Consider the following 62,832-nt stretch of genomic DNA (forward strand, 5'->3'; position numbering starts at 1 on the left):
AATAACAATGAGTGCTGTGTATAAGTACTTGCATGTTGTACCTGTAAATTGTCCTGAAGATAAAACTGCAGGTTGAGTTAAATGTACCAGTGTTGGACCAGAAGAAAAGCAGATTGTAAATGTATCCATTATACTGACGAAAAGCAAATGCATTTAATTAAAACATGTCTGATATAACTGCACATTGAAGTTGACTGAGAGCAGCACATCTGAAGAATGAAGGCCTTTAAGATCCGGGATGATTTCTTCTAACCACACACGCAGCCTTTGGTCTCCTGCTGAGGTCAAAGAAGCAGGAATCTGCAAAATACAGATAACACACCACTTGACTCATGATGCAACGCTGCTGCCACGTTCGTTCATTTTTCATGCAGTACGCATAATTAGCATTTCTGACCCTCATTACAAAGAATTAGCTCGCTTGCATTTGTGCCACATCACAGGCCATATTGAAACACGCACGTTTTATGACATCTCTCTCTCTCTCTCTCTCTCTCTCTCTCTCTCTCTCTCTCTCTCTCTCTGAAATGTGCATGTTTTTTTTCTTCTGCAGCATTCTGAACATTGCATGGTCTGTGTGAATGAAAGCCATAACATTACCGATTCATTACATCAGTGTTGCGGAACAGCCCGTTTTCTTATTTAATTAATGGGTGTTCTGCTCCAGGGAAATTGAACGGATTCACTTTTTGAAGATCGGGGGGGAAAGACAGCAGCATAAATGAGAGGATATGCAAATTTTAGGTCTAAATGACTAAATGTAAATAAGAAATTAGCAATTCATGCTCGCTAACAAGGCCAGACCAGTGTTTGATTTTGGCAAGGCGAGACCAGTGTTTCTTGTTTGCTTGTTTCAACTTGTGGTGTTTGTTTCTTGTGTCTTATGTCAGGATAATTGGGCGAAACTCCAAATTGCATTTAATTCATCCACGCTATTGATATCGTCACATGGTGCAATGCTGTATCCTCTATTTGTTTTCAGTGGGGAAGAGAATGAGATCTATTCATATACTGTATTGCCCTTTATATACATACTATATATACCGTGAAAATTGTCTTGAAAGTAAAGACAAGTACGATCGATTCACAGAAAGAGCAGTTTGGCTTTTTGCACTGTTCTGTCGCAACTGTCAATTTTTCCATTCTGTTCTTTTGTTCATATGTTAGTGTGTAAGATAAGTGGATAGACACTCAAAACAGCATGCGTAAGGGGCCGATGCTCAGGGGCTCTCAGCTCGCCAAAGCTGTCACATTTTCGGTACGCAGTGCATGAGATTCCTCTTCATAAGCTTTAATCAGGCTCTTACTTCCAGCACTGGCAGAAGCTGCAGTGGGAGCTTCAACAGGAATGTAATTGTGAAACAAACGACACTGATAAATGGCCTCGGGACGTTCAATTTTTTTATCGTCACGTCGAGTCTATAATTCGTAGAAATCTCTTCTACAGTGTAAGAGTGAAAGACGGAGGAGCTTTGAGATCAGAGTGACCTGCCGACAGGGCCGTTCTTCAGCGACTTCGTTCACAACTGTGCTTATTTCTGCAGAGACACCTGAATGTCACCCCAGTTTTATTGATCATCACAAAGCAAAGCACTAAAAGTCCGCAAGAGGGTACGAACGTTTTTGGAGTCGGTGTGTAAACATGATTGACACAACGTGAGGTTGATTTTCATTTTTAAATGTGTGACAATTCCAGATAAAAAAAGATGGACTTTGTTTGAGAAAGAACTTAAATGGATAGTTCACCCAAAACGTATCCACTCACCATTATACCGATGGCGGAGTGGGTGAAGTGTTTGAGTCTTTCAGGGGTAAACAGCATTGCAGCCAAATCCAATACAATAGAAGTAAATGGTGACCACTTCTTCAAACGTAATAAAACGGCAGAAAAAAATATTTAGGCTTAAAACAAGGTGTGAATGATGCTGTTTCAAGTAGAATTTGTTTGCTATAAACCAGCATGTTAGTATGATTTCATTAGCATTTAGCTCAACGCAACCGCTATGTGTAAGTACAGCCTTAGATGGCAGCATGGCTGACGACTCACGCTTTCTCCCCACACATCCACATTATGTGAGTAGTGTTGCATCGAGAGTTCTGCTAAGAGGCTTGATGAGCCGCAGATTGAACCACCAATTGTTGTGCAATAAGTGGCCCAACCCCCCCTCTACCTTAGTGTTAGCCATCCCATTAGAGTTTGTACATTATTTCTTTACATGGTGCATTGAACAAACTGTGCCTCCTAAAATGCAGCTACACAATGAGAAGTGCACCCATATGGACCCGTAACAACCTGTAATGGCACAAGACACACAATGGGCTTAACAGCTAAAACATTTTCTGTGTGAAAGAGCTTCTTTCTTGACTCATTACAGAATCACCAGATAGACATTTTCTTTTTTTGACCCCAGTGTCCCCCAAAGACTGAATGTTGGCATTATCTCTTCGTTTCCAGAAGCATCTAACTGGTTAGCAAAAGTGTCTGTGGTGTTTTTCTCTGGCACATTCAAAATGGCACTTATATATTCTGCATGCAGTCATACTAATTTTTGGGATCATGAGTTATCATCGCTGCTACAAAAAATGAAAGTGTGCATTTGGCGTGGGTGACATTTTAAGCCCTCTCGGGTTAAGCTCTGCCCCTGCAGCTTTAAAAGTGACACCAGAAGGCTGCATTCTAAAAATGATGTCATACTCTTGGATTGCGAAACAGAAAAAGCAAAAGTCTTTGTCATTTTCCATTCATTTCAAGGTTGTTAAATGTTACCCTGCACAAGGTAACACTCCTTTGAAGCCAGTGTGCCATGTTTTAATAAGCGCAATGGGTATGGAGTTGACATTTTTCCTCAGAAAAATGAGAGCGAAAATGCCAAAAAACCTTCCTCAATCCATCTCATGCAGATGTCTTTTTGTGCTAGTGTTGGCTGCAGTGTGGTGTTTTTAAATAATTGCTAATAAGAGTAAGGAAAAAGACAGCAGAACCCATTAAGTTTAATCTGCTTTCAAACTGAGAGCTCTGGCACAAAACCACAGGAGTCTGTATTATCTCCGGCTGTAAACCAAAGAAGGCACTTCTTTTCAGACCGGCACAAAGGAGCATCTCAACGGCAAAAAACCCTGCACCACACCCTGCCGAGCACCTCTCTGAAGATGAAGCCTCTAATCTCGATGCAGTCAGCGTGATAAGTGGATAAAAGAAGAGTAGAGAAGTTGCTCGACTGACATCATCTGGATTTACTAACAAAGCGCAAGATGTAAACAAGAGCGGTGAACTCGAGATGTCCTACACAAACAGTTTGAGGGGAACCGGCTTCGACCCGATGAGCTGGAGAGCGAGAGGAGGGGATGGAGAGTGGCGGAGTGGAAGATGCAGCAGGCAAAAATGAATAATAAAACACGAACATGGAAGTATCTGTGTTTGATCCTCTTCTCCGGGCTGCAGCTGTCATGTTGTAATGAAGCTAACAAATGATGCTGACAACCTCCTGTGTGGAGCCAGTGTTGGGTAGACTGATTGAAATGTCTCGGTAAAGTCGAAGACTAACGGTATCTGTTGCTTTTTTTCTTTTTTGGAAACTGAGCATGTCCGCTGTGTAATCATCCTGGATTCTCAGGATTACCTTGACCAAATAATTGAGTCTGTGCAGGAGAATATAGACACACACATCTGACAGCTCAGGCAATGGAAAGATAGAGACATTTAGCAAGTGCAGTGAATTAAAGTGTGTGTGAAAAAACTTTTACTGCGTGCCACTACTCATATGTAGGGCAGACAGAGGATAGTTATAACATTTGGCCGTATCTCAGATCTCTTCAAATCCACTGCATTCAAAATGCTGCACAAACTATTTATGTTTGCCTGCTAATAAAAGGTGTCACTGTTATCTCTGCAACAGAAAATGGTTTAGTCTCAAACACAAACAAGGAGTGAGATGTTATAATTCACCACATGGTGTTGTCGTGTAGCTGTAACATACACTGGGGTAAAATGTAACAGGATGAAATTAGGTCAAAAACTTAATAATTAATGATTTTTTTATTTAACACGTTTTAGCATAACTGTTGTTATGTTAACTGTGTGTGTGTGTGTGTGTGTGTGTGCGTGCGTGCATGCGTGCGTGCGTGCGTGCGTGCGTGCATGCGTGCATGAGTGCATGCGTGCGTGCTTCCTGTTAGATCTAACTCAGACTCTGGGAGTCTTGTACCCATAAAGTAGATTCACATTCAGCTAACAGCTAAAGCGTCAGCACCAAGAAACTTACTCATATGTTAATAGACAGACAATAAACACAAATTAAATTGGATGAGTTTAACTATAAAGCAGTCAGTGCTATAAAAACAAATGAAGTAAAACGAAGAAAACCTCCTTACCTCAAAATTAAGTGTTTCCCTTTAGAATTAACGACTACTTACTTATTATGTGTAATAAGGACTAAACTTTGCATGTTTAGAGTGAATCTGGTGATTTCTAACTTGTCCCTGATTGGAGGAAATGGAAGTGTTACATATAACCCATGTTACAACCTCTCCTTCATATTTGAGAAGGGCCTCAGCACTTAAGGTGATCACGTTGAGGGGTGTGTACTGTTCAGGGAGGACTGATGCTTGGAACAACTCAGGTCCCTACAGGTCCGCTGGTAATATTGGCTTTCAGTTGTGTGAATGGTTTGTGTTGTTGTGTAACGCTTCACTGCTTCTCCCAGGCAGTATATATCCAAGTGAATGGGTTTCTTTGAACGCTTTGAGATAATTCTGGGTTGAGTCTCCTCTTCAACACTCGCATGGCACACACGTCAGATGTTCTTTTCATCTAAATCCCAGCCTGTCACTGCAGCTCTGGACCCCAGCAGCAGGCAGAGAGAGGCATCACTCCATCACCAGCCTGTTGTCAAGCAGGCTGTGAACAATCGCTGGTAATCCTCGCAACTTGACAATCATCGGGATCCCTGCAAGAGCTGTGACAGTGAACAATTGTCCTGCTAATTTCACCGCCAAGGAGGTTACGTTTTCACCCCTGTTTTTTAAATTTTATTGGTTTGTTTGTTTGTAAGATTTCGCAAAAAACGACAAAATTATTTATCACGAAACCTGGTGGACGGATGTGGTATGGCTCATCGAAGAACCCATTCAATTTTGGTGTGGATCCGGATCAAAGGATGGATTTCTCAGGGAATAACCCGTGGATGTTCATGAAGTAAAAATCTGGATCTAGTGAATTTAAATGTAGTTTCATAAGGGGACATAGAGATACACACTCTACACAGTGCAATTCTAGTTTCCTAATTTCTCTGTTTGGTGCGATATTTGGTTCTTAACAATGGCTTGGTTTAAGTGACTCATACGGAAGCATTAATTCATACATGGTCCTCGTATACAGGATGCATGCGATGGATTGTTTCTGCGAAATGCAGGGTTTTGTGACCACATGAATCACTGCCATGATAAAGGAGAGAGTTTATCCAGTGAGTCACTTACTTAATCACGAGGGAATTTGAAGAAACCACATCACTTTGTCAAATTTTCGGTCTCGCTCTGGGATCCAACTCGGCATTCTTCCACCAGGTCGTGAGTGGCTGCATCACCCTGGTGTGCGGCACAGACACTTGTTCGCGGCTCAGAGGAGGATGACAGAAACATGCGAGTGGGAGTAACCCGATGGCTGCGAGGCATTAGCCGTTTGCAGGTTTAAATCCTGTTTCTGTTCAGTGATGGATGTTCTCCCCTCTCTCTGTCTGATCCTTCACGTCACTTTCAGCTGAAATAATACAGCAGAGACCAGCCTGTGGTCAACCAGGTGATTGATGGTTTGCATTTTTGGAGTGAAACCCCACAGCCTCGCAATGACCCTGAACAAGATGAGTGGTTAAGAATTAGATTAGATGAGATGAATATTTTACCTCCTCACACATTTTCCCCCTTAAGTATGTTTGAGTTGGGAAAATAATCTCATTCCAAGGCTCCATATCGGCGCCATTCAAACAGGTGCAACATCTCAGGGATTTAAACTCACGATTGCTGCAAAGCCAATGAACTGGCCAACCAGCAGGTCAGTGAGTAACAGCTGGTTTGTTTTTCCTCTGTAGCAGCGTTAATGTAATTTCAATTTAAAAGACCAATAACTAATTCTATAACTGTATAAAATCGAAGAAGTAGTTTGCACAAAATCCCTTTGCTCATGCGCAAATATCCATCCATCCATCGTGCTTATCCTTTAAGGATCACAGGGAAAGCTGGAGCCAATCTCTGCTGACATTGGGTGAAAGACCGGAATAGACCCTGGACAGGTCGCCAGCGTACCGCAGGGCCAACATACAACAACAAAAAACAACCATTCACACCCACACACAATTTAGTTTCCAGTTAACCTAACCCCAATCTGCAGGTCTTTGGGAGGAAGCTGGAATACCAGAGAAAACCAATGCAAACATGGGGAGAACATGCAAACTCCACACAGAAAGACCAAAGCTGACCCGCGAGTCAAACAGGTGACCCCTCATGCTGTGAGGCGACAGTGCTAACCACCGCATCACCAGGATGTCCCTTCATGATGATTTATAAGAACTGTAACCAAACAGAACCAGAGAATACAGCAGTTCCTGCTCTCTCTCTCTCTCTCTCTCTCTCTCTCTCTCCCCCCCTTTTCACCCACCTCTCCTCTCTCCCCCATTTCTCTCTAAGGAGGTTACTCCGTTAAGGGAGGTTTTACTCTCCACAACCAACTGCTTGCTCATTATGGGAACTCTATAATTTTCTACGGCCTCCTTTGAGATAATATGTTTTGATTTGGCGCTATACAAATACAATTTAATTGCATATGGCGAAATTAGATGCAGGTTTCTCGGCATTAAACAAGTTTGATCTTGTGTGTGTGTGGCACCTGGATCAAGCTTGTATTTTCAATTGAATGCTAGATTGTGCCTTATTAGAAGTGGGGGGGAGGCATACAGAGGCAGAATCATGTCAGCCTTGTACAAAGCCACAATATCTTCATGTTGACATAAACACACACACAATAGCATAACATGAAATCAAATGGCAAGGATCCTGATTGTGTGCTTTTCTAAGGAGAAAATGGTTCCCCCTGATGAGAGGAGGAGAGGTGGGGGGAGTGAGCAGCAAATAAAATCCAGAGCAAGTATGTGTGCAGCTGAGAGCAGCTTTTGTAAGAGTCTGGAGCTTGAATAGAGAGCGAGAGAAAGAGAGAAAGAGAGAGAGCGCCCTCCCCTGGTCGTACTGCTCTTTCCCTGCAGTCGTCCACTGTGGAACTGGAACACATGAAGTCATCACCACAGTCGAAACAAAAAACAAGACGGCTGAGTCCACTTTCAGAAAGCATTTTTAAATTCATTTTATTATTTTATAGCTAATTTACAACAAGCGCTTCACTGAACTGGAACATTTTATTTTGCTTGATATTTGTCATCGTTAAATATATTTTTCTGCATCAGTTGTCTCTGTGTAAGTTCGTAATCAGTCTTTTCTGTAAAAAGTCATATATTTTTATAAGGAATATCACACTATGATACGGATGGCTGAGAGAGATATTAAGAAATACATTGAACCGTTCAAAGAAAGAAAACATATTATTCCATTCATGGATGTTTCATCGTGTGTTGTCGTTTCTGTGATTCTCTCAGTGTGTAAATGTCAATGGATGTGTGGACGTGCTGATATCTGTGTGTGTTTATGTGTGTGTGTGTGTGTGTGTGTGTGTTTGTGTGTAGATGTTGTGTGTTTGAGCAGATAAACTGGGCTGTGGCTCGGATGGACTCTGTACCTGCATCGATTCAGCAGTGTGCTGAAGCCACACTCCAACATACCTATTATATTTACAGCATTTCTGGCCGAGACCCAAATAGCTCTCTCAATGTGTAAAAAAATTAAATAAATAAAACACATAAAATACACAGACTTGAGATGGAACCAGTGACAGTTCTAAATAAATAATAAACCATGAACAAAAACAGAAATCCAAACTTGTCATTGACAGGCCTCAGCTGAGAGAAGCAAGTGAGCAAAATATAAACAAACAATAAATATGAATACGGTTACTTCCATCGACACTTCCACCTTCACTCTTATAATTCAGGACCAATTATAAGTAAATACAAACACATGCTCATAAAACCTCAGAGTCCCTTTGTTTTCCAGTCACCATCTTTTTCCTGCAGATACCTGTAGCATATAATGCCGTCAGTGCAAACTTCATAAATACTCTTTATAATCTTAGACACATGTATAAACCATCTTCATTGCATAACATCATAGGAGTATTGCAGTACATCTTCATGTGCGTGTCTCACTCTCGCCCTGGCACACCAAACACACACACACACACACACACACACACACACACACACACACACACACACACACACACACACACACACACACACCATCTATTTATGCATTATACATTTTATAACCACCATGTGGATGTTATAAAGATAGATATTTCTCATGTGGTATCAGTTATACTCTGTGTACATAACACATGAGCTTTCTTGTCACCCCCGCACACACAAGCTGCAAACACACAAATGCGCACACACAGTTGCACACACACACACACAGCTGCATTGTAAATGTGTCTCAATTCGTTGTCAACGTACTCCAGAACATGTCAGATACTTCAGCTCAAAGCTCTAGAGTGAGGTCTGCTTTACATCGACTGGACTGAACGCTTCACCTATTTCTCTTTGCTGTGTTAAAATGGGAACGTGAGTAAATCCAACAACCAAACAGCAATATTACCCAAAGAAATCAATGGAATATTGTTTGTAGATGTTGATTTTTACAGACTTAGTCACGTTAGAAATTGTCATAAAAAAGATATATATATATATTTATATTTATATTTATATATATAGGCCATTTATTTGTTAAACATGACTTAGCTTTTATTTTGTGTGGACACGAAAGAGAGAAAGAAGCAGAGGAAAAAGTGGAAGAGAGAATAAAAGAAGACCTATTCCTCCCACACAGAGGAGTTTCCACACATGAATGTGCACAAATGCGCACACATACACACAGACGCACACGCACATACACGCCCGCGCAAGCTCTCACAGACACACACACGCACACGCCATGGCTTTTACTGTGGCCACTGGAAACAGTGTGTACGTCTGCGGCTGAGGGATTCTTTTGGAAGAGTGATCGGTGAGTTGGCTGTGGTGCGATGAAGCTAACAGCTCTGCTGTTTGTGCCTAGAGAGATAACATTCATCCTGGATTCTGACTAGCAGGTCAGAACAGCCATTCCCCCTGCAGAGGAGTGTGCTAGGTTACAGCTGAGGTTACAACTCTGTGTGTGTGTGTGTGTGTGTGTGTGTGTCAGTGGACAAGTGTGGGTGTGTGTGCTTGTGTGTGTGTGTGTGTGTGTGTGATAGCGTGTTGGTGCGTTGAGTGTGTGTGCATAAGAGAGCAGAGGCTAAACTGGATGTCAGAGCTTTACTGTGCTCAGGACTGGCCTCTCATGACCATGTCTCATGACCTCGTCTCTCTTCTCTTCTTCTTTCTTGAGACATGCTTAAAAAACTCCTCCACGATAGGGAGGTGGTGAAGAAGAACACAGCCTATTTACTCGCCTTTCTTTTTACCACTTTTTTTTTTTTTAGTCTGATTTTCCATTGTTTTTCGTCTCCTGTCTCCATTGTCTTTGAGGATGCATGCACAAATTCAGCATATGAGTTTTTATCATTATAATTATTAGAACTGCTCGTTAAATAATGCCTTGCGATATTCAACATGGGTGACTGAGCACGTGTCAGTCTTGGTCACTACAGTGAAATTCTGAGTTCACGCCCAGAACCAAGAGGAGATTCCTGTTCTCAGTCGTCCCCCTCTCCTGTCGTGAAACAAGGCAGAGCTGACAGGAGGAGGAGGAGAGAAAGCCAGGAGCTGATATAAAAAGGGTGGCCAGTGTCTTTTTGGGGCACCTCCATCTCAGACATGGGCGCGTGGAGGTGTTCAGCGTGAGACATCCGAGGGATGGGGAGGTTGAGGTGGTGCTAATACTACCTCGGTGTCCGTCCCTGCTGCGTCACCCTCTACTCTCTTTCAAGCCCTGCTCAGACCTAATGTCTTGTGTGTCCAGCAGGTATAACGTGTATAGATGCAGATGACATGAACTGCAGCTCACAAATGGCATCAAAATGCATCAGAAATCTCTCAAGCTGTGTTGTATAATTTGATTCATATTTGATTTTAAACTGTATTGAAACAAAAAAAACACGCTAAAATTGTTTGGCATCGCTAAATAAACCTTGTTCAGGATGTTTACATCCCCAGTTTTGGGTGCACAGCTGTACCAAGATGCATTTTAATGCTAAATGTGAAACAGGACCTCAAGACTCAGTCGTGCCTCATTAAATACTGATTTAGTCTTTTCTCAGTCGAATAACACATAGCTGTGTTCACGTCTGTCTCAGAGTCTCTTTTTTGGTATCGTTCTTTCCCTCGCTGTGTCACTTCCTGTGTTTGTCTCTGTTTCTGTGTTTGTCTTAGTATGCATTTGTCTCTCTGTGTCATTCTCAGTGACTGCCTAAGCACTGACTTTGCTGGAGGACAGACAGGCAGGCGAGGCTGGCTTGGCTGTGAGGGTGAAGGGTGGTGTCAGGTCGGCGGTTGGTGAGGGAAGGCCGGTCGGGCGGGGCGGGGGGGTGCAGCATCACAGCCTCTCCCGAGTGGGGATCCAGATGTAAGGCCCTGATTGCTCCTCGATCACTGTCTTTACTTTGTGATAGACCTCTTCAAAGCTGTCCCCTTCCACGACAGCTGCAGCAGGATGTGTCGGGGAGGGAGAGACAACAAAAGAGGAGAGGAGGGGGAAAAATGGCACAGGCAGTGGCAAAACAAAGGGAAAAGAGAGACAGCAGGAAACATTCAGGAAGAGGGGAGGGGAGGAGGGGGGCAGAAGGAGATGGAAGTTTATCAGATGTGTTTGCAAGACGTTGCGAGGAATCATCAGTTAAGATACATAATGAATATTCACTTTGATCATCTGTGCAAAATCTCAATGTTATACAAAAGGCACATTCCCATTATGCATGTATGCCGACAAAGTGTCTTACACATTTATTCCGTCTCACAGGTTTTCTTTTAGTGGCTGATAAAATGTCACACGTGGCAGCTGCTCATGATCTCTGCGCTGGATTTGTCAGAGAAACCTAACGTTCATTTCCTGGCGACTGCTGTGATTTGCCCTAAATGTGTCTCTTAAATGTTTTTTTAAAAAATCCCGGAGTCCGCCAGGAACCCATTCATTTTCCCATTTAACTCCTTCAGCAACCGCGGGAATATGTAAATGTGGAGCTCATCCATGTGGAGGAGGAATTTTTTTCATTTGCATTTGTGAAACAATTAAGTGACATTATATAATGCTTTTTTAATTCATCCACATTCATATTAAGATGGCTGTTGAAGTCTGGACCATAAACACCTGCAAAAAGTATCGCTGTCTGTGTTTTGTGTGGAGAGATGCTCGATTCGTTTGGACTCGTGTGATAAATGGAAGTTGTTGGACTGTTATCGGCAAATGGAAGATGGAGTCTTGGCCTCATATATCCACCGTCTACACCGGAAGCCCCAAATTATTGTCCGTTGCCCCCAGAGGCTAATTCGTCATGAGATTGTTGCTGATGGGCTCCAGGATTGCAGGTGTATAAGCTCAGGTTTACCATCTGGTGCTGTCACATTCCAAACACTAACCCACTGGTAACTGGAGTGTAGACAGAGTCGAGTTACCTTGTGTACACAGAATATCTGCGTGTGCTCACCTGAAAAGCACTCTAGAAAGTCTTGTTCTAGTTTTAGGGCTCGGTCCATTCCTTTCCTGGCCTGCTCCTCCGTCAGACGAGTATTGATCTCTCTGTTAACATCACATCACAAAAAATCAATCAGGGGAGGGCGCTCTTCAAAAGTTGATGGTGGACGACATATTCAGTTTCTGATGACCATTTATTTAATGAAATAAGAACTTACAGGACGTTCTCCAGCGACTTGGGCCGTACAAAGATGGCGATGGGATGAAGCTGAGCTGCTTGTAGTCTGCGCACAGCGTTGGCCGATACATCCAGGATGCAGTGTTTCCCCTGCTGCTCGTGCACACGTGCAGGGAGAGAAGTAATGAGGATTAATAAACACACACTGTTATTTCGGTTATGACTTCAAAACTGCCAGTTAATTAAGAAACAAGCCACGGGAGGTTTCGGCAAATTATTCAAAACATTTTTTGTTCTTGTTCTTTTATAAAACATTTTACACACACAATTGAAATCAAAGTTATTTATGATCACCAGTTAATTCATCAAATTTAGCATTAATGTGCTTGATCCTGTAAACACAATGCAAGTTATTGTTTAGCAATCAGTGGAAGTAATTAAAACCAATGACAACAGAGGACTGGGAAAACAATAGATAAAATGTTATGTCTTGCTATTAATTTTAATTTCGCACCTGCTCAGCCACCTCGCGGACACTCTGGACACTGGTGCCATACAGGTGACTGTTGTACTGGCCGGCCTCGATGAACCGATGGCTCTGGATGTCCTTCTCCATCTGTTCCCGCGACGACACAAAGTGATAGTCCCTCCCATCCACCTCGTACTCCCTCTTGGGCCGCGTGGTGTCTATCGAGCAAAGAACAGTAAACTGTCAAAGCAGTGCATTAGATTACATCACTTAGAATCTCAAAATTAAAGCTATTATTTCTCTGAGAAGGGGACACATTATGCAGATATAAGCCTCAAATGGCAGCAGGAGGCAGCACTGACATCATATTATGGGCAGAGAATTAGTGAATCAGTCTCTGTGACTGACAGAGCAATTACTTACGTGGGACACAAGATCCAAACTTATCAGGGAACTCAGACAACAGGTCGTCGTTTATCCTGTCCTTCACAGGACCCAGAATGATGATGGGCCTCGCGTAATGAACTTGGCATGAGGAGAAAGAGAGGGGGAGCGTTCAGAAGAGTGCAATTTTATAACAAAGGCCTAAAGAATGAGCTTCTTCCTTGTTGACATTACCTTCCACTTGGGTGACTGTCTCATAACTCTGTGATGTTTTATCTCTCCCTGGAGACAGAGCACAGACACATTCAGCCAACTTTCTTTTAACCAATATGAAATTACATTTATTTATAGCTTTGTGTGCATATGTGCGTTTGTACTTAGATTTAATGACTGTGATGTGTTTTAAAGCGACACAACGTCGATTTATACCTTTAAATAACAGCTATCATTTTGATGGTGCACAAACTTTTAAAGCGCTCCCTGGACGCCTGCAACTGCGTAGCGTTCTGTAACATTACGGCATACATCACACACCAAGAACCAGAGGTGGAGCGAGCAACTACAAGCGACAACTATCTTGCAATTCTCGGTGTATAAATCACGGCAGAGCTACAGTACAAACCGAAGAGGGAGTTTTCGGAGGAAGCGAAGAAAAAGAAAAGAGAGAGTGACTGAGCAAGAAACGGAAATTCAGGGAATCGTTGGCGAGAGCTTAAAGAGACCAAGGGATGCAGGAAAGATGCTGACCAGGTGTTAGTAAGTAAGTAGTAAGTCATAACCTTTGCTTGTTTGCTGTATATTGTGCTGGTTGTCTGTTTCAACTTCAACTTGTATTTACCGGAGTGAATTACGTATCCCACCTGCAGGGGGAGCCTGAGTGTAGCTGTGTGCGAATCTTTCTATGTGTAGCTTTAAAATGCTGGAGCTAATACATCAGATGGCACCACTGACGAAATAAAAAAAGACCTGCCTGTGAAGGTGAAGTGTGCTTTGGACCACAGTCTGGAGGAAAATGGTAATGAGGACTGCTTGTGTTTATATTTGGCAGTATCTGTGACGTTGGCAGGGAGGTATTTAAAGATGACAGCGATGCCAAAGAGCAGGGTAGTTGTAGAGAAAGGACGGCTCTGAGTCTGCAGTTATTGACAGTTTTACACATTCGCATTGGGCGATGCTACTAGCACCTTCAATCGAGGTATTCATCTGGTAATGGATGCACAAAACAGGAGCCTGCAGAATGTGAACATGTGTATTATGTTTACAAAAATACGAGAGAATGTCAGAATGTGTAAATGGCAGCTTGCAAAGTCAATGTAGAGAACATCCATGCTTCATACTAGTTACCTTGAGGGCCCAAGCTGTCCCGACCGTGGTCCTGCAACAGAAACAAGAGCAGAGATTTACACAGGGGGAGACGGTTTGAGAGAAAAGGCCTCTGTCAGTCGACTCTGGTGAGTGAACTCACCCTCTCTTTGGTGTTAACACGAGACCACTCTTTTCTTTCCACCCTGGAGAGACGACGAGGAAAAACCAAAACATTAGGAGAGGAAAAGATCAAAGTTAAAGTCAAAGTCAACTCTGTTGTCATTTCGGGATTGAAATGCTGTTTCTCTCTGATCCCCGGGGTAAACATATAAGTAGACAGAACATATAAGTGCGCACATATTAAGTACTCGAAACACAGAACATAGTATGATATAGTACGCAGTCATAAGGTTCATGGGGGATAGAATGAGAAAGATGGACGTGGTTGAGCAATATAACACGACATTTATCACAAGTGATCAGGGCTCCAATGGGTTTTTGCGCCTGGTTATATAATGAGACTTATAACATGTATAATTTTGTTCAATTATATGAACAGTCAAGCTAAAAATGACAAACTACCTACTAAACTTTTCCATAAATCACTGTTATTTGCTATCAAACATAAAACCGTAGATACGTGCAAGCTCGTTGATGAACAGTGTGTCTGACCTGTGCTTGCTGGGGATGAAGCCGACCTCCTCAGCCTCGTTCTGGGGGCTGACTTTACGGGCCTGCCACCACTCCTCATCCCCGCAGTCCAGCACATGCAGCACATCCCCGAACCTGAAGCCCAGCGCTTGACTGAGGAAGCCACAGTCCGCAGTCTTGTCATAGTCGAAAAGAGCCCTGGGTGAGGAGATAATGTAAATAGGTCACTTCATAGAAAAAATTTAATGATGCTACCCCTTGATCACCAGTCACACTGTTTCATCATCATCATCATCATCATCATCATCATCATCATCATCACCACTATCTTTTTAAAGAAATATCCAAATCCGATATGTGATTTTTTGAAGGCTGCACCAAATGAAACATTGTGGGTGGGCGCTATAACACCTGTAACCTTGTATTGAACCCACACTTTATGTTAATTTGAAGGTTAACAGGAAGACTCAAACGTTACAATAAAAATGACACATTAGCAGAGAGAAAACTGAAAGGGACATGATGAAGTTTATCATATCAAATGACAATATATGACTAATTTTTCCATCACCTCCATTATTAATGTGGAAGCATTTTCACCACCTGCATCTCTTTCGGTTATCGTTTGTTACTTCCACCCCTGAGGCTACTCTGCTTAGATGACGAATGGCAATTCTGCATTGTGAAGGATAAATGAAGAACGTAAAGATTAAAGTGAGAAATGATGATAAATAGTTTTTTATCGCAGATCACATCAGTTTGGATCAAATCTCATTTAAATTTATCAAATCACTCGATAATCCATCTCTCAATTTTTCATTTCACGTTCACTTTGCCCCAGTGTTTATAATTTGGATTTGTCTTGTCAGTTTGGTTAATTTTTATACCATATTTTTCTCGACATAATGTTTGACATAATGATTCAACAAATATTGGAATATTGGAATTATGTATGTTTTTAATTATTTTAGTGGAACTTCATTTCATTTTTTTATTTCGAACATGTAAATAAAATAAAGAAAAATTATACAAACAATTTAAAAAAAAAAAAAGTATTGTTTAAAAACTGACGATACATTTTTTAAACCTTAATGATTTAAACTACATAAAAAATATATAATAATAATAATAATAATAATAATAATATATAAAAGGAGTGAGAAGAAGAACAAACTTTAATATCATCCCTTCTCCATAAATTCATTAATTCATCTATAATGGCTGCTTCTCTCTCACAGAACCACTAAGGGAAGGTAAATAAAGGTATTCAGGTAAACTCACGACGCGTCCTGGCGGCGCCACGATTACGCAAGTTGCGTAAAAGTCGCGGGAGTTACGTATTATTAACCGGCGGCTACCACAGCTTCGTTATCAACAAACACGCACGTGTTGTCTCCGTGACGCTGGAGGAAAACCAGACGGACGCGGGAGACGCGTGTCTGAATCATGGAGGGAGTTGTTATGGGCGAACTTCTGTCAAAATGGCGACAATAACGCAACACATTGTCTTCACCGTCGTGGACCATGAGGAGGAAGCGGTGGAGCTCATGTTGCTGCTTCGAGCTAATTGAACACAACCGGAGAGACCCAGACAATATCCGGACCCTGCCGAACAGGCGGCCATTGACAGCACTCCATGGTCCGTATGTAAAGCTCCACTCACACGGGGAATCAAGCATGGAACTCTTCTGAAGGTAAGACCATGCTCCAGTATGTATTCAGTGCAGTGTGGTGTATGGTTTGACAACTGGACACTGGCCATTTCTGTTTCTACTGGTTGCACAGATTGTGTGTGGATTGTTACGAACTTACTTTGGTCTCTCTCTACAAACTTATTTTACTGCTGTCACCTTCTTCTGTCGGTTGGTTTGATGTGACCGCTCCTGACAGGGCTTTGATGTTCAGGGTTTTGAAACAGTGATGTGCTGCCACAGCCAAGAGTCTATATCTGACTTGTATTGACACAACTGGCGGAACAGGTTTGATGTGCATGGGATCAGCTTCCCAGCAATTTGGGATTTTTTTGGTTATACAAATGGCAGCTAGTGTTCAATGTTTGGATGTTGCACATGTACGAGTTTTGAACTAGCATATGCAGCAAGTCCATTGGATGAAAGTGGTTTTTAAAGGGGGTTTGAGTAATTTGGTGTATCAATGTAAATTGTATTGCCATAATTATTGATGTTGTATAGAGATGGATCTCTTGCTATATGGAAGTCGAAGGATTCATTTACCACAGTTTCACCTATGGGTGCCATGTAGTACCAAAGCCTACTGTTTCTACTGTTAGTGTCAGACCTGATGTAGAAGCCTCTCTTTGGGTTGCTCCTTAGCGTCGTGGTCCCCGAGCCCATGCTGCTGTTCATCAGCTGTTCCCTCAAGTCGTGGATCTTTGCTTCAAAGCGGCTGTACTCTGAAACAGGAAGACAAACACATTTACACTCAGACACTCGAAAGGTTTGCTTCGTAACTGATGAAGATGCATCCATCCAACTCATCTAACAGTATTGTACTGAGCAGTAACCTCGACTTCCCTTATGTAAACGCTCTTTAGCTTTCTGCATAGAACCAATATGAATCCTTTTATGTAAAGTCACCCACGGCCAAGAAGTGTTATGGCACTAAAACCTTAAGCCTTGGCTGAGTGAATGTAACCAATAGTAGTAGACTTCCTTTTGTTTCCAATAGAATTTTCAAAATACCAATTCTAGCCCACTACTTTGCTCATTGTCTACATTTCTTCTTCATCTTTGGATGTTTGATGTGTTTTTGAGATATTGTGCACAGACGCAAACTAGCACACAGAAACTCTTTGCTAGAGATTTTAAATAAATCTCGCAATCCAACAAGTGGTCGCTGATTTGACATTTTCGGACTAATTTAAAGTGAACATTTTAAGTCTACATTTCTCTTGAATCGGTATAGTATGTGAGAATCTATATGCATGAAGGTATGTTGTTATGTATGACAGTTGTTGCTGTACCATCGGGCCGATACTGAGCGATGATGGTCACTGTCTGGCCGGCGTTCTTCAGCGCTGCAGCTGCCTGTTCATGTGTCGCCATGCGCAGGTCCACGCCGTTCACCTGATGCACACACACACACAGCATGAAAAATCACGTAGTGCTATTGTAGGATGCGTGAATGTGCTGCGTGACAACTTTATACAGATAAGTGTCTTTACACTGAGGATCTGATCGCCCTTGTGCAGCTCTCCGCTGAGGTCCGCTGGCCCTCCTGCCAGGATGAAAGAGATAAAGATTCCCTCTCCATCCTCGCCCCCAACAATGTTGAATCCCAGACCTGTGGAGCCTCGGTGGATCAGAACTCTGCGAGGCTCCCTGATTAAGACAGAAACATATTGTGTGAATAAAAGAGTGTAGATAAACAAATACTGTTAATCAAACCACCTCTGCTGCAAACACTGCTAATAATAACCAGTGTACCTGAGAAAAAGCCAATGGATCATTGCTCACCTGGGGATGTCATCATCTCCCATCATGCCGTGCAGAACCGGAGAAAACCGACTAGGTGAGGTGGGAGTAAGGGCTTGTGGGTAATCTGAGCCAAGATAGTTGGGGTGGCTGAGTTCAGTATCCATATGGGAATATGCTGGAAGAATAGCACACAAAAAGATGTATAATATTCCAGAGGGGTGCTGTACACAGATATGCAATATCAGCTAAAATAGAAGTTCAGACTTCGGGCTGTTTGGCTTCTCTACTGAGTAAATGCATTTGTGTAATGTGATATTTTTTATGTGTAGTCGGAAAAATTGTTGTGTATTGTGTTGCGAAAGCCTATTGCAGTTTTTGTTTGTTACAAGTAGTCTTTCATCCAGAGGCGGATTCGTGTCAAAGGTAAGAAGAAAATGCCCCTGAACCGGTAAACATGAGCTTTTCATTTTCTTAGTAGTCCCACTGTCATCTCCAGTGATTTACAAAGAACAGCGTTTTCTCTTGACTATCAATGACTCTTGGTTTAAATATGAACAATTCTCTCACATTTTGTTCTTGGAAATAATTCTATTAAAATGCAGGGCATACATTTTTCCGATCTGATTTTATCTCGCCGTGTGTGTCAGGAGAGGGGCTTACTGCTGGTGAGGTCTGGAGGGTTGTAGGAGTTGGTCAGGAACAGGTTGTTGGGCTTGGCCACCCTGAGGTACACCACCTCGGCTGTGTTCTTCAGAGCCCCCACCGCATCCTCGTGCATCACATCCTCCAGACACACGTTGTTCACCTGAGCGTTAGCAGCAAGCAGGGAAACAAAGTCAGCGTCAGTTGCAACAGACGGTAGCACTGAGGACAAGAGAAACACCGAATCCCTCACACTGACACTTTCATATTTACATGTATGACAGTCGCTGTTCTTCAGAACAATCAGATCATCCTAGTGATGACCTGACTATTAATGGACTGTATTTATATTGCACCTATCCATTCTTATTGACCACTCAAAGCTATTTACACTACAAGTAACATTCAGCCATTTGCACAGACGTTCATACAGCACTTCTATATGCATCACACGTCATACACACACTGACGGAGCAGCCGCCAGGTCCAATTTGGGGATTCAGTGTTGTGCTCAAGTAATGCGGACTGGAGGAGCCGGGGATCAAACCTACTACTTTCTGTTAGTGGAAAACCTGCTCTATCTCCTTAGCCACAGCCTAGCAAGAGGCACGACAAAATATATATGTTAATGCTAGTTTAAAAAGCCTCAACTATTTGGTGTTATTATCCATAATGATCGACTAAATATATCATAAATGCATTACTCTTCTGATAAATACATTAGTAGACAGTTAGTCAAACTACAGAATCACAGTTCAAGTCCCCCAATGACGGTAATCCACTACATCTGTTTTAAATAGTGAGCTGGTGGTTTCCTGTAAAGATCAGATGAGATAAAAATGTAATATGTTCCACTGCTGTCATCATATTAGCATTTTTGCTAATAAATTCATAAAATTACTGATTGTATTTGTTAAACAGTTTCATAATCAGCAGAAGCATGTTGCTATATTCCATTCAGGGGCAAAGCATTAATTAGCCCAGACACCATTTAATCAAAACCAAGCACCATTTTGAAGTTGCTGGCATCGAGCTTGTCGTCAGCTGCTATGTCACAGTCTCCCTGTTCTCCAGCAGATGGCAGTAGTGCTGCTTGTGTTTTATTGCAGCTACACCACAGTTTAACATTTATTCCAGCCTACACATCTATTCACATGTAAATTCAGGACATGAGAATAACAGCTGTAATTTATACAGGCCCCCGATACTTCACTGCTGCTAATGCACACAAATGTGTGTGTGTGTGTGTGTGTGTGTGTGTGTGTGTGTGTGTGTGTGTGTGTGTGTGTGTGTGTGTGTGTGTGTGTGTGTGTGTGTGTGTGTGTGTGTGTGTGTGTGTGTGTGTGAATATGTGTGTGTGCTTCAGAGGTGAGAGTCTGAGGTTGTCAGTGACGCAGACGTGTGTGGGCTCATATCTCTGCATGCTGGAAGTTATTACATATGATTGACTGACCGCTAAGATCTTGTCCCCGATCTGCAGACGTCCGTCTTTATGAGCCGCCCCGCCTTCAATAATCTTGGTGACATAGATACTGTTATCTCCTGGTATGTGCTGGTTTCCAACCCCTCCGGCGATGCTGAAACCCAATCCTGGGAAAAGAAAGCAATGAGAGAGGCCGAGGAGATAGAGGGGTTAACACAGAGCAGATTTGTTCAATCCAGAGGGCACAGCTTAGCCAGGTAAAAAGCCTCCCCGAGCCCACACAGAAGTGTTGATGCAGTACACTGATCCACACTCCCACGTACCTTTGGGCCCTTTGATGAGTTTGATTTCTGTGACTTTCTCAGCCGCCGGTTTTCTGCGGAGAACGTAAAGGCGGACGATAGCACCTGCCTCCTTCAGAGCCTCCACAGCTTGGCTGTGTGTCACCTCCCGCACGTCAACATCATTCACAAATAAGATGCAGTCGTTCACACTAAGAAACAGGGAAAGCGACAGACAGTGAGACACAGTGGGAGGGAGAGTGAAAACACAGCGTTGAGTTTCTGTGTTGGTGCAGAAATCGGGTGTAATCCTGCACCAGACGAGGTCAGGAGCAGTCACTTATCGCTTTGTTGGGGATCCAGTTTCACCACCGATGTCTCGCCTTTCCCCCAGCCCTCAACATACAATTCTAAAAGGGTATAGACCCTTGCATTGTTGATCTAGCTCCAAGGTAAGCTGCAGCATACAGCTCTCTTTGGGTTAACCGTTCTTGAAAATTACAGCAGGAGGAGTTGAATTTTAAGTGACAGCTGATTTTCGAGCAAGATTTTGATGCAATGGCTATTTTCAGTAACACACATTCTTCCTCCAAGGGCCTGAATACTCCACTTATCACAATTCCATTCATGTGTTAAAAATCGATTTCGCAGCCCTGAATATCAGAGTGTAACATTTTGTAAGACGGAAATGATTCTTGAGGTTTAACCACTGCGATCACTGAGGAAGGCTCCAAAAGAAATGACTGCTGATGTCTTCATCCAAGGTTTTGTAGTGACAAAAGTCTGATGTGCACATTGTTTGTGAGGCAATATAAAACACACGCTCATGCACACCCCCCACTCACACACCCACACATATCTGTTAAAAATCCAAACTTTATCAAGGTATAAAGGACAATTTATCTACATGCAGTATAAAATGTTCCGCACTGCTCTCTCAAACATCTCAGGGTTGTTTGTTCTGATTTTCAAGGATCCCTCGCATGAATCATTCAAAGTGGAAGAATTACCCTTACGGAAAAAAATGTTTTTGTGTTAAAATTGACATTGTGCAAACAGTCTGAAAGCAACATGACGTCCGTGGTAGTTTCAAGATATTTCAGACAGTCATGGTCATGAAAATAACAATCTGCATTCAGGCAGTTATGAGGGTTTTCTCCGGGCACTCTAACGCCAATTCATATGGACATTTATAGGTCAACTGTAAAGAAGAGGAGGAGGAGGAGGAGGATGCCTATATATACATGTCTTGTTTATGGCAGTGTAATTGAGAAAACTGCTCATAAAATGTACTTTTTCTTAGAGCCTGACTGATATGGATCTTTGGGGGGATGGTTCTGATACTGTGATAAGGGAGTTCTGATATATTGGCCTTAGATGTCATTATCAAACCCTTATGAGAAAGAAATGAAATTGATATTTGAATGTTTAACCATAGACTTTATTTACAATGTAAAGAACTGGAGTTAAGACATTTTAAATATATATATTTTAGATGTCAATATAAATGCACCTCATTTCAGCATTGTTTATTCTGTAAAATATAAGTTTTGATATTGGCACATATCGTCAAACATAAACACGGATGCTGATTCGTCTGTGAAAGCCTCATGTTGGTCGATGAGCCCTGTAAATGGGTCGGCCTCTACTGTTTTTATTCAGAAAGACCAAGTCTGAACTGCAGCCTCATGGGAAAACAAATGTGATATTGTTGCATATTACAGTCTTATAACAGGATATGCCATCCATTACATTTATTTGGTAAGAACACTGTTTTCAAACAACACTACTTTCAAAGAATCATTTTGAGTTGAGGGACACAAATAAATTCATGATTATAGTTTGGTTGGAGATTTTGAATCAAACAGGCAGGTCCTCTCTGATATAATTTGGGTGTTGGGTGTGACAGACACTCAATACTGTACTGTGGTACAATATTTAGGACACGAAGGAGGGATGTTCAAGTATTTTTGATAGAAAAGTGACAGGTTGTCTATAGGGGATTCAGTGACAATACATTGTGAAGGAAGGTGAAGAGAAATGGATCATGAGGCCAATAGAGCAGCATTTTACTCATGTCAAACCGAGTTGGCCGGGCATGGACGTCCCATGATTTCATATATCATGGACTTGGGAACATAATGCAAACGTTCAGACTGACTTGGTGCTTCCTGTAACGCAGTATGTATGGTTTTTACCTCAGCCGTCCGTCTTGAGCCGCCGCTCCTCCGGGTATGATTTTGGTGATGAAGATGCTGGGGTCATCGCCCACATGAGGGTTGTCTGTTCCCCCCGCAATGCTGAAGCCCAGGCCTGAGTTACCCTGCAGATACAAAACCACACAAAACAAACGTAAAGTTTATTCATCACATTGGGGACATTTGACATGACCGATCATGTATAATTAGAAGTAGTAAAAATTTACTCACTCTCTCCAGTGTGATCTCCTCATACTCGATTTCCCCTTCTATCCCATTCACCTGTCGGAAACAAACAAATGTTAGTTCATAGCGTCAAGTGGAGGACATTCGATTTTGAGGTATAGTTATTTTTGTATTAAACAGTTTTTTACACTACAATAAGAGTCTAAATCCTAAAGTCAGTTATGTTGGTTCAGCAGTTTCCCTCATCATAGCATCATAGTCACTGAAGCTAATTACAGCTTCCCTTGACCAGACTGTCCACTAAGTTTGATCTGAAATCGTTGTACGTGTGGTACCTGGTTGATAATGGCGGCACTATTCTCTCAGTCTAATTCGTCTTGTGGCAGGACAACTTAGCTTCACATCAGCTTTACCCCCGTCCCCGAGGAAGAGTGAATTCAAACAACTTCAGACTTCGCTGTTTTGGTGTCTGACCTAGAAAACAACTTTTCCTAGTGCTGGAGTGGCGAAGAAATACTGGCCTGCATGTGATTGGAGGCTTTTCTCTGAGACGCCTCGTTCTCTAATCCCTCACTATTCACGTTAATGTGTGCATTCATTTTAGAAACGGCCTAATTAAAGGATCGAGTGAAGTGATATCTCTGTTCTGTCAGATGTGTAACAGATAAACTGTATTTTAATCGAAAATACAAATAATTATTGTCATCATTCAGGTTAAAGCAATGAGTGACAAACCTACCTGGATGTTGGGAATGTAATGGAACTACTCGTAATACAGAGTGAATATGAAGGCAGTTAAGTGAGTTATGTGGTTGAGCCTGACATGCTAATACAATAAAAGGGAGATTAAACATAATCCTTACATATGGGGAACCGTCGAGCGTGTCGGTGTTCACCACCACTGGAGGAGTATTTCCCTGGAGACACACAGAGAGGGGAAACGTCATTAAGAAATGATGGCAGCGAGTCGGAGATGACGCAGCTCCTGGATGAGCTCTCAGTATATCCCTGGAACCTACAGTCACAGCCAAGACTGATGGCCATTTTAGCTCTCAGCTGTGATAGCACTATTCTCACTCGGCTGGAGAGCATGGCTTCAGGAACGTTTTTTTTATCATCCACCCGTGATCGGCCCTCTTATTCCTGGTGTCAGATTTGCCACGGCTACCGGTCGGATGACAGTACGACTTGTTGTACTGATGCTAAATGGCCATCTAGTGATCAGTGTGGACGTGGGCGTGAAACCTCCTGCCCACCAGTCCTTTAGAAACGGTGATTCATCTACTGACGGCACATGGTGGCGATCTCCCAGCACACTCCAGAGGATGACGAGGAAACGGAGAGGCAGTGACAGACATTACAGTTTGTCCCATTATCCTCAGTGAGCACAGTGCCTGAGTTATGCCTGTCAAACTTTTGTCCAGAACCACGTTACGTCCATTACTGTTTGCACAAAGCGTAAGGCCAGTGTCAACACTTCAGCAAGTTATTCATCAGCATCAAAGTGATTAAGGAAAAGACTAGAAACGACAGCAAGTCAATGAAAGGACAGGATTTCTGGCACTGATGCGGTTTGGGTTTACAGCACCTGTCTGTTGAGTTTCACTGAGGTGTGACACACGTCTTATTCCTCGCCTCTTAATCCCAACTTTTTTCCTGCTTCTTTACAGGATTTAGTCTCATCCTCAGGGTATCTGATGTTGCAAGATGTAAATTATGTGCAGTTCTCTTTAAAGAACACAGTCTGACTCTCTATCTAAGTGTCTACATCTATTATATTACCTGTCATTCTTCGGCACCATGCTGATTAGCATGGGAAAGACCCTGTGCTTCTCAAGTGCTTATAGAACTGCAAACAGCAGCAGAAAACCAGCCTGCTGACCTTCACACACCTGACACCTGACACACCACGGCTCTGAGTCCACACAAACAACTACGCTACCAGTCCAACGCACACAAACAACTACACTCCCAGTCTGACACACACAAACAACTAAGCTCCCAGTTCGACACACACAAACAACTACAGTCCCAGTCCGACACACAGGAACAACTCTATCCCAGTTCGACACACACGAACACCTACATTCCCAGTCTGACACACAGGACAACTCTATCCCAGTTCGACACACACGAACACCTACGCTCCCAGTTCGACACACACAAACACCTACGCTCCCAGTTCGACACGAACAACTAGCTCCCCCCAGTCCGACACACAGGAACAACTCTATCAGTTCAACCAGTTCGACAGACACGAACAACTAGCTCCCAGTCTGACACACACAAACAACTATGTTCCATTCCGACACACACAAACAACTACGCTCCCAGTCCGACACACAACAACTTGTCCAGTCACAAAACTCCCAGTCCCACACACACAACTATCCCAGTTCGACACACACAAACAACTACGCTCCCAGACCGACACACACAAACAACTACGTTCCCAGTCCGACACACACAAACAACTACGCTCCCAGTCCGACACACAAGAACAACTCTATCCCAGTTCGACACACACAAACACCTACGCTCCCAGTTCGACACACACAACACGTCCCAGTTCGACCCACCCGAACAACTCTCCCAGTCCGACACACAGAACAACTCTATCCCAGTTCGACACACACGAACACCTATGCCCAGTCCGACACACGGGAACAACTATATCCCAGTTCGACACACACGAACACCTACACTCCCAGTTCGACACACACGAACACCTACGCTCCCAGTTCGACACACACGAACACCTACATTCCAGTCCGACACACACAACTCTCCCAGTTCGACACACACGAACACCTACGCTCCCAGTTCGACACACACGAACAACTAGCTCCCAGTCTGACACACACAAACAACTATGTTCCCAGTTCGACACACACAAACAACTACGCTCCCAGTCCGACACACACAAACAACTACGTTCCCAGTCCACACACACACAAACAACTACGCTCCCAGTCGACACACACAAACAACTAGCTCCCAGTCCGACACACACAAACAACTACGTTCCCAGTCCAACACACACAAACTACTAGCTCCCAGTCCGACACACACTAACAACTACGTTCCCAGTCCAACACACACTAACAACTACGCTCCCAGTTCGACCCACACAAACAACTCTATCCCAGTTCGACACACACAAACAACTACGCTCCCAATCCGACACACACAAATACACAACCCAACTAAACACACTTCTAATTTTTACCCAGCGATCTTTATGTGATGAAATTGTTTGTTCGTTTTTTCACTCAGTTCCTCGTTCTGTCTTTATAGAGAGTAAGTTGTAATGGGAACATGAAGAAATGCTCACTGTTCTTACAGATTATTAAAATGATTTGTATTTTCTTTGCAAACAGAACTGGGCTCTTAACATTCAGTTCCCACTTTATGAAGTGCACATGTACAAACTAAAGCAACCCAATGCTTCTGCTCCATAAACTCTACTTTTACGAGGCCTGTTATGCTCTTTATTTTATTTTTGACCTATAGCTGTTAATTCACTTATATTTAGCATTGAGGCCATGTTATTGATGGCGTTGTACTGGGCTGCATTATATTCCCAGGTGTTTCTAATATTCACCTCATGAATGCAAATGGAGAGGCTAAATTTATAAATAATATAAAACCCTCTTAGTATAATATAGCCCATACAACACCACCTTTAACTATAACCTCAGTAATAATGTAATTTAATTTACACTTATTCCCAAGGGTCATCAAAATTGGAAACTTTTTAAGCAAAAAGTAGAATCTGTATATTACAAGTATTTTGGGTACTTATAAGGAAAAGAATCAGACATTTTAAGAATAAAGTTGTGATATTGCGAGAATAAAATCATAATTTTAGGCTACAAGTAATTTTAGAGGTGATAGAAGAAGATCAGCTTGTCACCCGTATTAAAAAGAAGAATGTTGTTGTGAGCTGAGTGTAGTTTTCACAAATAACAAAATACTTAATCTTGCGGATGATCAGCACCACATTATAATCCATATCAGGACTTTGTATAAGAAACTTTCTATTTTCATTATATTATGACATTATTCTTAAAATCTCTTTTTGGCCCTCAATACATCTTAGTTTATTGTCAGACGATACATATGCAGACAATCTGAATTACAGGTGTACCTAATAAAGTGGCCACCATATCGCTGATATGAGTTTGAGCTTTCGTGTGCTTAAAAAGACATGATGAACAAATATGTTTTGTACAACAGAGAAATTGATGTCTATGAATATCAGTGCAATTTTCTCTTGGTAGTTTTCAATAGAACGTTTTCACAGCAGACATTTTGAGCGTAGTCATAGAAAATGTATTAATTGACTCATTGATTGATAATAACAATGAGTCAGCATGGATGTTGCATTAAGTTGAATGATTCCTGCTGAAATAATTGTGGTTGAAATCCATTTTTGCACAACACAACTATCAAATGCTCCAAGTCCCTTTTTTCTTTAGAAATTTAGAAATCGTCACTGTTGAATGATATTAATCATATCTTCCATTATAAAGAGAAACGGTCATGAATATACAGAAAGGTATGAAGACATAAACCCTCCCCTAGCCCTGCACAAAATGCCAGCAGAGCTCTGCTTTAACCTAACACTGTCCGATTGTAAGAGTTGCCTGTGCAGAGCTTCACCGTGTAGCTGTGTCCAACGGGCCGTGCTGCCGAACATTACGTCAAATTCATCCTTATCTGGAGACAGAAAATAATGAGTATAGCCAGTAGAAATTCAAGTCTAGTGCAGGCAGTTTCCCCTGGAGGGATTTAGACAGAGCCCTCTCTCCCTCTCTCTGCTCTGTCAAGTCTTTCGACATCAGGGTTGTTAGGATTTACAGTGTTGGGCTGCTCTCGCCTACCTATATTTTAGCACTACCTATTCAGCCACCCTGTCCTCTGCCATGTCTCCACAGGCAGCACCATCACCCCTCTGCACCCGGACCTGTGCCTCTTGATGAATTCATACCTAACAACAGCCAGAAAAAGCATATTCAGCAGCAAATGAAACACATTTATTGAGATTTGTCTGGCTAAATTATTCCCAGATTTTACTGAGTTTTTGAGCGATGCTGTGATGTAATAATTCCATAAATATTCATGCGTGCACTGAAGCAAAACACAGAGCACCAAAAGTATGAAGCAATGTGTTTGAATCGATTTCTTTTCTCCCTTAAGAATTGAATAAATAGTTAGTACAGGCAATTTAGCAGTGGAAACCTCAAGCTGCAGGCTATATGCAGGCTGTAGCTGCACACGGTACCGTATCCGCTACCTCCTGCTATGAGACTCACAGGACACTCAAACTATCTCATCAATCCAGCTGCTGCTCTGCGCATGTGCACCTGCAAACATGCACGTCCTGCCAGACATGTTCTGTGCACGCACTCGCACCACTCGTCGCTTTCAGGCTGCCAATAATATTGACAGTCACCTGCTTAGTTAAAGGGAAAGTTCACCCAGAAAAATGCACTCATTATCTACTCACCACTATGCCAATGGAGGGGTGGGTGAAGTGTTTGAGTGCACAAAACACTTTAGGAGTCTCAGGGGTAAACAGTGTGGCAGCAGAATCAAATACAATTGAAGTAACTAGTGGCTAAAGCTTCAGACATAATAAAACAGAAATAACATACCATGCCTCCATACTGCTGGTGTGGTGTCATACAAGTGTCCACAAGCCCCGACATTCATATTCGACTCGAAACAAGGTCATTTACACTGCGTTTTAAGCCTAAAAGTCCATCAGGAGTGGCTTTGCCCACTCCTCTATGGGCATAGGGGGGAGTAGATGATGAGTTGAGACATTTCAGGGTGAGCTATCCCTTTTAAGCCTACGAATATTTAAAACACCATGCGCTGTCTCAAGTTGAGATAAAGTGTGCAAAGGATACTTGCAATGTCACCAGAGAGGACGGCGAGCCGGCTCTGGACACAAACCAAAGGTTGCATTAGCGGCTTTAATGCTGCATGTGCTGCACACCTTGATGCGGCTTGAAAAGCCTCCAACAGGTAAAAGCCATCCGCTCAATTAACAAGACACTGACCTCTAAGTGAAATACGCAATGTCAATCTGAAACAAACTAAATCGACAGTAACATTCTGTTGGCATGCATTACCTTCTCCAGACTGACCTTTACCTCAGAGCTGTGCAGGGATAAGAAGACAAGACTTCCTGTGAAGTGTTTTGTAATATGTAGCTGTGGTTTTTGTGAGGCATCTTTAATGGCTGTTGATTTTACAACCTCTGTTCTAGTTTGTTGGTTTCAGTGCAGGATGCGATGGTGGTTAATCTAGATTTGTTCATCTACTGGCTTCCTAGTAAACCCCTGGTACATGTGTGGAGTGCAGGAAAAGGTGGTGGCATGCGTCCATGAGGGTTTGTGTGTTGTAGGGGTGTGTTGGTAATGTTGGTGGTCTTGTCTCCATGTTTGTTTGAATATCAAATGAAGGATCAAAGCAGCACCTTCATCATCAGAGCAGTAGAACATATCTTCATCTCACTCCACCAACAACCCACTCACAGCCTGAGCAGGATTTGATTAGTATGACCACATTTGATTTCTTGTGATTCACCAAGTTTAAAATATCTATCTTGGGCCCTAAGTGTAGCCACAGCCTTGACCTGAGCTTTGTATCTGTGCTGGTAGAAGACAAACCCTTGTTACCAATTAGTACCACGATAATAACACAATCCAAAACTAGAATGGCGCTCGATAGAGTGAAACCTCCAGTCCCCTAATGAAACTACATTTAAATTCACTAGATCTGGACACAGTATCAGTTCCATAAGATCCATGACTGAGAAGTCAACAAAAAAGTAGAAAACGCCCTATCTCACAATGTTAAAGAAAGAAAGATTCCTGGATCCGCCCTCTGATCTTGATCTAAACGAAAGTTCTTCCTTGGGTGATGCCACCCATCCACCAAACTTCATGGAAAGCGGTTTATTAGTTTTGATGTAATCCTGCAACTAACAAACAAACAAATGCAGATGAAAACATAGCCACCTTGGTGTTGGTAATAATCTATCAGCACATCTTTTGAGCCACAAAGCACAATATCATTTTCGTGAAAGATTTCTCAAATATATTGAAGTACAACGATATTTAAAAATAAGACATCATTTAAAAAGTTCCTACCATCTTATGGTGTCGATGCCTTTTGGCTTTCCGCACATTGTTGAGGAAGCGGCTGCCCATCTTTTTGGCGTACCACACGGACATGAACATTCTGCTTCAGTTGCCAAGACTGAAATCGTTGTTGTGGATGACTGGGGAGCAAACGCTGCTCGCCTCTAAAATTACATACTGAGGGTGTTAAAGTGAGCTCTCCAAGTTTCTTCTTTTAGAAATACCACAAAAGCATAATTGCAAAGAGAAACATTAGGTCTAGACTCTGCCATAACAGTTGGTGAGAGACCACAGATCATCCAGATTGCCTAATAGCTATGTAGCTATTTTAACTTAACATGGGTCCTTTGAGCATAATAGCAAAAATCCCATGCTTTAGACACAGGATACACCTTTGATTGAGATTCTAAGAATTACAAAGAGAGGACAGCCCAATTAGTATCATCCTCTTGGTGAGCAGGTGCTGGAGTCTTCTGTGGAAGCCTAATATCCTCCACCAAACAGAGGCTCGCATTTGAAAAATTACTCATCACCAATGAAGCTCATTATCTGAGACGCAGTTGTCCTATCTTCGGAAATCACCCATCCAGAATACAAAAGAAAAGGGCCTTAACAAACAGATCCTTCCATTCTTCGTCGTCTGTGGCAGTGGACTGCGATGGCGGTGCCTCCCCTGCTCCTGGTCTGTGCTCAGTGAGAATGCAGTTCATATTTTCTGCTGCTACTGTACCGTACCCCTCCCATCCCCGCTGCTGAGGGAACGGGGAGCGAGCAGGAAAGTTTGATGGCAATTACTTAGCTGTCTCTCTGCATAATGTCTACGCTGGTGATGTGAGAGGGGGAGGTATTATACTTTGGCTGGACGTGGAAGGACAAGTGGCACAGAGTGGCCCGACTCCTCTTGCTTAAAGAGGGGACTGTAGGCCTGCTAACCCCGATTCTGTAGTGAAACTTCAAAATGGTAGTGGCAGAGATTGTGAAAGAAATACAGCTTGACATCTGACATTTTTCCTGTTCTCAATTTTCCTCAGCTGCTTACAGGAAAAGGAGAAGAATTCAGGTTTAAACCCACAGTTTTTTCCCCTTCTCACTCAGTCTCTCACTTTCTGAAAGACCGATGGATTGACAGGTGTGTAGTATACGCTGCATATGCACACAAACACACAAAGGCGTGCACATTTAATAGACTTACCTAAGGACACGCTGAAGGACAAGCTGTCAGCTGACGTTCTCATTTTGTTAAATAAAATCCCTCCATCTACCCATCTAGTTTTCTCAGCCTTCCAATTGCAAGGCCCCCTCTATCTGTCTTACTCCCCCAATTCAACACGAACAGCTCTCTCCTTCTCTTTCCGAGTGCATTTCTTTTTTTTCTTCCTCTCTGTCTCGCTTCCCCTCTCTCCCTCCCGAAGGACCTGAGCTGCTGCTGCTGCACAGTAATTACACCAAAGCTGCAGGGACATATTTAAACATTTATTAAAGAAAACTAAGGAGGACGGAGAAAATGAAGATAGAAACCAGATATGGCTCAGGCAAGAGTGCAGAGAGGGGAGGGTATGATGGAGAGCTCCTGGGAAAACTGAAAACATTAATTGAATCCATACATTAGAATGAATCGTCTGTATGCAAAGTGTCATGCACATCTTGGAGGAGTGGTTAACTGTTTTGTCTGAGGAGAGTTTTTGCACAACATATATAATCTCTGTTGTGTCTGTGGTGAGAGAGGACAGACGGTGAGATGCATTGTTTCTCATTTGAAGAGAGTGTAACACACACTGGGAGCGGTGTGGGGGGGTTTTCGGTCAGCACTTTGTGCCTGCTGCTTCTCGCTCGCAGCTCGTCGGGTGAAGGTTAAATGACAATGTTGTGTAATATTATGAGCCTAAGAACTTGGATCTGCCAAGATAAATGTAGGCTGCTTCATGTATTGTTAAAAAAGTCAGTGAGTGAAGTGGCATGAACTTCCATTCCCTTTACTAGCTCCATGTTTTAGTGCGTTATTGTCACAGTCGATGCTGTCATGTGTATTTGCAGGGTTTAAACTATCAATCAATTTCCCCCCAAGTGGGACAATAAAGACAACATTGAACCTTGAACCTTTAACATTTTTTCAAAGGGAAAAAATAATGGTTTTGGACAATTGTTTTTCTCATTACCTCAGAGTTTGACACAGATGCCTTCATTTTTTTTCTATATTTGAAATTTGGAAGTATCCTGAATAGCCAATAATAACATGCACATGGGACTTGCTGTAAAAGTAGGGCAATACCTTTTTTAGAATTAGAATTCCTTCATTTATTATCATTGCACTGAGTACAATGAGATCAAGTGGCAAACTTGTTGGTGCATTAACACAAGTCAGACAAGAGAATGTATATGAACATATATAAACAAATAATAAAAAAAGAAGATATAAACTGATGTTAAATGTAACTTCAAATATAGCTCATTGGGTTGGAGAATACGGGTTTAGCTTTGCTAAAAGCGTAATTAAGAGGTTCAGTTGATAACTAGAACGTCTATCATGAATCATGTTTTCCTTGAAATGATCTTGAAAACCTGTAAGGTTTGTGAACATGAAGATTCAACGCTGACTTTGTGTTTCGAAACAGCACTTTTAACACTTTCTGTAAAAGATCAACTGATGAAGCCTGCCTCTTAAAATCTGATATATAAAATGTTGAATAAAACTTTGTGTTTGCTGTCAGACAGAACAACTTTGAGTCTGATCACAGCACATGATGTCAAGGAAATTTATGTCGCCACATAATAAGAGGAGGACATGGCTCCGAAGACACGAGGGAGGATTCATTAATGTGAGAACAGATCAATATCAGAAGTTCTGCACAGTGTGGGAAAAAGTCATTTCTAATTACATTATGCCCTAAGTTTAAAAAAAAATATATGTCATTTGAAGCTAAAGCACCTCTTTGCTAAATCATGTACATAACCCAAAGACCTCCTCTTGCTTTGCCAAACCGTTGCAGTGCTTCCAGAGACAATCCTACCCATAAATCAAGGAGGCCTGGAGTGGTACTGGCAAAGCCCACGCCATTAACGCAATAAAGAGACAGTGTGACGACACCACCTACACATCAACGACAACCACACAGGCTCTACGGCGGCTGCACAGACATCCACACACAGATGGGTTACATCCCGGAGGCACACATACCGAACCGGCGTGGAACATTGAATGCATGCATATGTTGAGTGAAGGAATGTATATGAAGACATTTTTCTGCCTGATGACTTTATACTGAAGGGTACAGATGTCGTTGTTGAGCAGTTTAATTATAAGCAGGCACTATTAGACGGGGGGGGCTGTTCAAGGTCAGGGCGAGCAGACAAAGTCAATAAAATGATGTATAGTTACAAGCGTAACAACTTGTTCAACAGAGAGTGAAAGACAGATTTAATAGTTTAATCCTTCTAATGATCCTGTGTTGTCCCCTTATAAATCCTCAAAGTTCACTTCAGACCCGCTTCTGTTTTCAGATTTTCCGTGTTTTACACTTCATTTTATATTGTTTGCTTTGTGCTTACGTGTGATTTCCTCTGCCGTCGCCTTTTGTCTTGCGAGATAGACACAATCATGGTCGCGATTCATGGCACATAAGCCTTATACAAACTGTCTGATCATAAAAATGGTTTATTGGGAAAGCACCGCAGCCATCTTTTCAAGGTTATGGAAGTCACTGCACAGTCTAACACTGCCCCCTACAGGTTTCAGCCTGTCCTGCAACGAGATTACATCTACCTGTCTATTACACCCTCATGCTATCATGGCAACATTTAAACAGTGATGCAAATTAGGATTCATTTAATTTCCACTCATTTCTCATAGCTTCATGGCCACTGCTCCACTGATTTACATATTTCAGGATAAGTGTTTGTGCAAAATGTTGCCCTGAGGAACTGCAAAGCCACTTGCACGTCTTTACACTGAAATAGGAACCACGTTGCAATGCATTTCCTTCCCTGCATAGTATCTTTGCTGCAGGAAAGCGATAGCATCTTTTTTTCCTTTAGAGCGTGGCGGCAGAAAGATGAATATAACAGGAATATTATAGTGTAACGAAACCCAACATATAAAAACTTTTCAGTTGCGTACATGAGATTTCACGCCCTAAAATAGTTATTGAGTGCAAGTGGAACAAATCTGTCAGACAAAGGAGATTTGAATGACAATGATTATGAGCACACTGATATCATCGGGAGACAGATAAAATGGCGGCCGGCCGTCTCTCAGGCAGAACGCTGAGTGACACAGAGGATGAGGATTAAAAATCACACTGATGATGAAATCGATGACTGATGATGATACTGTTAACATTCGGGGTGACGGAGCGGCACGGACCGCTGTGCTCTTACCAGTGTGGAAACAGCTGATGTGTACATTGGAGTGTGTCCCGTAGACATCAACACAGGCTGCAAAACAACAGAAGGGAGAGGGTCATTTTGCAGGGTATGCGGAGGGGCACTGGGGAAGAACAACGGTGTCGTTTGTGTTTTTCTTTAATAATGAGAGCTGATGCTGACAAGTTCATCTACGACACACATTTACATCTGGGTTTAGAATAGAGTTCCATCAAGTCAGCAGAGCTCACACAAGGACTGCGGTTGATTAATGTGAACATTGATACTTCAAGGTTATTCCCTGGACTTGAACTCCTGGAATGTTAATGCAAACTAGAAAAATGGGGGTGTTTTAATGACCTGTCTGTCTGTGAATCTCATATGTCCATCCATCCATTACCTATACCGAGGGGGGGACAAATCCCAGTTGACATTGGGCAGGGTACACCGTGGACAGGTCGCCAGAGTGTCACAGGGCGGATATACAGAGACAAACAACCATCCACACTCACATTCGGTCAATTTAGAGTCTCCACTTAATCTAACCCCAATCTGCATGTCTTTGGACTGCGAAAGGAAGCTGGAGTACCCGGAGAATACCAGGACCAGGGTCATGTGTCTCTGTAGGTATTTACAGATATTTAGATCATTAAATCTGTTCAACGGCAATTCTATAAACAAGTCACTTGCTTGTATTCATTAATCTGCTACAAAGTAAACCACAAATTAGGAAAAATGATCAATAATACAACACATGACACACATCGTGAATATGTTTGATAGCATTGATTTCTTGTTGATGGAATAATGAAAAAACATCTTTATGTCTGTTTATGCAGAATAGAGTTCTGCACAGCTGAAGCACAAACAACACACCCTGTGTCTATGAATTGGACCAAATAGCAGCAGTGTGAGAATTTTCACATGTCAGGAGACGCTTTCCCTCCCACTAGAACAGTTTTATATTGCAGTATAAAGTATATTATTCAAGTGTGAATGTTGGGACAGATGTATTTGCTGATCCTGCGCGGGACTACCCGGGAGTTGGGTTCATGCTGATCCGGATATTTACAGATTATGTCTGTGCGCCTCTCTTTCCTCGTACAGACGTCGTCTTTTATGTATAGTTCCTCTGGAGACTTCTGTGCATTGCTCAATGGTGCATCTACCCCTCCTAAGACTTTACTAGTGAGGAGGTTCAAACAGGCACAGCAGGGCATTGAAAGACTCAGACACCAAGCAGGGAGAGGTGGGACTGTGTAAAGTGAAGGGGAAGAGTAAGATAAAGAAGAGACGATCATGTAACCAGGAGGCCCATAGCTGAGAGGACCCCCAGCTGACTGAGAACCCCCTTAACTTTCAAAAGTTAAATAGTTTGGTTGGAGACTACAACGTGTAAATGTGTGTGTGTGATGTGTTTGGGATGGTGGTGGGGAACTTTGTTTACAATATTGATACCAAAGAACAGTTTGAAGATTGGAATGATGTGGCTTGGTATCATGTTGTTATTTTGGGGGGTGGGTTATTTCATGTAGTGCCCCCCAGGTTTTGCCAAAGTCCCCTGAAACGCTGCATATCACTGTGCGAGGAAGCAACACACTAGTGCTTAAATCATCATCATCATCTAGCCTTCCTCTCTTTGTCACAATCATCATTGTAAGCGACTCTTAATCAAAAATCTTCATCAATCACAAAGAGCAAAAACATAATCCTCATATTCTTCATCATCCTCAGACTTATTAATTTACTACACTCACTGCAATTAGAGCTCATCAAGCATAAAATGTTAATACCCGCACGTCTTGTATTACATATGAGAATACAGCAAAGTACACTATGTTCACATGAGTGGGTAAAAAACAAAATGGCTCCTCAGCCAGTCCACAGCCATCAAAGCCTCGGACTGCTTTACCTTTTATATATGTGTGTTTTCTTATACATATTGTTATTCATGCAAACAATTCACTTTGAACTAAGTGTGTCTACTCTGGACCTTTAAACTTCATAGTGCGTTCAGCTCTCCCTGAAGAGAAACACAAGACTTCATAAATAATGGCAGCATTCCAGAAATAGAAATAGGGCCAATCCTGGTTCCCAAACATCGTGAACAACATCAACATGCTCCCTTTTATGTGATTGGAGAAAATATTCTCAAGATGGAATTTTGCTGCATTGTTCATTTTTAATAACAATGTTATTATTGATTTTCTCGCCGCCATTACACGTTTATATTTTGATTTGTTTTGATTCAGTGAGCAGCAGATGGAGGAAATATCCAATGTTAATTTATGATGCAGCTCCAATTTGAAATCTAGTCATATAAAATCTGTGTATTTTATGTAAAGTTGTACCTGTATGTCTGGAGGGGCAATGTGAAGAAAAGGCCTTGCACACATTCCTCCAGACAGAAGTGATTTTATAGTATACACTTCCAAAATGTATTTTTTAAAAGACATAGTCCCAGCACCAAAGTAGTGAGCTAGTCGCCAAATATACCACTGAAATGTTCTTGCTTATTTTGGACTTTGTAATTTTCAGGTACATGATTTCAGAAAATCCATTAAGTACAGGACAGTGCATATTACATAATATACAAAACACTCTTCATTTGCATAGTCTAAGATTTCAATATGGTGACATGTAGTAATTTCACATGAACTCATAAATTAATTTACTTATTGCTGATGGTTGGCAAAACAACATCAAGACTCACGAAAGCTCCTTGGCCTAAGAGAAGTGTGATAAGAAAAATGCATGAATAATACCGAGCTAATTAAGGAGAAAATCCTGTTATACAAACACCACTGACGGATGAGGGGTGGTCAACAAATTCACTCTGCAACTTGTTTGAGCTCCTTCCATCATCACTGATCACTTCAACAGCAGCTATCCAGCAAAAATGCACTTTATTCTCTGATTTCAATGAAACACATTGGGAGTCAGAATAATCGAGACTCTTCAGGACATGGACGTGCGGTGCAGCCACAGTGAAGAGCAGAAACGTGACACAAACATGTGTTGATGAATCCTGTGCGTTTTCTAATATCTTCTACTTATGATTCCTAATGAAGATCCTTGATTCCAGTGTTTACCTCGTAGGTGTTGACTGCCTACACTTTTAACACTGCCTTGAAAACAAAAACAATTAAAGATCTTACCCGCTAAGCCCAAACAATAGACATTATTATTTCTCATCTATAGTTTGTGAACTGACAAAAGGTAGCAACTGTCGTGATTAAATTATATTTTTTATTATTGTCAACAAATCTCATGAAAGGCTAAAACAACAATTTTTCTCTTTGTCTCCATTTTCCACTTTCTCTATCGTGTTTGTGCCTCCCAGTCAATAAACACTCAATGGACTGAAAAAACACACAAAAAAGAATTTTGAAAAAATAAAGTTGGCAATTGTTTTGCTATAACTTGTTAGCATCAAGCTTGAACTAACTTTTTTAATTTTTAAAAAGTTGTTTTTTAATGTACTTTTATTAAACAGCCAGTGACTGTGGCTTTAAGCAAAGGTTCCTCAAAAAGGACTTAATAGAGCAATGGTTGGGGACTATTTTTAGAGGTGGATTAACACTTATTATTGAGCTAGTGAATATTTATGGCAGTTGAAAAGCTCATGAGAGACTGAGAGTGATTCAAAATAAACTGCAATGCCCTCATGTTTATTTAAAGTAAGGGCCATTTCAACTTTGCAATGGCGTGGCTTATTCATGTGATATTAACAGTTTCTGGACAAAGGAGGTGTGACACAGGATTTAACTAAACTAGACTTTGGCTACATGATCAATACTTACAGTCAGCAGATATGATCCTCTGTTTGTTGTCTCAATTAAATTTGCTGTATGAAAAATATATAATATATCACACACCTAATCTTTTAATGACATTTATTCAAAGACTTGTTACAGATACTAACTTCTTGCTTTTGGTTTGTAATTATTATTTGGCATAAAGTGATATTTCCTCTGTGTGAACTCATAGTTCTACCGGCATAGTCATCATTTAGAAACTCTGAAGGCACAAGGCCTCTGGGAAATAACTGAATCACTCACATAATGGATGTGAAACACTGGAGGTCAAACATCACATTTACATTTTTCTCTTAAACAGACTTGAATCACATTGTAATGGTGTATTTTAGAGAAAGGACATAGTCTCTCTCCCTGTCAGCCGGATAAATGGTGCTTACTGATCCCCTGGTGAACGGCAAACTCCACTGGGACAAAGGGAGTTTATCAAACCAGCAAGAAAGGTCAGAAGGGGACATCTCTCTGTGGAGATAATTTCATTGTGCTTGTGTAACAAAGCACATGATACAAGACACTATATCATATATTTTTTTATTGGATCTCCCTGATTGCTACAGTACATCACGCCTAAAATATCCCTGAAAACTGGTCCAACAGCATCATACATTATATCAGGCTGACACGTGCAAACTCGGCTGTCACACTCTGTGTTGGCTGCAGCAGCTGCTGGACTGACACCTGACAAAGCAGCTCACAGTCACTCAGAGACATACGGACACTGTTAGACCAAACAACCATGACCAAACTCTGTCTGGGGCTTGTTTCTCTCTGTTCTGGTTATAGTCGGTTGAACTTTTCCTGTTAGCTGATTTCAGCGGTTGATTTTAGATACTGGTGATCAGTGTAATCGTAGTCTCCTCTTCTTCCTGTAATATTATGGATACAGGTGCAGCCATCTTGTGCACAAAACTTGGAGCCAGATTCTGCACAGTAGTGATTGTGGTGTTAAGCCATGGTATCGAGGTCACCCTGATATGCACATCCGAATAATCGCACGTTAGTTTCAGCTGTTGATCATGATATGTCACCCAATCTTATGGCCTCAAATAACTTATTAAAACTGCCTGAAATGACAGAAACCGTCTTTGAGAAAAATGTATTTAATCTGTAACTTGACATTTTAAGTGGCAGAATTCAAGGCCTGTACTACAGCTCCCCACCAGGGGGTGACTGAGGCACTTTGGCTTCACTTTTGGGAAGCAGTCATGTCATTTCTCTTTATATACAGTCTAAAAGCAGTAAGTGACCTTTATTTGGAGTGTTTTGCTCCAGTTGCAGTTTGTTCAGTTTCTGTCCAGATGAATAAGGAGCAGTGAACAAAAAGTAACGGAATATAATCAATAACGTGATGTGTAACTCGTATGATACACTGATATGATGATAATTCAAAATTCTGCGGCTGTGAGAGTTAGTTCTGTGCCATTTAACATAATGAATTGTTTCTAGTGTCCCAGTAGGACGCCCTAAACAGACTCTTCAATGCCACCACTCAACTTTTCAGTTTCTCTCAGCACCAGCAAGGAGAAGTCTCCATGGCCACCATCGCTCAGGCTGAACACGCTCTGCATGTTTTAAATGGAGGCTGTAAAGCACACTAACTCATTCTCTCCGCTCATTAACAGAGAAGATTTTAATGGACATATCTGCTCCCCAGCGACTTCACCGTGCAGCCCTGTGGGAAATCTGGAAACGCTTACCCCTCAAAGCAAATACATACAGGAGCTCTAATGTCTTAATATCCGGTGAGGCTGTTGAATAACATGTGTGGGCATATGAGACGGATCGTTATTAAGTGAGCATTAGAGCTTACACCTGCTCGCACTTGTAGCTACAATAACTACAGTGTGTAATCATTATTGCACTGCAGGCAAAGTGACTGTGCTCGTGTTCTGACTGATGTCAGCTGTATCTTTGGACTGTGTGACCAGTAGCTCCTGTGTCCTCTGTGTCGATGCCTCCTCTCTGTCTCATAGAGAGACATTTGTCTCAGGTGAGAAGAATATGAATAGAACTCAATTGAAGGCATTCCTCCGCCAAGGCCGAACAACCCTGCACACGATCGTTTAGTTCTTATGGTAGAATTGTAAAAGAAAATAGGAGGAGATAACCTGAATTATTTATTTTTCATAAAACATATTCCCAAACAGTGGCCATGAAACCAGTGTAACATATACTCTAAGAGAAAATAAACTTATCATAGTATTATATATGGGGCCAATATAGTAGCAATTTTATGTGTGTGTGTGTGTGTGTGGAGAGTTGTGTCACTATCTCAATCCATGTGTGTGTAATCAGATTTGTAAATGTGCAAATCTCAATACACTTCCAAATCTCATTACACATTTACAGATTTTTAACACGTTAACAAATCTGATTACGCACACATGGATTGTGGTACAGTTACACAAACAGACACAGACACACACATATAATATTGCTACAATATTGGCCCCTTATACTGTAGCTACACTTATGCCACTGTTGGATCTTCTAACATTTTACATTTGCTTTACACAACTAATCGTAAGAAATTGTATTTCATCAGTCAGTGACCACTGTAATCGTTACTGTTGTTATAATTCAGTTAGGATAAACTGATTTCTCACCTGATCCTGTTAATGGTTCCAGTGATCAGATTACTCAATCCTCAATACGTCTATAGTTCCCACTTGCACTTTGATTTCCAAGCTGTTAAACTCTAATATCAAGTTACCCAATAAGCAGGTCGAGGGCCAGATTACCTCATAAATATATTATATACCCATTAAAGTATTTACGTTGAAAAATATCAGGATTTCAAAACAGACAACATATTGAACGTATAGATAACTTTAACAAGCTTAGAGCATGTTATGACTCTAAATGTACAAAACTTTGCTATGATAAAAAATCCATGTGGTGACTGAACAGGGGATATTCTGAATTATTCATTTGTTAGCATATTAAGGGACGTAATTCGAATGTCTTATTTCACTGGGATTTGTTAAGATATCACCTCGATCCCTAAAATCTATACAATTACCTACAGGACTAAAGTGGCTCACTTCGCCAATGTCACGACTTAATCGGGTCAAAAAAAGCTCCGTCCTCTGCTGACTGACTGTATTAGTGTTAGCTATTGATCAGCAATGTACATCACAGAGTGTGTGTGTGTGTCCGTCCTACCTTGACAGGAGAGATATGCGTGTGTGGCGTGTAGCCATGTATGGCCTCCATGGCAGCAAGGTTCTTGTCGCTCATATGAAGCATCTCGGCACTTTTTCCTTGAGCCAGATGTGCTGGACTGTGCTCCAAGGGGGGCGTCTCCTCATCCTGGTACCTGTACTTCTACACACACACACACACACACACAGATACAAACAAGACTGTTAGCAGTGGCAGGTCTGATGGAGCATGAAGTTAGTTTATGTAATTCAAAACAAAGAATAGTCATCGTGTTAAGCAATGATAATGTTTAGATCACAAACGGAAATCCACCATTAGCCTCTCATTCATGTCTCAGCTCTTCTAAACACATGACAAAATGTCAAATTCACCCAACCCCCAGAGCAGTGTGTCCATCACAGATGAATGCGGACCGTTTTATATGCATATCTTCTACCACATAACATGTGCGACGCCTCCATGTGCAAAGTGGGGACATGACATAGAACAGAGCCTCAGAATGTTGCCATTGTGTTGAGCAAAGTGATCGTCCTCCACAACCACATGGAGCAACTAGAGCCTGTGACTCATAGCAGCTCTACAGCAGCAGATCATGCAGCTTCTTCCTCGTAACCTCACTCCCCTACCGATATCCCACACCTGGGCAGCCTGCCAGCAGCCCACTGTGTTCGCCACACATGGTAGGCTTCATTCTAGGTGTGATGACACAAAATATGCACGCGGCATTTTCCATCACAAACGCATCAGAAGGTGGGCAGCATCACAGTGGAGGTCTGCCACACTGTCCTGTGTGACAGCGCTTGCGTTTTTCTACTCCCCCTAAAGCCCCACACACACACACACACACACACACACACACACACACACACACACACACACACACACACACACACACACAACATGCACTGCTGCACTGCAGATGTGAAGCAGTCCGGTCTGAAGACTGAGATATTCTGAGAAGATCATCTGAATTTTGGCTGATGCCCTGATGGCCAACCCCGCCACTCTCCTCTCGCCTTTCTCTTTTTTTTGTTTGGGAGGCAGACGGAAAGGGAGGTGCTTCACCGAGCCCCCTGTCTCAGACGGGGCTGCCTAGCAACCAGAGCGGAGCAGAGATTGCAGTGCCACGGTCGGGGCTGCCAGCATCGGTCCAGGATCACATTACACTGAGACAGCAAGAAAGAAAAGGAGTGAAATAGAGATGAAGATAGAGGAGAAAGTGAGGGGGGTGGGTAAAAATGACAAAAAAAAAGTGAGTCTGTCAATAAAAGGGAAGCAGAGAACAGCAGCGTGGGGGTGCAGTGGAGAGAAAATGAATAGTTGTTGATATCACCCTTCCATGATTACAGGTTTATGAGAAGGAAACAAGCGATTTTTCTTTATTTCGCACTGCTACATTAATACAAACATAGATAAAAGATTATGTACCTGTAAACCACCAATTACATATTGACAATAGAATACCGAGCTGAACAACTTCTGCATAATTGCTACAATTAAACCTTTCTATATCTGTTCACCTTTTATTCAATAACAACAATCACAATCTAAAACTTGTAAAGAATAGTAAACAACATGAATCACAGCTCAAAGTAGGCCGAGTTCCTTGCTGCCTCCCCCACTCCTGCATGACCAACGTTCATGTTGCCATGTCGCCTTCTGTCCCACTGGTGGGGGGATGTGAAAGTCGGTGCTCTGGGTGCGTTACAACATGTCCTTTCTGCAGAGAGCTAGGTACGTCTCTTCTTACCGGCACATTGTATCATTGTGCAGAGTAACTCCACGTTCAAATATACTGAGCAGAGTCCGAGACTAATTTATCTGGAAGAGGATGAATGCTAGATTGATATAAGAGGCTCAATTATGCAAAGGGAAAAATACTGTTGATGTGATGTAAAAGACTATTTTCAGATGTTTCTCACTGAGAGTCGAAGCCGAGGAGGACGCACTTAACATATTTCCCTGCTAGTTAAATATTGGTCGTTGTGTTTCAGATATAAATCAGTCCCTGATTTAATGGTCACTATGAGAACAGGCAGCTCTGAGTCCTGCGACAATCAACCAAGAGAACTTCTGCCCAAGATGATGATGCCTTCAGGGGCCAGTATGCTTGTCAGATGGATGGTCGGGTATAGCTTCATAAACCCCCTTCCCCCAAACACCTATACACCGGCATATAAGGGGAGTCTGAGGGCCGGGTTATACTCTTATCATCAAAACTAGGTCATATAAGATCATGTTGGAAATCAATATCGTTTATTGCTGTTCTGAACACTCGAGCCTGAAGGAGAAGGGAAATCTGGCCATGGAAGAGAGCGATGCTATCCGAGCATCCAAATAACACTTTGGGTGGAGTATACAACCATTTGTGTCCGACTGACGACTGGACGATCGCACACACTTAATGTTATGATTGGCCAGATGCTACTTGTCTCTCCACCTCTCTATTCGATTCTTGAAAACTATTTCTGTTACATCCGAGTGTAACACGATGAATGCCTTCAAGGAGAGACTCTTGGAAAATCTGCACCATTATCCCAGCGTTTAAAATGAAACTGCATCTCCTCACTTTCAATGACAGCCGGGTTCACACTCCACCCTCGTGTGTGGCCATCCGCATCAACTATAAACTGAGCTTGTGATTTGCGAGGCGGCCGGACGACAAGTAGAACAGGGGTTATATTTTTTCTCTGTCAATAAATTTGAACACAGGGTTCATACGCTGCACAATTTCACACTAATTCACTCATCGTGATATACTGTCTGGACTTGGCTACAGGCCTTTGGTAGTGCAGTGTATGCGACTCCCGCCAAGCCGGTTATGTTTTTACCTGCAAGTGTTTGTTTGTTTGCTGTTACTTGGCAGGTTTAAGCAAAAACTAATGAACAGATTATCACAAAACTTGATGAGAGATTGTGATATGAGTCAGGGAAGAACCCATTACATTTTGAATTGGATCTGGATCAGGGGGTGAATCCAAATTTTTTACCACATTTTTCAACATTTTTGTTAAATGTTAATTCAGGGATCGTGATTAAAAAAAACCTGGCATGTATAGGGGGCTGAAATTCATGAGTGGTGCAGATCCAAATAAAACTCTGCATCTAGTGATGTGACTGAAAAATACACATGTTTAAATCTAGTATGTAAACATGTTAACATCAGCACTAGTGTCAGGAGAACATCAAGCAAACTAGTTGCAGCAGCAGGACTATAACTAGTTGCTATGATACAAAGGAATGTTGCACCACAGGTATGCAATTAATATTGGTGATATGTCTTCTCTGTGGTTCAGCCTGAACTATTGCAAGCAACTCTCTGATGAATAATTACCCCCATTTACTTTCTGTATGATTTATAAGTCATTCAAATAAGCACCCAACAATTACCATACACTTAAATCTGACTCAGTTAGGTTTTATGAAACCCAATAGTTTTACATAAATGCATTCAAAGGCCACAGAAGTATCAATGTCTCTTCTAAAACTTAAAGATGTTTTCTCTTACAGTGCAACAAGAGACTGATTTAAATATTATAGAGGAATTTCTTCTCTTATGTTATGATCTGTTGTCTGCACCCTCATGCCCACGGTTACATCAACACAGGCCTGGATACATAAATGAAAAACTGGAATGGAATCATGTCTGTAAAATTTGTTTTCCTGAAGCAGGAGGGTTAAAAGACTATAACAATTAAAAACTGCTTGTAATATACAAACTAAACCCACTAACACCTCTAACAGGGGTTATTGTATCATTGTATATTCATGGCAGGCCACCAGCACATCTGTAAGGAATTACTCGGTTGGAAAGGTGAATATAAGGAGATTATTTGCTGGCCCACCTGTACTGTAATAATACTTAGACATCGGCTAAAGAAGCTGCTCCTTCAATGGTTCAACTTAATGTAAAGCAAATGTCAAACCCTATCTACCGTCATCTCTGTTTGTAATTCAAGGACCAACGTTGAGCTTTAAATTGCTGTTCATTAGGTAATGGAATGAAAGCTAATCTCCCCTCTCAGGCAAATCATTTCAGAGATACTTAGACTCCAAATGCACTCGATGTGCAGGCTGTGACACGAACCACCAGCAGCTCTTCAGGTGCAAATCAAAGGTCCCTGCAGCATCTCCACAAAATTTAAGCTCTGGCAAGTTCATCTATTTGCATTTTTCTTTAATGATAATGAATCCTTCTTTTTTTTTAACGTTTGGATTAATTTGAACATTTCCTGCTTAGATGAACTCAAGGGGATTTTATGCTGAGTGATACAGTAAGTCTGCGTGTCACTTCACAGCGTCCTAAGAAGGAATTACATGCTGGAGTTTAGTTGAATGCAGGACAGTGCATGTCAGTGATAAGGTAGGTAAATGTGCTTGAATTTAACTAAATTAGAAAATAGATGCAAATAAATAGATGATTGAAATTGAACAGAAACATATACATCAAGAATACACAAGTGATAATTAATAATCAAGAAATACATAAATGCAGTTTAGCACAAGTTTGGTATCGAGCTCTTCTGTTAGACTTAAACACACGTGTTTCTTTGGAGCCATGCAGCCATTTTTACCTCCGTCAAAGAGGTTATGTTTTCATCTGCGGTTTGTTAGTTAGCATCGATATGCAAAAACTAATTAACTAACTTTTTTTTGTCCACTTTGTTATGGAATAGACCATTTTTCTATATTTTCTTTGATTTCTTAGAGAATAATTCATGGATCTTGAAGAAAAATGGGGCATATGTAGGGGACTGATATGCATGACAGATCCAAATAAAAATCAGGATCTAGTTAATTTATATATGTGTTTCTTCACAAGGGGACTGTTTGGCCTTGTCGGAGATATGTTCTCTACTATGGGCTATTCTAGTTTTTACATTTCAAATCCACATCTTGATGTCACTTGCCTTTTAAATAAAAAAAAATAAAAAAAATTCTTTGGTATGAAAACATATTTTACAGTGTATCTCTTGTATTAACCTGTTTAAACTGGGATCCAGGCTCTAGTTCATCCATCAATAACGCTGTAAAAATGAGTTTACCTCCCTCCACATACTGTATATAGGCCAGAACACCTGCTGGATGTTATTGGAGCAAACGTTCACACCCAACTACTTTCAAGGCCAATGCAAGGAACCGTGTCGCATCTGCCGCACAGCATCATCCCTCATTGTCACTTTGACAGAGCATCATGAAGGTTAGGCTCTCTGATGGTCATCTGAACTTCATCATCTCCACCACAGTCCATCAGTATGCAGCCCTTGTTGCCCTCTTTGTTGATTTTCACTCTTAAGTTTCTCCTCACATGCCAAACCCCAAACACAGCTTTCATCTCATTTGCATTATCACAAATGGACCTAACAGCCCAACTGTTTTTCTTCATGCATATGTGTTTGTGAGCCTCAGAAGACAGGGAATTCACTCATCTTCTGCCGGTGCTCACTTTCAGTCTATCCTCCAAAGAGTTTCAACACAAGACTTGGACAAGTGTTAGTATCCTGTAGCTATGCTGCAACAGCAGCAGCAGCAGCAGCAGCAGCAGAGCTTTACACTTACCATGGGGCAGAATGCTTAAAGCTTCACCAGGCAGGATTTTAATGTAACAATGCATCCAGTCAAATCAAAAAGTGGGGCTACAACAAAGACAAGCTTCTTATCCCCCCATGGAGACGCTCTAGATTCCCCCTCTTTCACCCTAATTTAAGCTGCTGTTGGCTGTAGTCGCTCTAATCTCAATGTAATGCTGAAAGTTAACAGTGAAATACAAAGCTCCTACCTGGGAGTGTATTTACTCATTTATAATATATTATACATTTATTAATTTATATCAGAAATCAAGCTCTAAGGAAAGCAACATAAAACGACTCCACCTCTGTTAAAAAGGTGTGTAATTGTGATATTGATTAGCACCTCGACTGGTTCAGTACATTTTCCCCCAGGGAGATCAAGGTTCTCAGATTCTCCTGTTAAAACTTTGATTAAACATGTAAAAACACTTTCTGTGCTACATGTTTTAAAGCTCATTACAGTCCAAGACTTTCTCTAAGAATAAAAACTAAAATCCCTGAAGTGCTCTTGAGCTTCTGTCACCATCTGTCATATGTCATAAAAAATAAAGAAAACACACGTTGTTTCTCTCCTCGTACTTAAATGCTCAGTACTGTTTTAGAAATGCAACATTTGGTCTTCAGCCTGATTAATTCGCTTGTTAATTTATGTTCATCCAAGTCAAATTGATGAGATCCTGAATATCATTTCTGTGGGATGAATCATCATTGATAAAAACCCACACAAATGTATCATCCTGGAATTTAATAATCAGATTAGAGTCATAGATACAGTAAATTGTGGTGTATAGTGGGTGCTTGGCTGTCGTCCTTCTGGTGCGGGTTGTGTGCGGTGGGGGTGGTTTTCGTACTGACTGTCTAGAGCCTGTTTTCACAGGAACCTCGCGCTTGTTTCTAAGACAAGATGGGAACGATATGAAGATGATGTTTCAGGGAATCTGACGATTGCCTGGATTTCGTAAGTCTCCATTGCATCAAACTAGATAAAAACCACCTTATCCTGATGATGCAAAATAATGGACTTAAACTTTGTAAAACTGGCCCCTAAACATAACATAAAAAATTTAATTTGAAGCTATTTTATATTGAAGTTTACAGTCGAGGTGCAAATTATTCCCCTCACTTCTCCTCACAGGTCTCACACACATGCTCCAGTGGTCTTGATTATTTCTTCCCCTCCCCCTCCATCCACACGAGCATGCACGGGCCATTTTTATGCTGAGTACATGCGTTTTTATGTATGTTGCACTGGAGGCCATTTTAACACACAGCACTGAAAGACTGGTAAATGGTTCTACACTGGAAACAAACGTGCAATTATTGCAGTAGTGGGTATTTCCTGTTATCCTGTGAGATTGCCTGCAAACACAGGTCTGCAGCACTGCTGTTGGCCAAAATACTTGTTTGTTATTTGTTATTCACACAGTAAAAGAGGAATCAGAGGTTTATCTCAATAAATAGCTCACTCCTCAAATCCAAATTCATCGCAACGAGACACTTATGATATATAAACATACGTTTTAACAATGAAAAAGAAATGTCTTTTATGATTTTGGCTGTAGTTTTATTTGTTGAACAATAAAAAGAGAAATTCTGTTTGTGTTTTGCTTTCTATGAATGCTCATGAACTGAAGGGCGAGTTACTTGGATTCTGTTTGTTCACCGCACTGAGACTGAATGCAATTTTAGAGGTCATTGATGCATATCTCTGCCAGATGCTTCGAGAGAGTGAGTTTAAAAAAAGATATATATATATATATATGTTATGTCCTTGTCTGTACTGTTTCTAATCAGGGTGAATTCATATCGAAGGCCTCTGTCAGTTCGTTAGTTACCTTTTCTTCACCTTTTGATGTGCTCACCTCCAGGTTAATGCACAATCTGTCTTGTGATAATATGCAGATTGAAATTTATAAAAGATCATGTGTTGACAAGGGTGAATGTTTGAGTTCTTTCAAATAAGCCATCGAGACTCTTGCAGTGTGGAAACTCTGTCACCTGTCAGCAAATAAACTTGTCTTAAAGAAGGAGGAAAAAAGCAGTTTTCAGCCGGAGAGACAATAGCCAGAAGTTGGCGAGTGAGTTATTGTCAGGCATAGCTCTGGTGAGTGGGTCAATGAGGGGGTGGGATGTATCCGTTGCATTTTTGGAAAGTGTACCCTGCTGCTGCTTGCTTTTCCAGAATTACCAACCCAAGCTTTAACAACCACTCAAAGCGCTTTACACGACAAGTCACATTAAAAATATTCTTACACACTTCCATTACACATCATTCACACTCTGGTGTAGAAACCACAATTTTGTCTTGCCAAGGGACACTTTGCCATATATACTGGTGGAGCCCGGGATTGAACTACCGACCCTGTGGTTAATGGATGACCCACTCCAAAGCTGCCATCTTGTGAGGCTGCTGGAATCCATGGTTGTCGTAGACGGACGAGGGCCATTCCTGTACATTGCTTTAGTTTTGTGTTATACTTCCTCCTGCAGTAACACATTTGTCGCTCACACAACACCAGCTGCCGGACATGATAACAGCTAAGCTGGGAAGAGCACGTAAGCACGGTAGTGATGATGGTTCAATCTTGCACCTGAACTCTGCACATTGTTGCTGCTGCCGTTCTCTGAGCTCACGGTCAGAGTTCACTGCTCTTCATAAAGGAAGAAGCCACAAACAGCAGGGTGACATGGGTCAAATCCATAGGAAGGAAATACTGTAAAGCTGTACCAATAGTTACAGTAAGGATGTGAAACGTAAAACCACTGCCTCACATACAGGAATACAAACTGCTTATTGCAGTAAAGAAAGACACACCACTGCTTTAATACTGGCCTTCTGATATTTTCTCCATCATTCCTCTAAATCATTTGATTGTCTGACTGGTAATGAGTGACAGTGTGGTATTTTTCCAGTAAAGACATCTCAGCTCTCTCCGATCCTCAGTGAGCCGATCATCGATCCTGATATTGAGATGACGGCATGCTGATCCCTGAGTCGTAAATCATTCATTGCATTAATGCTCCATTTTTAAACTCAATCCTTTAGCCAGTTTACATTGCGTGCCCTTCAATATGAGCGCCGTGCTGAAACGCAAACCTTCAAACTTCGGCGAGGCGGCGCATCTTGATTAAACGTCGTGAGGCCATCAATGGGCATTAGGCATGAAAGAGCACATTAAAGTACCGCTGAAGGCTTCCAGCCACAAAAAGAGTCTTTTAATTAAGATCCTGAGTTTAAGATGAGTGAGAGGCTCCGTGCCGGGCTTTGTTTCGGGACAAAGGTTATTCAAACAAATAACCTTGAAAATGAACAGCTATTGTGACACACATGTGTAGCAAACTTACAGTACTGCTGGAGAAAGCAGGGAATTAAACCAAGCAGCAAAACCAAGAAATGGGTGCAGGATACAGAGGAACAGTAAAAAGAGAATCACATCCCTGCAATATACAGCATCCCGAAAGATCTGGCTGAAAGAAACCGGCACCATGAGACTGCAACAGACTGAACACAAGCTGTTTCCACCTGCAGGACATATGTGAACCAACAAGGTATTTGGGTATTGCACAACAAGGCAGAAGGTAATCTTGAATCTTTCAGGTGATTAGCATGTTTCAAAGGACAGAAGTAACTGTGGCAGGATAGAGGCCGCGAATACAGCGATATTTGATACTCAAAAACAAAGTGTCTGCCGTAAGATGAGCGGAACCCCTTTCATTATAAGCCAGATCAGTCCCGATCAGCATTACACTACCAAGCACAATTCATCTTAATTGAGCCATTAATCCCATTTTGAAATCTGCTTTCATCACAAAATTAATGTTTGATCATGATGACTGCAGCTATTTGAGTCTGTGGGAGTTGAGTTTTGGTTTACTTTTCCACGAGGAAGACGTGTCTCGAATGGAGATACAGAGGAAGAGGATGTGAGCCAGGAGAGTGGTGTGGATACACATGGGGATTATGTGCGCTAGTAAAACTCAGCACAGCAGGACCACCGTTTTTATAAAACCAGAAAGCAAACACCCACTTTAATTTAACAGCAGTAACTTTCAAATATATAAATTGGCCTCGTCTTAAAAGAGGAAATGTAATACAACAAGAATATCCACCTATTTCATATGTACTGATTCGTAATTGATGAAATCCAGGAATTGTAACGGATGGAACACAAACTAATATGTCGTAGTTCAATCGACAGACAAATGATCCGCAGCTCTGCACACTTGTACACATCATTTTGGCAAAGAGTCGCCACAAATCCTGGAGCGAGCCTATTTGGCTTGGTGAAAGTAACAGACTAGAGTGCCATGTGTGAGGGAACTCTGAGCTGGCTGCCATACTGGAAACACCTGAAGCTGAGAGGGAGGGAGCGAGGATCTGGGAGGTGATGTACAGTCACTGAATGAATGAACGATCGTGCTTCTTTTGGTTCGCACATTTTAAACGCGACGGCGAGATACAAAGTCCAAATCCGTGCCGTAAACACATGGCTATAAGGTGGGATTCATCGGTAGGCCACAGCAGCAGCGACACTGCCCCTGCTACCTGATTTCCTGCCGGGATTCAGCCTCCATTGCAGCACAGCCTCCCTGATGATGAATGATATGTAAGTGGCCCTGAGCAATAAAGTAAATTTCCCAAGGTCACACATGTTTGCTTTTCCTTTGATACAAAACCAGAACGTGAACCATATGTTTAGCTCCACCATGACATGCCCCATGGAGGGGGAGTAGAGGACATCTGATGTTGATTGATGTTTCATTCATTAAATATCACTACCATCGACATATATGGTGAAGAAGCGCAGTCATCAAACACAACCACATCCTGCCAAGCATGCTATATGGAAATCAGCCATATAAGCATGGGGGGGGGGGGACCAGGAGCAGGCGGTGATGTAAAGGTATTGCGAGAATAAGCAGGTGCCTGAGAACATATGGACCAGAGAGGAAGCCGTAGGTGCAGAGTGTGATCCCTGTGCTAATTGGTGGTTGTGTAAAAAGGGAAAACGCGCGGTTCAAATCAGCCATAGAAGGCGACGCGATCACAGCTGTGGCTCAAACGGAAAACCCCGCATTTGCAAACACGCGCCTCTGTCTGATTTTAATCTCGTTACACGTTTGAACAAACTCAACAATACAGATTGTGCATGTAGAAGAAAAGAGAGGGGAGAGAGAGAGAGAGAGAGAGACTGCTGCTGCTTCTGCTGCAAACACCGCGGCCGCCGTGCGTGCCCCCCGAGGGTTGCTTACCTTGCACCCGAACATGAGCGACAGGGTCCGGTTGCTGCAGATGACCTTACACTGGCACATGACCGGCGACAGACACTTCAGACTCCTGACAGGCAGAGACATCAGTCCAGAGGCTCACCCTCCTCTTCCTCCTCCTCCTCCTCCTCCTCTTCCTCAACACAAGACGGCACAGATCGGCCGCAGCTCGTCGCTCCGCCGCCACTCGCCGAGAGAGAGACGCATGGACGGAGGAGGTCCGCGGAGTGGGGGTGGAGGGGTGGAGGGATGGAGAGGGACGCCCGGTACAAATGTGACCGTGTCGCGGTGCCCGGCTCCAATAGGCGAACTACTTCCGATCCCCCATGTCTGTTCCGCTTGTGTCGCTATACACTGTCATGTTGTACAACGCTTTAACACCGGCAGCATCATTTACTATATTCTATAGTCCCCCACCCACCCGCTCTCTCTCTCACACACCTCTCTCTCTCTCTCCCCGTGTGTGTGTACATAAATAATTATATACAAAGCTGTGCAGAGAGAGATAGCGCCACTTGATCATTAATCCCTCGAGGCTAGAAGTGATATTAAAGTATGGGGGAAATAAAAAAATACATTCTCCTCAAGGAAGTGGTAACTTGGAAATATTTATGATGCCCCATCAAACAGTCCCTGGTTTACAACCACGTTACAGTCAAAGATAAGCAGGTTACAGTGTGATCACTGCGCCCCCTGTTGGAGCAGTAGAGAAAAGAAGAAGAAAACACCACAGCAGCTGTCCAAGGTGCTGAAATGTTAGTGCACAGCCCCCCCGCCATATAAAATGTTATATGTGTAGAGCCAAATCACAACATACATTATCTTAAGGTACTTTGCATAGTTAGGTCAAAACCTTCCTTTTAGGGTTTCCTTCCTTCCTTTGTAACCTCGAGCCGAACCAGACTCAATGTGGGCGGCCATCTGCTTTCGGTTGGGATGCGAGGAGAAACATGGGGGGAAAGAGGAGAGGTGGGTGGTAAGGCAGGAGGACATGTGTCATTGAGCTAGAACCGAGCGTCATTTACCAACAGCCTCGCACCAGGTTTTTGTCAGTGTTTGAGCTCCTTTATTAAAAATAAAGCAAATAAAAAGAGACAAATTGGACCTTTGCCCTACACATGAAGGCTGAATCCATTCACAACAACAGATTTATGCTGATTTGTGATGTGCATGTTACAAGTGTGCACAATCGATGAAAAGCAGTTATCCAACATTTAAACGTAAAGGCCCGACAGTTGTTGAACAAATGTAGGAGTTCATCAAATTAGGACAGAACGTTAAAGTTAATGTGTCTCTCTGAAAGTACACATTTCAAATTCTGCCTAGAAATGTTTTTTGATCAATTGATGTGATTGATGCTGTGACAGCATTTATTAGGAATAGACTTGTGTTCATTGGAAAATATTTTTTTCACTTCACGCTGATATAGATTTCAGGTGGCTGCTCAAAGCTGAGCAGAACTAGCTGATGAGTTTGGCTTTATATAATAAACCTAAATTAAAATTGTAGAAATAAAAGCAGTATTTTAAGAGCTCCAGATAATCACCAATACCAATAATGGGCATCTTCCTTTTTTCTTTGGTGTCATAAAATTATAATCTTTTTATTATATATAAAAGACTTGATGTCTTTCACAAGTAGAATATCTCATTTAGTTTTTATTTGAGTTTTGGGACTCTCCACTCCTGTGTGTGATTGTGCTGACGTCGTGAGCCCACAGGGTGGAGTGAGAGAACCAGGTAGGCCAGATTTAAATATTGTGCATTCATCTCAGGACCGACTGCGGCGCCGGGCTCAACTCTCCCGGGTGACGTCAGCGTTAAATCGAACACGGACACCGCTCCAAATAGCCCAGTGTGCAGCTGATGTTTTTTTCCAACCATATCACCCTCTCAGAGAGTTGGGGATAGCCTGGGAAATCTGCAATGAGCTTAACCCGTCAGCAGGTTTGTCAGAGGGGGAGGTCATGAATCTCAGCACAGGGGGAAGTACACTAGTGTCACTTTCTTTGGGAAAATATCCTTAACAGCTGAAACTGAGCTCAGTCTATAAATCAGTTGATCAATACAATCAATACAGATATGATTTTAAAAGCACTCTGTACAGTAATATGACTTCCAGTACAACATTGTGACTATTCTTCATAGTCAGCTAGAGAACGCTCAGTCTTGGTCGTGTAATGAGGTCGTGTGTTTGTGAGAATCGTTTTTTGGATCTTGTTACCTCTTCACACACATTCATACTGTGCATATATGTGCAGTATTTTCTCACATATCACACCTCACCTACACACTGCTGGCACACTGGGTTCTGTATCTTGCCCGAGCACACTTCGGCACATGGAATGGGAGAGACGGGGATCAAACTGCCAGACCTCTGGTTAGTGGACAACCCGCTCGACCTCCTGAGCCACAGCCACCCCACCAATGACCCCACTAATGAGGCAAAATGTCATTACCACCAGCATGGTTAAGGCTAGGTGTGAATTGGTCATGGTTAAGATTAGGGATGAGGTTTTGGTTAGGCTGTCCACAGTGAATAGAAGCAGATGCAAAGTCCTTATAAGGACAGCTGAGCAAACCTGTGTGTGTATTTCAGTGCGTGGGCATAGCCATCTCCACAGTGTTTTCTCAGCACTCCAGATATATGACGTTTCTCCTCGCTGTAGGTTTAACTTTATACTTTGACACTCATCTCTGATCACATAACAGTTGAGCAGACTCTTTTTTTATTCTTTTTTCGAAACCCACAACAGTTTTGCGTGGATGTTGCTTTCTACAAAAGAAAACTCCTGAATGCCCTGAATTGCAGCACTGAATTGATTTTAAAATGGGACTCTGGCACCGACTGCGCACAGACTCACAAAGGGCCAGCTCTTCAAAAAAAACACACAAAGGTGGTTCCGCACATTTTCTCAGCGTCCCACTTACATCAAACTCCAGCGTGAAAGCAAGTTATTGAGCTTGCTCAATGAGTAGTGATGACAATAAAATATCCAATCAGTAACTGGCCACAATGCAAATAGAAAAACGTATTTGTCAGCCGTAGCGGGGAAGGAATTTCTTAGAAACCACGTTTATTTGTCACTCCACCCATCTCTGACATGTATAGGAGCAGCAGGAGGGACGTCATGTTAGCCAAGGCCTGACTGTATAGACAACATATGCTTAGGCTGCTCACAGGTATTTCGTATACAGGCCCATTTGTAGGATTTATACAACAGATGCATATAAAATCTACACCTCTTCAATCATATCTTTTGATTCAAGCATCATTTCCAGACTCAGGTGCACACAGAAGTAATACATAAAGAGGGATATGACTAACCCTGCCTATCTCTAATCAGTATAGATACAGTATCATTTCTATGGCGATCATGTGCTGTAAGTAGCTTCACTCTTCCACTACAGCCGTTATGTAAGCGTGGGAGTCACATGGAAATCTGAACTGTGGTGTTCCAACGTTGAGTAAAGCATTAACATCCTAATGCAGCATTGTGTGAAAGAGAGAGATAGAGATAGAGAGAGAGAGAGAAAACGATAGCGAGCGACCCAAAAGAGATGGAGTGTTTCCATGACAACATCTGCAGGGGGGGTGGGGGGCGTCAGATCCCAAACAAATCGTCCACTTGCCAGCAGCTTTTTTTTCGGTCCCCATATCTATAACATGGCTGCTGCTATATCACAGGTGAATGTGTATGTGAACACGTGTGTCCTCATGCTGCTACGACATGCGGCACCAGTGAGACACATGCCGGCGTTCTTCTCCTTTCTTCTTAACTCACAGAGAATATGAAGAAGCACTGTGACTATAAGAGTAGGCTGCTATAGTGCTGGCATAATTCACCACAGGCTGTTACAGCAGCTTACCGAGCCTGCGAGTGCCAGAAATTGTACTAAGCCTAACACACCGTAGGTAGAGCCAGATGTGTCACACTTTCTCTTCTGCTGGCCTCTCTAGGTGTTGGGCAGTTATTTTTTAATCTTCTCATCGTCGTCAGTGGTTGAGAAAATACAGACTATTAATGCTTTACCTTTTATGTCAGTGATAAGGGAAATGAATCAAAGCCTGATCACAAGTCCAACACTGAACAATATACACTTGACTGCATGCACACTAAGGTATTTGATCCAGACCCAGAGATTCTTGTTTTATGTTTCTGCAGTTTGGACTATTTCTGTTTTTCAGATTTTTTAAAATGTCTATTCAAAGGAAAGTTGCTATTCAATAACAAGTCTGACTCGGGACCCACACTGTGATTGAGGTTGAATGTTTTTTTGTGTTAATTTTTGTTTGTCAAAAACATGACAATCTTCACAGATAGAATAAAGTTGGAACTCCCTTTTTGAGATATGCATTTTTACATTGATCCTTTATGCCTATCTGCTAAACTGTACACTATTTTTACATACATGTAAAGCACAATGTAGTTCAGCCCATATTTGGAGAATTGCAAACCCCACTGGAGTGACAATGATAATTGCTTTAATGGCCCAAATCAATGCAACATCAATAGGGGTTGTCTTGTAATGAGCATCTCATCTTTTAGTCCAACCACAGTTATTTCTTAATGGTTTGTTTCAGCCTTCATGGTGCATTTTTAACATTATTGATTCCACAGCCCAGTGTATTCCCACATCCTTTGTTGTCTCCTAAGAATAACCCAGACCTTTGTCTCTTTTGTGTTAGTAAAGGGAAGAGCAGAACATATTTAGTCTATGTTACTGCATGACAACATTTGCAGTATACTGATTGGACTCTTTGTCTAAACAATTGATGTATACGTGATGTTTTCACCCTATTATCTTCCTTATTTTTAGTTTGCATGTCCTTTTGCTACATAGTCAAATTTACAGAGAACACAATTCTAAGGGATTGTATTCGCAGCCATTCATACCTACCACCATGTAAAGAAATTGGAGTCTCCAAATTATTTCTTAATAGTGGGTTGTCACCAATTGTGAGGAAAAAAATCTGTCTCACAATGAGCCCCCAGGCTTCAGCCTTTCATTACCCCGAGCACTCAGCTGCTCTGACACTGAAATAGTCTCAGTGCAGTGCAAACACAACTGGGGATCTATCTGAGACTCTCTTACTCTTCTACTGAGTAGGAAAACACCCGAGGTGAGAATTATAGTATTCACACCTACACCTGCTATATCTGGTGTCTCTCTGCTTGAATATCTGATTTCACCTGTTCTGTTGTAGAAAAATAATATCATACAACATTGCTTTTGTAAAAGAAATCACTACTAGTAAAACATGGAGGACTAAAATGCAACAAAGTAGTACTCGCTTTAAAATGTCAAGGAAACATATGTCCTCATTCCCCATAAGTGGCTCTAGGGCTGGGCTCTTTAAAAACAACAATACTTATTGAAATATCATTTTCATCAATAGCAATATAACAAAAGTACAATATATATCAATATATTGATTATGCATTGTGAAAGCATAGTGAGGGGTATAATACATATTTGTTAATGTTGTATCTCAGATTTGGAAAATATTTTGCTCTTTATCAAGTGTTTCTCATCTACGTGGATAAAGAAGAGGTAACAACCACAACCTTCACTCAGGAGCAAAAATCTGTCTTTAAACTTAAAAATAATAATGTATTTATCGTGATACTTTTTCATTTTTTATTGTGATCAAATTGTTTTCCAATATCGCCCAGTACTAAATTGCAGAGTGATTAAAATCTTGCCACAGTTCAGCTGCAGGTGCAACAGCAGCACTCTGAGTTTGCTCTACAGGCAAACTGTAACGTTTCACATCTGATATTCCTGGTTCTGTCTCGAGCAGAACCATCCAGCTGTGTAAATTGAACATGCCAGAATGGAGACATCACCAGCAGTGATGACCTGGAGCAATGTGTTATATATGCATGAAGTATGGTGTGCACGGTGCAACTTCAGCACACTTCAAAAGAAGAAAAAAAATCTATTAGCACGGGTATTTCTCTTGTTTTTCTCCCTTTGGAAGCTGCAGACATGTTATGAGAGTTATTAAATGGTTAAATTGAGCTCTCGGGGATAATTATCTGCACCACCCTCAAATGGGATGAGAACATCTACACCATAATCATGAAAGCCTTAACGGATGATCTTCTTCGTGTGACAGGCGAAGAATGTCTCACAGCGACTACACTGGTCTAATTCTACACAGCCATCACCTCACTTCCTCTATTACAGTCTGGTTCTGCCGTGCCTCCTCCCACACTAAAGACAACCGCAATGTACCGGGACCACCCTCTGCCAGCTGTCCTCCATCTGAGACTTATATATGATGTGTGATCTGGAAAAATGTGCATGAGAAATGACCATCCTGTCTGCTGAAGCTCCATAACAGCACCACAATCTGCCCATTATAAACCAGAACCACCCACAAGCTAAAAAAATCTTTCTACCAGCCTGAGAACACATTAAGGCCTTTCTCTACTGCAGATGCTTCATTGAAAGGATATTTTTCCTATAGTACACATGACCTTCATTTTACTAAATATATCCGTCCAGTCAAGGAACACAAAAACTACTACACTCATGCCCGGCCAGTGGGTGGCGATAAAGTCTGCATCAACGATCCCTCTAAATACCAGAGAACAACATTTTGAGCATACTCAAGGAGCTTATTCCTCTTTGGTGGTAGAAACCTCAAAACCAAAATAATAGTAGGTCAACAATTTATACTTATATCTTTGATTATAGTTATTTCTACTCTTGCATGGAGCTATTGTAACAAACACAATTTCCCCCTGGGATCAATAAAGTATTTCTGATTCTGATTTATCATCTGTTTTGTCTCCTCATCAGAGACCTTTCTGGCACTCGACCCATGTTGTGGTGGTAAAACCGAAAAGAAAATGTTATTTGTTCATGTGGAAAGACGATACGTTGGAGTTGCTGCTTAGCGTCACATTACAATAGAAGGTGATGAAAGCCCTGGAAAACATTGACTGGGACCCCTGTTATACAAAATACAAGATGTCATATCATGGTTTCCCAAATGCTCTGTTTTACATTTACACACAGACACACACACGTATTTGTAAATCTGCATTTTAGTGACTTAAAATGCCGTGTGCGTGTGGACGAAGGATCCAAACTCAAAGGAAAAACTTTGTTGCGCTAAATATCTGAATTAATGTGGACACCATGCTCCTCTCCATCATATTTAACCTTAGTATCATGTTAATTCAATGACCGGCTCTGATGTACGTGCTATAATATTCTGTATAGTCACTATATGACACTAGATATACTTCAATTTGCATTGACTAGCTCCTTCATTTTTATCATGTTTGGCTTATTTCATGCCTTGCTAGCACTTCACCAAGTTACAGCAATTGTAATGAACAGCACTCAAATCAGTTTCATTTAAATTCAGACTCTTCACACAGCTCCTCTATTTTAATTGTTTTAATCTAGTCGACACTGTGTGCTGTACATTGGAATAAACATACGATTTGATCAATTACAATGTTTTTGTTTAAAAAAAACCACTGCCGGATAAACAGCTCTCCTAATGGAAAACAAAATGCTAAGTAGAGCATGATGAATAGAGGTGGGACGGACTTACATTCAATTATAATTCAGATTTTGGATATAGGGCGATTTGAAATACAAAACTGTTTTTCAAGCGTAATCCTTAAATTTAAATTCAAACAGTTAAACCACACATTGACACTGAGAGATGTTTGCCAGGCAACACACTGCAGATGCCTTTTAATGAGTTAACACTATCACTATATACCAACAAGCAAGCACCATCCACATGTAAAGGGACATCTTTCCTCATTGTGTTTTACCATAGTGTTGAGAACCACTGCCATGTTTTGTGGAGCAGCCTGAATCCTTTCTACGTCCACCTGAATGGCATAAGACATGAAACCTGCCTCGTTGGAATCTGTACATTTTCAGTCATGCTGATTGCAGTAATTGAGTTGCAGCAAGTAAAGACCGTCTGTAGGACTCAGTCCACAGAACCCTGAAGCAGCTCCACTGCTGCTGCACCAACAGCTGTTCACCTGAAGCTCCACTCAGTACGCTGAACCCAGAACTGGAGAATCAGTTGTTGACGTGAACACACTGGCCCCGTACACACCTGGTATTAACATCTGTCCTGAGAGATCCCATTACAAGTGGCCAGCGGTAAGTACCGGCATTAACATGATGTTGTGGTCAGTGTTGACATTTTGGCGATGGCCACAAACAAATCAGCATGTGGGCACAGATAAGAGTACAAAAATAGGTTCAGTTCATGGTGAAACTGCAGCGGGTCAGAGGATGTCGGCTGAGTAGGCAGTCCTTTATATGTGGCCCAGGATGCACCCCCCTTCAAACTGAAAGAAATGTGGAAAACATGTGGCCACCTCTGAATGTGGTCTGGCTATCCGATCTGAGTGCGTTCACCCTGTACTTAGACCTGTCCACTTGTGACCGGATCACAAAAACCATATGTTAAAACCAGATGTGTACGTGGCCACTGTTGTCCTCATCAACACCCTCACTTACGTTAATGAGTCCCAGTTGCTGCTGCTTCAGAGCGCTGGTCACCTGTTTATTCAAAGTTCATCAATATAGAACGTATCGCACGTCCAGATCGCACAAAAGTGAACACTGAACTTCCTTGGGCCTTAACAATACACATGCCAAGTGAGATTTCTGGAATATGAAGATAGATTACATTATATTTACTGATGAGTGCTAGCCCCCTTTAAGTTTTGATATACTACTATGTTTCTTCCGTTTGAGGAATACTTGAGAAGCGGGTAGCATGAAGAGCCAGTTCTTGGCCTGGTCACAAGTACCACTCATCGACACCACACTGTAGATCAATAGTCCAAGTGAATATAATACCAGGGACTTCATTGACAAGGTTTTTCTCTCCAGTAATACAACATTAAACTTTTCTGCTGCTTTAGAGTATGCTGAAAATACTCGGCTGTAATTAGAGATATCTTCTTCTGTGAAGCCATGTGTAGCCAAAAAGATTGGGGGGGATAAAGTTGATATGTTTAGACCAACTGGCGCATGCATCTCGCTGTGTGTCCTTTCTCAAACTTTCACACTCATTGTAAAAGTAGTTTTTTCTGGAGTTACCTCTGATGAAACGCAAAAAAAAGGAGGCTCAGGCTACCGCTGATAGCTTTGGCTCGACAAGTAGCGAGCACAGCAGGGTGCCAGTCTGGTCGGCCATGGCACCGCTTGTAGCCAAGATGATAAAAACAGAGCCACTGGGTGCCAACAGGTAGAGCTGACTGGCAGTATTCATGCCCAGTTGCCCACCATAGCCGTCTCAAAGTGAATCATGTTGGCATGTGTTTTACACATGGAGTGTGAAAAAACGAGTACTTGTGAGTGTGACTTTGGAAACTGGATGAAAGCAACTTTGACAAAAGAACCAAGAGACCAGTCTGCTCAACTGAGTAAATGCCTCTGTAACTAATACTGTATATATATGGCCAATCATATAAATGTATTATAATAGTATTATTGTAGTATGTGCAGTATCAGCTGACCATACTGTATCTAAAGATGGACGACATGACAGCTCCTCAAAAGTGAAGCCAAAGTGTCTCGGTCACCACCTGGTGGCTGGCTGCAGTATAGGTCATAAAACCTGCATCTTCCATGTTAGTGGATGGGACACAGACAAAAACTCAAAAGTCAAAGAACTTGATAAATATATTTTTCTCAAAGATGTTTCCTGTCATTTTAAGTTTTTTGTTGTCACACTCATGTTCAATTAAGTGCAATTTTTTGTTGTAGGTTTGGTTTTCATTGAAACGTCATGATTGACAGCTGAGACCTAGCTACCGCTGCCCTATCCCCTGATCGCTACTGCACAGCATCTTGCTACAAATGTGCGAGATTGCTGCTTTCGTATCCTGGGATATTTTGGCTTCATTCTTGGATAGTGGGAGGAAGTGGAGACTTGTCCGCCATCTTTATGTACAGTCTGTGGTTACAGTATGGTGTCGATCATTGTAGGGTTTGTTGACTTTGAGAGCCTCACACGTTTACTGACGGATGATGAATAAGTCGGCAGAAAGACAAATATCTCAACAGTATAAGTGCCATTTATATTGTATAGTTTTCATGGAAGCCATTGAGAAGCATTGAAGATTTAAATAACACTTATAGGCGGCATTGATAGCAGTGACTTAAGAGCACATAGTAATTTGCAGTTTACAATAATTACCCAGTGTGCTAACTAGTAGGGAATGTTGGGTTGAATACAAGCTGATATCACTATTGCAGAAAACCACACAATAGATGAACGGCTTCTCTGTAAAATGGTAACTAATTGTAATTATCTGCCTTTTAAAAAGAATGTGAACAACAAATAAACAAACCTTCACACTACATTATTATCCATGACCTTACATGAGCTCCATTAGCCCTGATGAATGCTGTGTCATGTCAAAGCTGTGATGGTCAGTTGTTTTCCAGCTCTGTGCAAATGTGTAAAATCACCTCTGCAGAGAAATGACTCATGACTATACAGACAATCTAATACCTGTTGGATGATCAGGACACATGAGGAAAATACCTCAATGTAAAAAGGAGCACA

The 62,832-nt window shown here is 41.8% G+C and overlaps 1 protein-coding gene across 4 annotated transcripts; it reads right to left on the reverse strand.

Moving 5' to 3' along the window:
- Positions 1–7,323: 7,323 nt before the first annotated feature.
- Positions 7,324–52,462, reverse strand: LOC118122597 (disks large homolog 4). Of its 4 annotated transcripts, none has more exons than XM_035179417.2 (22): positions 52,243–52,462; positions 41,420–41,581; positions 34,452–34,508; positions 23,784–23,837; positions 22,966–23,016; positions 22,735–22,868; positions 20,579–20,748; positions 20,286–20,422; positions 18,851–18,995; positions 18,230–18,365; positions 17,938–18,094; positions 17,737–17,839; positions 17,052–17,166; positions 14,775–14,951; positions 14,263–14,305; positions 14,142–14,172; positions 13,032–13,079; positions 12,837–12,938; positions 12,459–12,631; positions 11,985–12,097; positions 11,780–11,871; positions 7,324–10,778 (listed from the first exon to the last, which is right to left on the reverse strand). In XM_035179417.2, exons 1-22 carry the CDS (start codon positions 52,342–52,344, stop codon positions 10,672–10,674), a joined length of 2,409 nt encoding a protein of 802 aa, XP_035035308.1. In that variant the 5' UTR covers positions 52,345–52,462; the 3' UTR covers positions 7,324–10,671. The 4 variants fall into 4 exon arrangements, with proteins under 4 accessions (XP_035035308.1, XP_035035310.1, XP_035035311.1 ...); XM_035179419.2 differs by having other exon boundaries at positions 22,735–22,859; positions 52,243–52,461; XM_035179420.2 differs by lacking the exon at positions 34,452–34,508.
- Between the last annotated feature and the right edge of the window lie 10,370 nt (positions 52,463–62,832).

Source organism: Hippoglossus stenolepis, chromosome 15, assembly GCF_022539355.2.
Source record: "Hippoglossus stenolepis isolate QCI-W04-F060 chromosome 15, HSTE1.2, whole genome shotgun sequence".
NCBI lineage: Eukaryota > Metazoa > Chordata > Actinopteri > Pleuronectiformes > Pleuronectidae > Hippoglossus > Hippoglossus stenolepis.

Coding starts and splice junctions, on each gene's coding strand:
- LOC118122597 (XM_035179417.2), bottom strand. CDS start 52,344: ATGTCTCTGCCTGTCAGGAGTCTGAAGTGTCTGTCGCCGGTCATGTGC. Junction 41,582..52,242: donor CGCTCATGTTCGGGTGCAAG/GTAAGCAACCCT, acceptor GTGTGTGTGTAG/AAGTACAGGTACCAGGATGA. Junction 22,869..22,965: donor AGGAGATCACACTGGAGAGA/GTGAGTAAATTT, acceptor TGTGTGGTTTTG/TATCTGCAGGGTAACTCAGG.